The sequence below is a fragment of the Homalodisca vitripennis genome, chromosome 5 (genome assembly GCF_021130785.1).
Source record: "Homalodisca vitripennis isolate AUS2020 chromosome 5, UT_GWSS_2.1, whole genome shotgun sequence".
NCBI classification, from domain to species: domain Eukaryota; kingdom Metazoa; phylum Arthropoda; class Insecta; order Hemiptera; family Cicadellidae; genus Homalodisca; species Homalodisca vitripennis.
This window is the reverse complement of record NC_060211.1, coordinates 186,199,506-186,271,594: the sequence shown is the minus strand read 5'-3', so window position 1 is coordinate 186,271,594 and position 72,089 is coordinate 186,199,506. Positions and strand designations below refer to the sequence as shown.

At 39.0% G+C, this 72,089-nt stretch overlaps 1 protein-coding gene across 1 annotated transcript; it reads left to right on the top strand.

The window, feature by feature from the left end:
* The first annotated feature begins 13,837 nt into the window (after positions 1-13,837).
* LOC124363788 (vesicle transport through interaction with t-SNAREs homolog 1A-like) lies at positions 13,838-41,497 on the top strand. Its single transcript, XM_046819050.1, has 5 exons — positions 13,838-14,082; positions 15,650-15,708; positions 17,298-17,430; positions 19,898-20,109; positions 41,411-41,497. Exons 1-5 carry the CDS (start codon positions 13,989-13,991, stop codon positions 41,495-41,497), a joined length of 585 nt encoding a protein of 194 aa, XP_046675006.1. The 5' UTR covers positions 13,838-13,988.
* The last annotated feature ends 30,592 nt before the right edge of the window (positions 41,498-72,089 follow it).

Below are 72,089 nucleotides of genomic sequence, written 5' to 3'. Positions count from 1 at the left end.
TAGTGTTGAACCTACGTTTACTTTCTATTGCAGTTTTCCGAAAGTTTGAATTTCGATAAATTTGCAGACAAAATCGATATATCTTGGGAAACTAATTGAGATAGAAAGTTCATATTTTTACCACATATTAAGTAGATCTTTTTCTAAATATTTAGGTAGGATTAGATTTTTTAGGTATATATGATGAATAGAAACATAAATTTTATATATATAGGCATGTTATTTTTAAGTCTAAAGTTTACTAAATTATTTTATTAAAACTACTAATGCTACCATGATAAATCTACCTAAATATTTCGATTAGATCCATATCTTCAAAATTAGACCATGAGTAGTGCAATATGTTGGATAGTTTCTTAGATATATCAAGTTTAAATATGGTCTGAAAAAACGCGAAAAACCCCCGTTTTTATTCGCTGTAGGCTGTATGTGACAACTATTTGGGCCGTTTTATATTTTTGTATTTTTTTGTTAGCCTACTACACACTAGAAAAAAAAAATGGTTAAGCTATTTTTATTGTGTATTTAAAAAAAAGTATGTTTTCAGTGGTGAATCCCCCTGAGTTATACTGCTCTTTATGTAATTGATTTGCGGTCTACTTCGAAAAATCATTAGATTATGTTGTTTGTGAGCTAAATTTTGTCAACACATAGGACAAAGATAATATCATAAATTGTGAAAGTTAACTAACTCATTAGATATTGAAATCTCTAATTATTAAATTTCATGCTATATATTTCTGGAGATTCGGAACAAATTTTTATTACTGTAGACTTAACTAAATTTGTAGCATTCGTCAGAACTTGTTGGCAAAACACAGTTTATGCTCTCACGTCCCACTCATTCCTGCCAATACTCCCACTTCCAGCGCCGGTTATCGGTGTACTAATTAATGACCTAGAGTTGGTGGGTGATGTACTTCTGTTCGCAGATGATTCTACATTCTTTAAAGCGGGAGCCACACCTGAAGATGCGAGAGCTCAAGCGCTCCAAGTCCATGACAGAGCTAAGGAATGGTTTTCAGCCAACGAACTCAGTCTAAACCTTTCCAAAACGCAGGAGTTTAACATGCACCTTATCTCTAGCTAACCATACAGTTGGGAGTGTCAAACTTTTGGGCTTTACTCATGATTCCAAACTTGCGTGGAACGGGCATGTGGTAGAACTGAGTAAGAAACTGTCTCGAGTAACCTGCTTGTTGCGTAGACTGAAGCCTCTATTGACGGAAAAACACCTTGTCACTATAGTGACAACAGCCCATGATATATATATCATGGGCTGTTTCATAGCCACATTCTCTACGGTCTGCTGCTCTGGGGTCATTCTTCTGGATGTGCCGAAATTTTATTGCTGCAAAAACATGCTGTGCATATAATCTCATCTGCAGGCTTCTTAGATCACTGCAAGCCCTTGTTCAACCGACTTAAGATCTTAACGGTTTTTAGCCAGTATGTTGTCGCCAGCTTGTTACATGTCAAGGAAAACCTTGCAGGCTTCGGAACTAGGGATGAAGCTCAGGATGCCTACAGGCTGAGGATGCCTACAACTAAATGCAATCTCATGTAGGCTAAGCAAGACAAGAGATTGTTTTCCCCGCATTAGCATTAAGAATGTACAACTGCCTCCCTCAACATCTTAAAGCTCTTGAGAGCAGGGACTTTGAAATGCAGGCTTAGGAAGTGGTCCCTGGCCAACCCTCTCTACTCAATCAAAGATTTTTTCGAGAACGCGAGCAACATAGCCTAGCCTTGCCGCCACTTGCATTTGTAAATAGTAAAATTTAGTTAGTTATTTATTTTATTGTGACGCTTTCAATCCAGCAACGCTGGTCAATGAAGAAGACATCAGGTATCAGGTACTGATAATGGTGGCAATGGATTGAAACACAAATTAAAATTTAGTTTAATCTTTACAAATTACAATATGTTAATTAGTGCAGACACTATTGATAAAGTTAGTTCGCAGCTGAAAATATATTCTTATATTATGTTTGGGCATTGACTAAAATAAATGGAGTCTATTTTTATTTTTTATACACTTATTTTTAAAACCATTGCCTACCAATGACGTATATTGCCCATCATCAGTTAACATCGGCGCAATTACCGATGACGGGTGGCATCACATCACGTCATGCTGTTCGTAATTAAGGACTCGAAATATAATCCCCAAATCGATTACTTTGACATTGGTCTATGCTGTTATATCGATGGTCTGTTCAAAATATAATATGTTCGATTTTGAAGATGGTCGACTCTCTCAAAGTCGATTTTCGTTTTATCGTTTCATCTGTTGATTGTTTTGATTAGTTGCTGCCTGAAATGACAGATCATTTCATTTCAGAGTTTTGGTAACTAAGCCAGAGATGGACATGATAATGTTTTCAAATTTTGCAAACTACATAGAAATAGCTAGCTGCACTAAATCTTTGTGTGACATTTTGGTTTGATCTTGCAATAGTTTTGGTTCTAATATCACTATTACACAGTCTCCTGGTAAATTGTAGACGCAAAAACGTTTCAGCAACACATTGTCCGCATACACAATGAAAATCAAAATTTATTGCTACTAAAAATAATTTTTACTTTCAAACTCTTGTTGTTTTCTTGCCATACACTTGTGTTGTAACGCTTTTCCACTTGGTTTGGTTTAAACAGAATCTTTTAACAATATTTCCAGCTCGGTGTAACTTTTGTTCAAGAGGGGTTTCAGGTGCGCAAATGTCGTACAATATGTTAATGTAGTAGAGGTGAAAGTGCATACTAAAAATGTGTAAACTTTTAATTTAGGATCTAATTCATCAAATTAAAGATCCAAAAAACTTCTATACTTCTAGTAAAGTTTGTAAAAATTTCATCTTTTTGAATAGATGTAAAGTTCAAAACTAGCTACGGTACGTAAGTTAAATATCGATTAGAATTATGGTTTCTGCCATTTGAAAACTTACTAGATACGGTAATAAGTTACCTTGTAACATGTTGTTTAGTGTAGTCTTTAGGTGCAGATACTTATCCTCAATAATACAGCTGTAATTTATTTCATCATCTATTTTACTGTCATCAATTAATGAATAAATTCCCATCAACTGTATCAACTAATATTGATTCATGGGAATATGGATTCTTTTTTTTTAATTATTGTCTTAACCTTATTTATGTTAAGAGTACCCTCCAGCATTCATATTGCTTTTGCAAATTGTCCCTTTAAAATAGATCTCATTTTGAGTAGCTTTAGTAGTTCTTCTTTTATGGATTCTTTATTATCATTAGTTTTGCTCGTCGCCATTATTATATCTTACTTAAACGTTTAAATAAAACATATTAAAACTTATAGTGTTCAGTTTATTCTCAATTACACAATATAGATCATAATCAAAATATAAATATATGTTTATCATATTAGATAAATATAAACATGTGTTTAAAAATGCATAATTAATTTTATGTTCAAAGCTTAAGTTTGTTTATTGTGTGTGTGTGTGTTTTTATTTTTCATTATTTAGATTTTGTTTACAGTATGTGTATTTTTAAGTTTAAATAAAGATATTTTGATTTTTTTAGAAGTAGTATAATATTTCAGGGGGCCCCCCTTAAGATACTGTTATACGTTATAAGTGGTTCCCACAAACCAAATAGGGTTGGGAACTGCTGTATTAGCTGAATGCAAATAAAGAAAAAAATACACCTTGCTTTTGCTCCTGATGTCTCTCACTATCTCACCGCAAGGAGAGGAGAGTTACTGATTTGAGCACCACCGTGAAGTTAGCGTCACTTTATCGTCCAGACCGTCTAGTGCATCAATGTTGCAGTCATCAATCTGAAGGCGTTAACAAAAATTCAAAAACTGAGAATAAATTGTATAATACTAATTATAAAAACGATCTTTCACAAAATCAACACAGTTTTTTCTATTTATTACTTTCCACAAAGGTTTTCCCATTAAATGTGTCATGAATAAAAATCCCAAATATAAATACCTAAGTAAACCGTAGGAATGTATCGTAAAATGGGACGTCCTCTAATAAATGCCACTCCTGAGACTTAACCAAACAAGTGCCCGCAATGGAACTTTGTACACAGATGCTCTGTAAGCTGAACTTTAATATACCAACGTCAAAAAGGTGGTGTCGGCCGTCAGAGGTCCTATCGTCTAAATTAAATGCACCGTTAGACGGGGCGTTCTCGTATAAAAGTCGCTCCTGAGACTAAACCAAACAAGTGCCCGCAATGAAACTTTGTACACAGATGCTCTGTAAGCTGAACTTTAATATACCAACGTCAAATAGGTGGTGTCGGCCGTCAGAGGTCCTATCGTCAAAATTAAATGCACGGTTTTAGACGGGCGTTCTCGTATAAAAGTCACTCCTGAGACTTAACCAAACAAGTGCCCGCAATGAAACTTTGTACACAGATGCTCAGTAAGCTGAACTTTAATATACCAACGTCAAATAGGTGGTGTCGGCCGTCAGAGGTCCTATCGTCGAAATTAAATGCACCGTTAGACGGGGCGTTCTCGTATAAAAGTCGCTCCTGAGACTAACCAAACAAGTGCCCGCAATGAAACTTTGTACACAGATGCTCTGTAAGCTGAACTTTAATATACCAACGTCAAATAGGTGGTGTCGGCCGTCAGAGGTCCTATCGTCAAAATTAAATGCACGGTTAGACGGGGCGTTCTCGTATAAAAGTCACTCCTGAGACTTAACCAAACAAGTGCCCGCAATGGAACTTTGTACAACAGATGCTCTGTAAGCTGAACTTTAATATACCAACGTCAAAAAGGTGGTGTCGGCCGTCAGAGGTCCTATCGTCGAAATTAAATGCACCGTTTAGACGGGGCGTTCTCGTATAAAAGTCGCTCCTGAGACTAAACCAAACAAGTGCCCGCAATGAAACTTTGTACACAGATGCTCTGTAAGCTGAACTTTAATATACCCAACGTCAAATAGGTGGTGTCGGCCGTCAGAGGTCCTATCGTCAAAATTAAATGCACGGTTAGACGGGGCGTTCTCTTATAAAAGTCGCTCCTGAGACTTAACCAAAACAAGTGCCCGCAATGAAACTTTGTACACAGATGCTCTGTAAGCTGAACTTTAATATACCAACGTCAAAAAGGTGGTGTCGGCCGTCAGAGGTCCTATCGTCGAAATTAAATGCACCGTTAGACGGGGCGTTCTCGTATAAAAGTCGCTCCTGAGACTAAACCAAACAAGTGCCCGCAATGAAACTTTGTACACAGATGCTCTGTAAGCTGAACTTTAATATACCAACGTCAAATAGGTGGTGTCGGCCGTCAGAGGTCCTATCGTCAAAATTAAATGCACGGTTAGACGGGCGTTCTCGTATAAAAGTCACTCCTGAGACTTAACCAAACAAGTGCCCGCAATGAAACTTTGTACACAGATGCTCTGTAAGCTGAACTTTAATATACCAACGTCAAAAAGGTGGTGTCGGCCGTCAGAGGTCCTATCGTCGAAATTAAATGCATCGTTATACGGGGCGTTCTCGTATAAAAGTCGCTCCTGAGACTAAACCAAACGAGTGCCCGCAATGAAACTTTGTACACAGATGCTCTGTAAGCTGAACTTTAATATACCAACGTCAAATAGGTGGTGTCGGCCGTCAGAGGTCCTATCGTCAAAATTAAATGCACGGTTAGACGGGCGTTCTCGTATAAAAGTCGCTCCTGAGACTAAACCAAACAAGTGCCCGCAATGAAACTTTGTACACAGATGCTCTGTAAGCTGAACTTTAATATACCAACGTCAAAAAGGTGGTGTCGGCCGTCAGAGGTCCTATCGTCAAAATTAAATGCACGGTTAGACGGGCGTTCTCGTATAAAAGCCACTCCTGAGACTTAACCAAACAAGTGCCCGCAATGAAACTTTGTACACAGATGCTCTGTAAGCTGAACTTTAATATACCAACGTCAAATAGGTGGTGTCGGCCGTCAGAGGTCCTATCGTCAAAATTAAATGCACGGTTAGACGGGCGTTCTCGTATAAAAGTCACTCCTGAGACTTAACCAAACAAGTGCCCGCAATGAAACTTTGTACACAGATGCTCTGTAAGCTGAACTTTAATATACCAACGTCAAATAGGTGGTGTCGGCCGTCAGAGGTCCTATCGTCAAAATTAAATGCACGGTTAGACGGGCGTTCTCGTATAAAAGTCACTCCTGAGACTTAACCAAAACAAGTGCCCGCAATGAAACTTTGTACACAGATGCTCTGTAAGCTGAACTCTAATATACCAACGTCAAAAAGGTGGTGTCGGCCGTCAGAGGTCCTATCGTCGAAATTAAATGCATCGTTTATACGGGGCGTTCTCGTATAAAAGTCGCTCCTGAGACTAATCCAAACAAGTGCCCGCAATGAAACTTTGTACACAGATGCTCTGTAAGCTGAACTTTAATATACCAACGTCAAATAGGTGGTGTCGGCCGTCAGAGGTCCTATCGTCAAAATTAAATGCACGGTTATACGGGCGTTCTCGTATAAAAGTCACTCCTGAGACTTAACCAAACAAGTGCCCGCAATGAAACTTTGTACACAGATGCTCTGTAAGCTGAACTTTAATATACCAACGTCAAATAGGTGGTGTCGGCCGTCAGAGGTCCTATCGTCAAAATTAAATGCACGGTTAGACGGGGCGTTCTCGTATAAAAGTCACTCCTGAGACTTAACCAAACAAGTGCCCGCAATGAAACTTTGTACACAGATGCTCTGTAAGCTGAACTTTAATATACCAACGTCAAATAGGTGGTGTCGGCCGTCAGAGGTCCTATCGTCAAAATTAAATGCACGGTTAGACGGGCGTTCTCGTATAAAAGTCACTCCTGAGACTTAACCAAACAAGTGCCCGCTATGAAACTTTGTACACAGATGCTCTGTAAGCTGAACTTTAATATACCAACGTCAAAAAGGTGGTGTCGGCCGTCAGAGGTCCTATCGTCTAAATTAAATGCACCGTTAGACGGGGCGTTTTCGTATAAAAGTCACTCCTGAGACTAAACCAAAACAAGTGCTTGCAATGAAACTTTGTACACAGATGCTCTGTAAGCTAAACTTTAATATACCAACGTCAAAAAGGTGGTGTCGGCCGTCAGAGGTCTATCGTCTAAATTAAATGCACCGTTAGACGGGGCGTTCTCGTATAAAAGTCGCTCCTGAGACTAAACCAAACAAGTGCCCGCAATGAAACTTTGTACACAGATGCTCTGTAAGCTGAACTTTAATATACCAACGTCAAATAGGTGGTGTCGGCCGTCAGAGGTCCTATCGTCAAAATTAAATGCACGGTTAGACGGGCGTTCTCGTATAAAAGTCACTCCTGAGACTTAACCAAACAAGTGCCCGCAATGAAACTTTGTACACAGATGCTCTGTAAGCTGATCTTTAATATACCAACGTCAAATAGGTGGTGTCGGCCGTCAGAGGTCCTATCGTCTAAATTAAATGCACGGTTAGACGGGGCGTTCTCGTATAAAAGTCACTCCTGAGACTTAACCAAACAAGTGCCCGCAATGAAACTTTGTACACAGATGCTCTGTAAGCTGAACTTTAATATACCAACGTCAAAAAGGTGGTGTCGGCCGTCAGAGGTCCTATCGTCGAAATTAAATGCACCGTTAGACGGGGCGTTCTCGTATAAAAGTCACTCCTGAGACTTAACCAAACAAGTGCCCGCAATGAAACTTTGTACACAGATGCTCTGTAAGCTGAACTTTAATATACCAACGTCAAATAGGTGGTGTCGGCCGTCAGAGGTCCTATCGTCAAAATTAAATGCACCGTTAGACGGGGCGTTCTCGTATAAAAGTCACTCCTGAGACTAAACCAAACAAGTGCTTGCAATGAAACTTTGTACACAGATGCTCTGTAAGCTGAACTTTAATATACCAACGTCAAAAGGTGGTGTCGGCCGTCAGAGGTCTATCGTCTAAATTAAATGCACCGTTAGACAGATGTTCTCGTATAAAAGTATTAGATTTTCAAGTATCAAGGTTATATAAACTAGATTAGTATATATACTGCAAAATGTTCAAACGTCGTATGGAATTTGGTACTCCAAAGTTTCATTATTTTTAAAACATGAAAAATTAAAAGCATTATAAAAAGTCATAGCTTGAAATTCTAGCATGCGGAAGTATTTTAGAAGTTATAACATAAATATTACTGCTTCTCTTTTGCGCACTTTTTTAAATGACTTTGTCCTTTTATATCCATGAAAATAATAAGTAAAATTTGTAGGCTAATTAACAATATATTTTTTCTAACCTCACATATATTTCAAAAAAACAATTTATTTTATATTTCATTTATTATTTTTATTCTGTTTACTTCTGTTTTTATCTGCAACAATTTATTTTTAAATGTGTCACCAATTATTTTTACTATTGTAAAGTTTTGAACTATTGTTTTTTGTAATCACTGAATTTATTCAGGGTATGTGAATCTTATTTAGAGTTATTATATCGCATGGTTGTATTGTATTTAAATGTCGTGTAATTTAGGACATTAGGGTTTCCCTGATTTTTTTTCTAATTTTTCAGAGTCAGATGTGGTTGAGGCTTGAGAAATTTATGTTATTGCTGACACCTGGTAGGTATGAGCAGATGTTATAATATGGAAGAAAAGCTATTGTGTAGACTTATCTCTTTACCCAATACCCCTCACGGAATTTCTGAGAATAGTTTTTATAACCCTTACACGTAATTTCATTAGACACATTCAGAAGGGACACGCAAACTCGAGACCGGTTGCCATAAACCTATTGTCTGGTAATGACACCATTTCGATGAAGGAACCACCTCACCCGAGCCTTTACCTGAGACTACCTCACTGTTAATTCTGTTGTAGTTAAAATATTTGTTCCATTCCATTATTTGAACGTTGATTAATTTGAACTGTAAAAATCATGCAATGCTAACAAACATCTTTGTACAACTTATACATGAAATTAACAAATCGATTACATGGAATAGTAGGCTAATCACGCCAAACATTCTACGTAACAATATACCATATATGACGCCAGGGACTCGCTTATTGGAGAAAGAAAACGTATTATAAGTTTTTAATATTAAAGCTCGTATGCATTAAACAGAGGTAAACATCAATTTAATACTAACAAATGACCATTATAATTTTCAAAATAGACAAATAGAATGAATAACATGATAATGATGCATTGACTTAAGAGAAAAAATCCTTCTAGAAGTTCTATATTTTTAGAATTGATAATATAATTAAATGGCGGTACCATTACATCAACTCATAGAAATAGTAATACCATTGAAGCATTCATTTCATATTGACTATGTTTAATAAGTCATAAATTGCAAACCTAAAACATGTGGTTTTAACGCACAAACCTCGGAAATTGTTTGCTGCTTAAAATACAAAGTATGACCTCAATATTTATATTATAATATGCGTCAGATACGTTTGATAACATACTGTATCGTTGAACTTAATATTTTAGTGCGGAAATATCAAAATACACGTTATTGGCATAAGAATGTATATTTAGAATCTCCTTAAAAATCGAATGGAAAACTACAAATCTGTTTCTGTATACAAAACGTAACACGCGTACGTTCTTACTGTAATTTACTGGAGATTATATAACAACTCCAGATATCTTAACTACACTGAGGGCAGTTTCCCACTGGGGCATCAAAGAGTAGAGGAAAGGTTTATTTTTTTACTCATAAATTTAATGTTAATGCCAATTTAAACGTGTTTTAGTTTCTATACGATTCTAAACGTTTAGTAGTGTAAAAGACCCAACACTGATATTGCAAATATAAAAATAGGGTCGTTGACATAACGATTCGTAGAGTAAAAGAGCTGCCCCCCACCAAATAAAAGATCCTTCTGAGACTAAACCAAACAAATGCCCGCAATGAAACTTTGTACATAGATCCTGAATTTTAATGTACAAAAATGTATTTGTTAATTATTTGAAGCGCTCTTTTTTATAAAATCACAGTATACAGGGTGATTCAAAACTAAACGGCAATCTCTCGGGAGCTTATTCTATAGCTAAAAACAAGTAAAAAAGTTCATATAACCATATGCCCGGAAACGCTTCGTTAGCGAGTTACGCCTAGCGAAAGATTTCGCCCGGATTTCAGAACCCTTGGTGAAGTCAGGCCGTATAAAAATGGTAAAGGTAGTTACAAAGATACAAATACGATTGTTTTTTATGTTTTTATATCTGACAAATTTATTAAAATTCGTCCCAGAGCTGTAAATGCAATACTTTCAGAGATATCTTACGTAAAACACAAGAATTGGTGCAAAGAAGAAATAACACATTTTTTGTGTTTAACGTAAGATTTACTTCCATAAATGTTAAATAAAGGTCATTTTTTTCTTAAACAGATTTGTAGAACATTTTAATTCTGAAAAGATTCATGTGAATTACTTAGGAAAAAAATTAATAATAGGTATTGAAATTTAGCTTTATTTAAAAATAAAACAGACGCACAAAAATGCATATTCTTATCTGCATAGAATATTAACTAATGTTTAGGTTGTGAGTAACAGCTGATCATTTATTCAACACTTTTTATCGTCATATTTTCTTTGCAAAGGTTGGCAATATCAGCTGATCAACAATTAAGTTCATGAAGTAATATTTTGAATAACCTTTATGGAGGTTTTTGTATTGTGGCGTGTGAAAGATTGTATTTTGTGAGATCCTGTGATTATTTGGAAATATTTTATACAAGTGTATAAAATATTTTATTAAATATTTATTTTTAAAATATTTTATTAAATATTTTTATAAAAGTGTATGTAATTATCTTAGTAAATAATGGCAGATAATGTAAATGGTATGTATTCGTTTGAAGAGTATACGGACATGATACTGATTTACGGCAAAGTTAACAAGAATGGTTTAGCTGCAGTTCAGGAATATCGTGATACTTTTCCACATTGAAGAACACCTGATCGCAAAACATTTGAAGCTGTGGAGAGACGACTTAGAGAAACTGGTAGCTTTAAACCGAAGCGAATAGATATTGGTCGTCAACGTAGCGCAAGGAAACTATAATAATGAACAAGCAATAATAAATGCTGTAGAATTATCACCAACCACAAGCACCAGACGATTATCACGTCAGTTAAATATTTGCCAGTCAAGCGTATGGCGGACACTTCATGAAGCACAGTTGTACCCATTCCATATAACACGTGTTCAAGACTTATTACCGCAAGATCTTAATAAACGGAAGATGTTTCTGCCGCTGGTTAAGAAGAAATTGTTTACGACATCAGTATTTTCTTCGGCGTATTCTCGTTACTGATGAATCCTGTTTTACTAGAAATGGAATTGTTAATTTTTCGTAATACCCATACTTGGGCGTACGACAACCCACATGAAACTGCGACGAGGCATTTTCAACATAAATTTTCAGTCAATGTATGGCTTGGTGTTCTGGGTGATAATTTGATTGGTCCATTTTTCCTCCCTAATCGACTTAATGGAGTAGCGTACTTAAATTTTTTAAGAACAAACCTGCCTACCCTCTTGGAAGATATTCCTGTTCAAAACAGAATAAATGCATGGTTTATGCACGACGGAGCACCTCCACATTTTTCTAATGATGTGAAAAACTATTTAAATGATACATACGGTAGACAATGGATTTTGTCAACAAATTTCATTGCGGGCACTTGTTTGGTTAAGTCTCAGGAGTGACTTTTATTCGAGAACGCCCCGTCTAACGGTGGCATTTAATTTCGACGATAGGACCTCTGACGGCCGACACCACCTTTTTGACGTTGGTATATTAAAGTTCAGCTTACAGAGCATCTGTGTACAAAGTTTCATTGCGGGCACTTGTTTGGTTTAGTCTCAGGAGCGACTTTTATACGAGAACGCCCCGTCTAACGATGCATTTAATTTCGACGATAGGACCTCTGACGGCCGACACCACCTTTTTGACGTTGGTATATTAAAGTTCAGCTTACAGAGCATCTGTGTACAAGTTTCATTGCGGGCACTTGTTTGGTTAAGTCTCAGGAGTGACTTTTATACGAGAACGCCCGTCTAACCGTGCATTTCATTTTGACGATAGGACCTCTGACGGCCGACACCACCTATTTGACGTTGGTATATTAAAGTTCAGCTTACAGAGCATCTGTGTACAAAGTTTCATTGCGGGCACTTGTTTGGTTTAGTCTCAGGAGCGACTTTTATACGAGAACGCCCCGTCTAACGGTGCATTTAATTTCGACGATAGGACCTCTGACGGCCGACACCACCTTTTTGGACGTTGGTATATTAAAGTTCAGCTTACAGAGCATCTGTGTACAAAGTTTCATTGCGGGCACTTGTTTGGTTAAGTCTCAGGAGTGACTTTTATACGAGAACGCCCGTCTAACCGTGCATTTAATTTTGACGATAGGACCTCTGACGGCCGACACCACCTTTTTGACGTTGGTATATTAAAGTTCAGCTTACAGAGCATCTGTGTACAAAGTTTCATTGCGGGCACTTGTTTGGTTAAGTCTCAGGAGTGACTTTTATACGAGAAACGCCCGTCTAACCGTGCATTTAATTTTGACGATAGGACCTCTGACGGCCGACACCACCTATTTGACGTTGGTATATTAAAGTTCAGCTTACAGAGCATCTGTGTACAAAGTTTCATTGCGGGCACTTGTTTGGTTTAGTCTCAGGAGCGACTTTTATACGAGAACGCCCCGTCTAACGGTGCATTTTAATTTCGACGATAGGACCCTCTGACGGCCGACACCACCTTTTTGACGTTGGTATATTAAAGTTCAGCTTACAGAGCATCTGTGTACAAAGTTTCATTGCGGGCACTTGTTTGGTTAAGTCTCAGGAGTGACTTTTATACGAGAACGCCCGTCTAACCGTGCATTTAATTTTGACGATAGGACCTTTGACGGCCGACACCACCTATTTGACGTTGGTATATTAAAGTTCAGCTTACAGAGCATCTGTGTACAAAGTTTCATTGCGGGCAGTTGTTTGGTTTAGTCTCAGGAGCGACTTTCATACGAGACGCCCCGTCTAACGGTGCATTTAATTTCGACGATAGGACCTCTGACGGCCGACACCACCTTTTTGACGTTGGTATATTAAAGTTCAGCTTACAGAGCATCTGTGTACAAAGTTTCATTGCGGGCACTTGTTTGGTTAAGTCTCAGGAGTGACTTTTATACGAGAACGCCCGTCTAACCGTGCATTTAATTTTGACGATAGGACCTCTGACGGCCGACACCACCTATTTGACGTTGGTATATTAAAGTTCAGCTTACAGAGCATCTGTGTACAAAGTTTCATTGCGGGCACTTGTTTGGTTTAGTCTCAGGAGCGACTTTTATACGAGAACGCCCCGTCTAACGGTGCATTTAATTTCGACGATAGGACCTCTGACGGCCGACACCACCTTTTTGACGTTGGTATATTAAAGTTCAGCTTACAGAGCATCTGTGTACAAAGTTTCATTGCGGGCACTTGTTTGGTTAAGTCTCAGGAGTGACTTTTATACGAGAACGCCCGTCTAACCGTGCATTTAATTTAGACGATATGACCTCTGACGGCCGACACCACCTTTTTGACGTTGGTATATTAAAGTATAATTAAAGTATATTAACGGGAATTCTTTGTGGTAAGTAATAAATACGATTAACTGTGTAGATTTTGTGAAAGATCGTTTTTTAATAATTAGTTTTATACTATTATTTCAGATTTTGAATGTTTGTTAGCGCCTTCAGATTGTTGACTGCAAAATTGTTGCACGGAATACAGACGGACGATAAAGTGACGCTAACTTCACGGTGGTATTTGAGCCTTGTGGTTAGTGGTTGTTGTATAAGTTGTAAATGTCATATTTGTGTGCACTTAGTGGATCTCTAAGTTATCTCGTGGATTTAGGAGTGAGAATAGGCTAGGTTTAGATTCAGAACATTAGAATATTGAGAAGTTTAAAGGCGAAGACAATGGCGATGTTAATTGAAATGTACGAGCAACAATATGGAGTATTAACGGCTGATATTACATCAAGAATCGGAAAATTACCATCTGTTTCTGGAAGTGAGTAGCCTACGGTACATATGTTTCCATTGCAATTTGTATTTAATTTAAGTTAAAGGTGGCTTTATGAAGTAGCCCTAACATAACCTACCGGCAGAGTATGATAAACAAACCTAGTATTCATCACTTGGTATCCATACTCTTCATATATTGAATAACAGAAATATCAATCGGTATTCACATAAATACTAAATTTAACCTAATAAATGTTTGTTTGAAATTAAGAGGAATAAATTAATTACACACAATGGCAATCTCATAAATAATGAAGGAAACAATAACCATAAAAAAACAAGTAGGATAGAAAAAATATAATTAAATAACAGACAAGTAATAGTGGCTACAATATAATAGGGGCTAAGCATCCAACACTTGAATTATCAATATTCATGAGTAAAGAATCCTCCATAGAATAATTAAACCAAATTACACTATACTTATTTCAAATTCCAGTATAAAAAGTAATGTTATTGTGAACATAAAACAATCTACGCTATGTGTAGCCTATTTATAAAATATAAAAACAAAACAGTATAACATTTACTTACTTCTCTTCTATTTTGAAGGATAATCGTGTTAAGAAATAAAACAAGTACATAACCATTATACTTGCTGCTATTACAGATGGGTAACAGGTAATTCAGTGGTAATCTATTACCGGAAATACTGTTATTTCAGTAACAGCCTGTTATGTTGTCATAACATTTACTGGTTACCGAGTAACCAGTATTAGCTGAACCATTTCGTGCAAGCAATGAGGCTAGGAATGGAAAATCTTACACTGTGTAATGTTATTATGTGATATAAGAAGGTTTATATTAGGATATCATAAATGTATGACTAGTAGTGCCAAAGTAAATATAACCCTTACGAGCGCTTGGGATCTCGAGGGATGTTTTTCTTTTTTCACCAGAAGTGCGCAGTGGTGCTGATGGTGCCACTGAAGTCCGCACTGATGGCCAGGGGAATTTCTGATCGGTACTTTCCCGACCTCAGAACACGTCCCAGATCATCCAACTTTTCCGACACCAGATCACGAAGAATGATCTGGCACATGATCTAAGGTCGGGACAGTACCAATTGGAAATGCCCCTGGTATATCTGCGGCCTTTGGTCACCTTACACTTCTGGAAAAACAAGAAAAACATCCCCTCTAAATGGTACCTAAATTCAAGTTCAGATCATGTGAGTGCTCGTAAATGTCAACTTTATCTTTTCATATTTGTAACGTAACTTACATATGCAGCCTAATAACAAATAGTAGATAGAGATAGAGAGGCCTTACCAACATTGCTTCCTTTCGGGGCAGGAAACAAGACCCGATCGTCATAATGACATCTATTAATTTTATTTTACACTAATTCTAATAAAAAAGTCTGTTCTTTCTAATAATGTAGTTCTTTTAGGTCCTCAGAAGGAAAGCTGTTTAAAAAGAGTGGCCTTCAGATAATACCTAAGAACAAAATTTATTAGGCCTATGTGATTTTTATATTTAACTACATCATATAATTTTGCAATAAAACATTTATGAGAACTTGTAATCTCAAATATTTTCTACATATTTCAGGTGAGAGGAGGACTTTGGTAACCGAGCTGGACAGACATCTGGAGGAATGCAATGAGCTAGTGAGTTTAGATAAAGACTAGACAAATTAAAATTCTAGATGCTTTACATAATAAAACTTTAAAAGAAAACAATTTGAATTTTTCTGAAACTAGGTATAAATAATAACAATTTAGAAGCAATATAGCTGCCGTTTTTATAGATGTCCTGCTTCAAATTTGGTAATTTTCTTAGACAGACTAAGCTTGTTAATAGATAACCTCAGTAAAAAAATGTCAGAAGATCATATTAGCTGGTGGTATTAATTTTAATGATCTTAAGGATAGCAAAAATTACTTACTGTTAAAAAATTTATTAGTTAGTCACACTATGTTATATTTAGTTGGCTGCCCAGCCAGAGTTACTTTGAAAACTAAATCAGGTATTGACAACGTTCTTGTCGGAAATATCCATAGAAAGTGAACTGAACAGTGACAGAAAATTGTGAGCTGGAGCATTGTCCTGGTGGAGGATCCATGAATTGTTTCTCCACAATTTTTTCCGTTTTCTATGTACACACTCACGTAGGGTAGTCAGGACGGTAATGTAGTAATTCTGACTAATTATCGGGTAATGTAGTTGATCAATGTCTTCTCTGGTTATTGGTCTTATCACGGGACATGGTCACCTGAGGAAGCATCTTCATAGAGTCGGCATCCTTCAGGAGGATCCGCTCTGTAGAAGGTGTGATGAGCAGGATGAAACTGCCGAGCACCTGCTCTTTGATTGCCCTTCAATAGCAAGAGAGCGGTATGCTATCTTTGGTAGTTTGGACAAGGGTGGTGAATTTCCCCAGGAGGACCTGATAGGTTGCTTTCGGCGGTTTGTGGAACTGTTGAAATCATAGACTGGTAGGCCTCATGGTGTGTTTCCGGGGTTCGCAAAAAAGCCCTTGAGGCTTAATTGCATGGCAGTAGGCCGCCCCAAGAGAGAGAGAGAAAAAAAAATGTAGTTGAACAAGGTTACTAATATTTTCAAGTTTAGCACCAGTTTTTGACGGGTCTGTCAATGTGTGTGTCGCTACTCGTGTTTTGGAGGCTATCTTTAAATCGTTTATACCAATTGTGTTTGTGATAAACAGTCATCACCATACACTTGTAAAATTACAAAAGTTTCACTTGCAGATTTTCCAGGTTTGAAAGAATTTGATGTTCACTTAATGTTCTATCTGGATACTCAACATTTTCCAACGCAGAGACATAAGGTTAACTTCTTATAACTGGTGCTATGGGCGGGATAAGAACGGGAGCCAGACTAAACATGAGAAGGAGTGGGAGGGGGAGTCATGTGACCGGCCGTGCGATATTCAGCCTTATTGTGTTCTTTCTGTGACTGCCAATACTAATCCGATTATTTTATAGCCACACCTCGTATTATATCTTATGAAGCGACCATTGAAAAAAAAGTGGAACACAAACACAAAAAGAAAAATTTAAAGATTGAAGTACTCTCAATATTGATTCATTCAACTCATCTGAAATGAAAATAAAATAACGATTGAGTCTTGAAGTACATTAATTTTTTTGGTCTTAATTTTAATACAGACAGTTATGAATGTGATCTGTCTATGACATATAACGATTGTTGTGACACGATTGGCAGCTGGAAACAGATGGAGCTAGAAGTGCGAGAGATGAAAGCGACGGAGCAGCCGAGGTTACGCACAAGACTGGAGAGTTACCGGGTGGAATTAGGTCGTCTGCAGCAGGAGTTCAAACGTGCTCGGTCAGTCACCAGTCAAGAGAGTGAGTATCAATCTATTCTCGAGAATAGAATAGATATTTTTTTCTTAAAAAGATGTTCCAGTAAGTTCATATATAACTTTTTATATTTTTACGTAGTAATGGAGGAAAAAGAATGTAAAATTTGAAATATTAATTTTTATTATTTCCCTTATTTATTATATTATATTTGCTTATGTTCATTGTCATGTTTCCTTTTGCATTGCAGCGTATGGTTCAACCAAACAAATAAATATAGATTATATTTTTAAAACACAAAAAAAAAAGACAATACGGATAATGCTAAGGATGAAACATGATGATTCAGCTAAAGAACACTAAATATTTGAAAATATTTTACTGTTTATAGCCAATATTTTTGAATCCAACATTACAACGAAAAACCAAAAATCTATCTTAAATTTTAAGACATTTAGTCAACCTTACAATACTAGAGCAAAATACAAGGTTATCCCAGCTCATAAGCTTAAGTTTTTTTTTTTTTCTTTAAACCTTCATATATGGGAAATAAATGTTTAAAATATAGACCACAAAACATAAAAATTGAAAATGGCCAAAAGTTCCAAAATAACCCTCAAAGATTATTTAATAAACAAGGCACTTTACTCTATTGAGAAACTATCCACCTCTCTCTAATTTTAAATCATATTTTATGAATTGAGGCTGTAAATATTGTAAATATTAATTTCAATTGTAATTATTTTTAGTGTAGTATATAAAAATTTGATGCTATTCAATGTATGCATATGTACATAGAAATGAATAAAGAATTTGGAATTGAATTGAATATTAATATTAATACATTATAACTAACAAAAGTATGGAGGTATTTAGAAGATAATATAAAATATGAATTCCATAAAAAACCACTACAGGAACATTGTCTACATCACACAAACAAAATGTTCCATAAAAGTCCTAATCTTGAATTCTAGAATGTTAGAAATATTCTAATTAGTTGTGGGTTTTTAGTCAGTTTATTAGAATTCATTGAATTAAAATGTAAAAAATGGGATGCTTTGATGCAGGGCAATGCCCGTCATCCACATATACCAAAATGGAGTTCTACATATTATTGTAGATGTTGAGTTTAGCTCCAGTTCACCTTCCTCTTAGTACAGTGTTTCGAATCCGAACAATAAATCTGGAATTTTTTACCAGTAAAATGTGATTAACTAAAGAGGAATGTCCCCACAAAAGCAAGCTACAGCTGAAATGTGACTCAAAAAGCCCAAAATATGCTATTCTAAGGTATTCACTTGAACAAATATTTTTTAATTTACAGATAAGATAGCTCACCCTAGAAATTTTCTTGCAAAAAAAATAAATATGGGTGTGTCCCAATTTCAATTTTGAATCAAAGTGAGCTTAGGAGATTTTACTGATCTATTTTCTTTATTTCTTTAATAAACCTGTTAAAATTGATTTGAGTTTTTTCATAGTTACAAAGCAGGTTATTGGCTAAGACCCAATTTACTGTACTATTAAGAGCTGTTATTGAAATTACTTGTGAAGATGCAATATCTTGGTGCACAGAAAGAAGTGTTGTCATCAACATAGCAAACAACTGAATCAGCTGTAATATTGGATGGAAGATCATTGGCTGCCACAATGAAGAAGAACGGTCCTAGAATTGAGCACTGCGGAGCATCCATCATAACACAACTTAATTCTGAATTGTTATTGTTGATTGAAACAAACTGTCTTCTGTTATTCAGATTAAATTAAATTATTGTCAAAAAACCATATTTTATACAATCAAGTGCTTTACTTAGGTCACACAAGGAAACAAAACTGTATCTTTCTTTTCAAAAGCATCTAATGGTTTATTTATAATTTTAAGAATCGCAGTATTTGTTTGCGAAATCCAAACTGACTAAAATACTATGATGTTCAAAATAATAACTCAATTGTTGCAAATTAAAGATTCAAACATTTTTTTAAGATATTGGGATAGAAATTAGGCAATAATTTTGCAATATGTGTTTTTGACCTTGTTTGAAGATTGGAATTATTTTTGCAACTTTCAGTGGGTCAGGAAAATAACCAGATTTAAAACATTCGTTGTTAATTAAAGAAAGGAATTCACTGTTAATTGGATAGTCCTTTTAATTATTTAGTTAGACAGCCCATATGAGTCCATACTTTTGGAGGTAGAAAAATGAATCATAACCAATAAATCAACCCTTCCAACCATAGCTATGTTATGTCTGGATATTATCATAACATTTGGATGGGAACCATTTTGAACATTCTCTGCATTAAGCCCCAATCTAATGATAAGTGACTACCAAATGTTTTTGCAACTGAAGATGCACCTTGGAGGTCAGTGTCACAACGAGGACGATAGTTTCAAAGCAACTTTTTTTACGCTATCAGTGGATGTTAACCCGGAAACGACTGGCAACAATTATTGGACAATATTGATCATTAATACAATATTTACAGTGCTGTTCTTGTTACCGTGTAGGTTACCACGAGTCATCGGAGCACTTCTCGCCTGGCCTGAGCCTCAATGAGGAGCAGAAGCAACGACTATTGGACAACTCGGAGCGGTTGGAACGTACCGGCAACCATCTCACCTCCGGATATCAAATCCTGCTGGAGACGGAGGAGATCGGCTCCCAGGTTCTGCGGGATCTTAGCCAGCAGCGAGAGACCATACAGAAATCTCGAAGCAGGGTTAGTCATTATTAAGTCTGTAGTAGATGTTTGGTGGCTTACACACACACTAAAAACCAAATCCAAATATCCTGGGTTTGATTTATTTCCCATTATTTTACTGCTTTGATGTTTTTCTGTATAAAAATAAAATATTAACCTTTTCAATCCATTTATAATTGTATATTCAATTCTAGAGCACTTTGTATAAAAGTAGGGAGGAAAAAGAACAATAGGATCCCTCTATATTGTTTTTTTTGTAGTTCTGGTTGTTACACTTGCAACTGCTATTACAGGTATACAGCCGGGTTACTTTCTGAATTACACTTGTATAACTTTACTTTCAATACCTCACAATACAATCATATTTATCAGACATTCCATTGTATCCTACTTTCAGATTTAACAACATCTGCTATAAAAATTAAAATTTTATTGGCAACTATATTAAACCCTTTGAGTGCCAAAAGCCAATGAGATCGGCCCACATTTTATTTTCTGAAAAGTGCAGAGGGCTGATTAGATCAGCTTTTTGAATATTTACTATTCTTTTACTAAAATTTGACACATGGCATTGAACTTAGTCTCATTTTATAGATAATAAATCAAATAAACATGTATTATTGATCTTGATTTGATTTGTTACAGCTGGTAAAAGCAATTTTCCAAATATGAGAGGAAACTTTTATGCGAGTGCAGATTTTCAATATTTTTACACTAATATGTAAGAACAGTCCTAATCAGTATTATAGATACTTATTTGTTTGTAACTTTGTAAGTTTCATTTGTTCCTACTTACATAGTGAACAATAAAACAGTTGCATACAAATATATTCATATTGAAAACAAAACACAAAAAATTAAAACATTTGTATTAACACACAAAAAGTTAATAAAACAGTTTTTTCAGTAATCGTTTGGTGAAAAATTTCAACAGATTTTATAATTCAAATAAATATTATAAACCATGATCTATTTTCCCCCAGTACAATAAAACAAATCCTATTATGTCTATTATAGAAAAAGTTGCGAACTATGTTATTGAGTACTACACAAGTACTATATATAAAAAACTCATTTATACAGTTTCTTACTTTTGGAAATTTGGTACGTTTTGTTCCTATGGAACAATGAAAAAGATTCACATAAATAATTACAGATTATAAGATCATTCTTTTATTCCAAAGTTTTTAAAAATTGTAATTTTGTCTGTATTATTTTAAAATTTAAACATGTTTTATCATTCAAATAGATAGTAGAACTTTTTCCATACTTAATCCTGCAACTGGCTTTAAGGGATTATTAACGCATTATCTATAGTTTCCAAGTGGCATTAAGCTATTTTCAATGCATTAACTTTGACGTAATATGATCTCTCAAAGGAAGTCTATTTTTACTTTGTTTAAAATAAAACATACATATAATATATAGGTATATAGGTTATATTTTTCATTACAAAATTCTAAACTTGGATGTTCACATTTCCAAATGCTAATCAGAGATTCAGCCAGTAGAGAAGGACAACACATCGCTTGGTTGCCTGTTGATTTCTTGGTTGTTATTACGCCATTGCCGGTACTAGTGTATTGTTTGCTATTTATTTGGATATTTTAAAACTTATATTTATGCAATGTTTATAAATAAACGTTAGTGTGGTGTTTTTAAAAGCAGTGTGAAACTGGCCATAGATTCCATCCATAAAAAGAAAACTAATCCGCTGACTTGAATCCTAACCTGGTTCATGAACTACTCATGACCTAGTTCCTGAACTACAACTAACCTAGTTCCTGAACCAGTTCAATCACTTCAGGATAAAATTATATTATTAAAATTAAAATTTATAATTTAAAAAAAGAACAAATACAAAAACTATCTAGAGATTATACTTAATACATTACTTTGAATACATGGTCTACTGTATTATTATTACTACCCTCATTTTAGACCTCTCCTAATTTTGGACAAATACCAATCTATAGATGGCCATATCTCAAAAACGTACGAGCCAATTTTGATAAAACTTTCTGTACACATTCACTACATGGTCTACTATACTAAAATACAAGCCTCATTCTTAGGCCACGCCTATTTCCGGAGCCACAATAACTTTATAGGCCAAGTGCTGACAAAAACCAATCTATGGACAGCCATATCTCAAAAAACGTACGAGCCAATTTTGATAAAACTTTCTGTACACATTCACTACATGGTCTAGTATACTAAAATACAAGCCTCATTCTTAGGCCACGCCTATTTCCGGAGCCACATCGATTTTACAGGTCAAGTGCTGACAAAAACCAATTTATGGACAGCTATATCTCAAAAAACGTACGAGCCAATTTTGATAAAACTTTCTGTACACTTTCACTACATGGTCTAGTATACTAAAATACAAGCCTCATTCTTAGGCCACGCCTATTTCCGGAGCCACATCGTTTTACAGGTCAAGTGCTGACAAAAACCAATCTATGGACAGCTATATCTCAAAAACGTACGAGCCAATTTTGATAAAACTTTCTGTACACTTTCACTACATGGTCTAGTATACTAAAATACAAACCTCATTCTTAGGCCACGCCTATTTCCGGAGCCACATCGTTTTACAGGCCTAGTGCTGACAAAAACTAATTTATGGACAGCCATATCTCAAAAACGTACGAGCCAATTTTGATAAAACTTTCTGTACACATTCACTACATGGTCTAGTATACTAAAATACAAGCCTCATTCTTAGGCCACGCCTATTTCCGGAGCCACATCGATTTTACAGGTCAAGTGCTGACAAAAAAACTCAATCTATGGACAGCCATATCTCAAAAACGTACGAGCCAATTTTGATAAAACTTTCTGTACACTCTCACTACATGGTCTAGTATACTAAAATACAAGCCTCATTCTTAGGCCACGCCTATTTCCGGAGCCACATCGTTTTACAGGCCTAGTGGTGACAAAAACCAATCTATGGACAGCCATATCTCAAAAACGTACGAGCCAATTTTGATAAAACTTTCTGTACACATTCACTACATGGTCTAGTATACTAAAATACAAGCCTCATTCTTAGGCCACGCCTATTTCCGGAGCCACATCGATTTTACAGGCCTAGTGCTGACAAAAACCAATCTATGGACAGCCATATCTCAAAAACGTACGAGCCAATTTTGATAAAACTTTCTGTACACTTTCACTACATGGTCTAGTATACTAAAATACAAGCCTCATTCTTAGGCCACGCCTATTTCCGGAGCCACATCGATTTTACAGGTCAAGTGCTGACAAAAACCAATTTATGGACAGCCATATCTCAAAAACGTACGAGCCAATTTTTATAAAACTTTCTGTACACATTCACTACATGGTCTACTATAGTAAATAATAAGTCTCATTCTTAGGCCACGCCTATTTCCGGAGCTACATCGATTTTACAGGCCAAGTGCTGACAAAAACCAATCTATGGACAGCCATATCTCAAAAACGTACGAGCCAATTTTAATAAAACTTTCTGTACACATTCACTACATGGTCTAGTATACTAAAATACAAGCCTCATTCTTAGGCCACGCCTATTTCCGGAGCCACATCGATTTTACAGGCCTAGTGCTGACAAAAACCAATCTATGGACAGCCATATCTCAAAAACGTACGAGCCAATTTTGATAAAACTTTCTGTACACATTCACTACATGGTCTAGTATACTAAAATACAAGCCTCATTCTTAGGCCACGCCTATTTCCGGAGCCACAATAACTTTATAGGCCAAATGCTGACAAAAACCAATCTATGGACAGCCATATCTAACAAACGTACGAGCCAATTTTTATAAAACTTTCTGTACACATTCACTACATGGTCTACTATAGTAAATAATAAGCCTCATTCTTAGGCCACGCCTATTTCCGGAGCTACATCGATTTTACAGGCCAAGTGCTGACAAAAAGCAATCTATGGACAGCCATATCTCAAAAACGTACGAGCCAATTTTTATAAAACTTTCTGTACACATTCACTACATGGTCTACTATACTAAAATACAAGCCTCATTCTTAGGCCACGCCTATTTCCGGAGCCACATCGATTTTACAGGCCTAGTGCTGACAAAAACCAATCTATGGACAGCCATATCTCAAAAACGTACGAGCCAATTTTGATAAAACTTTCTGTACACATTCACTACATGGTCTAGTATACTAAAATACAAGCCTCATTCTTAGGCCACGCCTATTTCCGGAGCCACAATAACTTTATAGGCCAAATGCTGACAAAAACCAATCTATGGACAGCCATATCTAAAAAACGTACGAGCAAATTTTGATAAAACTTTCTGTACACATTCACTACATGGTCTAGTATACTAAAATACAAGCCTCATTCTTAGGCCACGCCTATTTCCGGAGCCACAATAACTTTATAGGCCAAATGCTGACAAAAAACCAATCTATGGACAGCCATATCTCAAAAACGTACGAGCCAATTTTTATAAAACTTTTCTGTACACTTTCACTACATGGTCTAGTATACTAAAATACAAGCCTCATTCTTAGGCCACGCCTATTTCCGGAGCCACATCGATTTTACAGGTCAAGTGCTGACAAAAAGCAATCTATGGACAGCCATATCTCAAAAACGTACGAGCCAATTTTTATAAAACTTACTGTACACATTCACTACATGGTCTACTATAGTAAATAATAAGTCTCATTCTTAGGCCACGCCTATTTCCGGAGCTACATCGATTTTACAGGCCAAGTGCTGACAAAAACCAATTTATGGACAGCCATATCTAAAAAACGTACGAGCCAATATTAATAAAACTTTTCTGTACACATTCACTACATGGTCTAGTATACTAAAATACAAGCCTCATTCTTAGGCCACGCCTATTTCCGGAGCCACATCGATTTTTACAGGTCAAGTGCTGACAAAAACCAATCTATGGACAGCCATATCTCAAAAACGTACGAGCCAATTTTTATAAAACTTTCTGTACACATTCACTACATGGTCTACTATAGTAAATAATAAGTCTCATTCTTAGGCCACGCCTATTTCCGGAGCTACATCGATTTTACAGGCCAAGTGCTGACAAAAAACCAATCTATGGACAGCCATATCTCAAAAACGTACGAGCCAATTTTAATAAAACTTTCTGTACACATTCACTACATGGTCTAGTATACTAAAATACAAGCCTCATTCTTAGGCCACGCCTATTTCCGGAGCCACATCGATTTTACAGGCCTAGTGCTGACAAAAACCAATCTATGGACAGCCATATCTCAAAAACGTACGAGCCAATTTTGATAAAACTTTCTGTACACATTCACTACATGGTCTACTATAGTAAATAATAAGCCTCATTCTTAGGCCACGCCTATTTCCGGAGCTACATCGATTTTACAGGCCAAGTGCTGACAAAAACCAATCTATGGACAGCCATATCTCAAAAAACGTACGAGCCAATTTTGATAAAACTTTCTGTACACATTCACTACATGGTCTACTATACTAAAATACAAGCCTCATTCTTAGGCCACGCCTATTTCCGGAGCCACATCGATTTTTACAGGCCTAGTGCTGACAAAAAAAAACCCAATCTATGGACAGCCATATCTCAAAAACGTACGAGCCAATTTTGATAAAACTTTCTGTACACATTCACTACATGGTCTACTATAGTAAATAATACAAGCCTCATTCTTAGGCCACGCCTATTTCCGGAGCCACATCGATTTTACAGGCCAAGTGCTGACAAAAACCAATCTATGGACAGCCCATATCTAAAAAACGTACGAGCCAAATTTTGATAAAACTTTCTGTACACATTCACTACATGGTCTAGTATACTAAAATACAAGCCTCATTCTTAGGCCACGCCTATTTCCGGAGCCACAATAACTTTTACAGGCCAAGTGCTGACAAAAACCAATCTATGGACAGCCATATCTCAAAAACGTACGAGCCAATTTTGATAAAACTTTCTGTACACTTTCACTACATGGTCTAGTATACTAAAATACAAGCCTCATTCTTAGGCCACGCCTATTTCCGGAGCCACATCGATTTTACAGGTCAAGTGCTGACAAAAACCAATCTATGGACAGCCATATCTCAAAAACGTACGAGCCAATTTTTATAAAACTTTCTGTACACATTCACTACATGGTCTACTATAGTAAATAATAAGTCTCATTCTTAGGCCACGCCTATTTCCGGAGCTACATCGATTTTACAGGCCAAGTGCTGACAAAAACCAATCTATGGACAGCCATATCTAAAAAACGTACGAGCCAATTTTAATAAAACTTTCTGTACACATTCACTACATGGTCTAGTATACTAAAATACAAGCCTCATTCTTAGGCCACGCCTATTTCCGGAGCCACATCGATTTTACAGGCCAAGTGCTGACAAAAACCAATCTATGGACAGCCATATCTCAAAAACGTACGAGCCAATTTTGATAAAACTTTCTGTACACATTCACTACATGGTCTACTATACTAAATAATAAGCCTCATTCTTAGGCCACGCCTATTTCCGGAGCTACATCGATTTTACAGGCCAAGTGCTGACAAAAACCAATCTATGGACAGCCATATCTAAAAAACGTACGAGCCAATTTTTAATAAAACTTTCTGTACACATTCACTACATGGTCTAGTATACTAAAATACAAGCCTCATTCTTAGGCCACGCCTATTTCCGGAGCCACATCGATTTTACAGGCCTAGTGCTGACAAAAACCAATCTATGGACAGCCATATCTCAAAAACGTACGAGCCAATTTTGATAAAACTTTCTGTACACATTCACTACATGGTCTAGTATACTAAAATACAAGCCTCATTCTTAGGCCACGCCTATTTCCGGAGCCACATCGATTTTACAGGCCAAGTGCTGACAAAAACCAATCTATGGACAGCCATATCTCAAAAACGTACGAGCCAATTTTGATAAAACTTTCTGTACACATTCACTACATGGTCTAGTATACTAAAATACATAAGCCTCATTCTTAGGCCACGCCTATTTCCGGAGCCACATCGATTTTACAGGCCAAGTGCTGACAAAAACCAATCTATGGACAGCCATATCTAAAAAACGTACGAGCCAATTTTTATAAAACTTTCTGTACACATTCACTACATGGTCTAGTATACTAAAATACAAGCCTCATTCTTAGGCCACGCCTATTTCCGGAGCCACATCGATTTTTACAGGCCAAGTGCTGACAAAAACCAATCTATGGACAGCCATATCTCAAAAACGTACGAGCCAATTTTTATAAAACTTTCTGTACACATTCACTACATGGTCTACTATAGTAAATAATAAGCCTCATTCTTAGGCCACGCCTATTTCCGGAGCTACATCGATTTTACAGGCCAAGTGCTGACAAAAACCAATCTATGGACAGCCATATCTAAAAAACGTACGAGCCAATTTTAATAAAACTTTCTGTACACATTCACTACATGGTCTAGTATACTAAAATACAAGCCTCATTCTTAGGCCACGCCTATTTCCGGAGCCACATCGATTTTACAGGCCTAGTGCTGACAAAAACCAATCTATGGACAGCCATATCTCAAAAAACGTACGAGCCAATTTTGATAAAACTTTCTGTACACATTCACTACATGGTCTAGTATACTAAAATACAAGCCTCATTCTTAGGCCACGCCTATTTCCGGAGCCACAATCGAACTTTACAGGCCAAGTGCTGACAAAAACCAATCTATGGACAGCCATATCTAAAAAACGTACGAGCCAATTTTGATAAAACTTTCTGTACACATTCACTACATGGTCTAGTATACTAAAATACAAGCCTCATTCTTAGGCCACGCCTATTTCCGGAGCCACAATAACTTTACAGGCCAAGTGCTGACAAAAACCAATCTATGGACAGCCATATCCTCAAAAACGTACGAGCCAATTTTGATAAAACTTTCTGTACACTTTCACTACATGGTCTAGTATACTAAAATACAAGCCTCATTCTTAGGCCACGCCTATTTCCGGAGCCACATCGATTTTACAGGCCTAGTGCTGACAAAAACCAATCTATGGACAGCCATATCTCAAAAACGTACGAGCCAATTTTGATAAAACTTTCTGTACACATTCACTACATGGTCTACTATAGTAAATAATAAGCCTCATTCTTAGGCCACGCCTATTTCCGGAGCTACATCGATTTTACAGGCCAAGTGCTGACAAAAACCAATCTATGGACAGCCATATCTAAAAAACGTACGAGCCAATTTTAATAAAACTTTCTGTACACATTCACTACATGGTCTAGTATACTAAAATACAAGCCTCATTCTTAGGCCACGCCTATTTCCGGAGCCACAATAACTTTATAGGCCAAATGCTGACAAAAACCAATCTATGGACAGCCATATCTCAAAAACGTACGAGCCAATTTTTATAAAACTTTCTGTACACTTTCACTACATGGTCTAGTATACTAAAATACAAGCCTCATTCTTAGGCCACGCTTATTTCCGGAGCCACATCGATTTTACAGGTCAAGTGCTGACAAAAAGCCAATCTATGGACAGCCATATCTCAAAAAACGTACGAGCCAATTTTTATAAAACTTTCTGTACACATTCACTACATGGTCTACTATAGTAAATAATAAGTCTCATTCTTAGGCCACGCCTATTTCCGGAGCTACATCGATTTTACAGGCCAAGTGCTGACAAAAACCAATCTATGGACAGCCATATCTAAAAAACGTACGAGCCAATTTTAATAAAACTTTCTGTACACATTCACTACATGGTCTAGTATACTAAAATACAAGCCTCTCATTCTTAGGCCACGCCTATTTCTGGAGCCACATCGATTTTACAGGCCTAGTGCTGACAAAAACCAATCTATGGACAGCCATATCTCAAAAACGTACTAGCCAATTTTGATAAAACTTTCTGTACACATTCACTACATGGTCTACTATACTAAAATACAAGCCTCATTCTTAGGCCACGCCTATTTCCGGAGCCACAATAACTTTATAGGCCAAATGCTGACAAAAACCAATCTATGGACAGCCATATCTAAAAAACGTACGAGCCAATTTTTATAAAACTTTCTGTACACATTCACTACATGGTCTACTATAGTAAGTAATAAGTCTCATTCTTAGGCCACGCCTATTTCCGGAGCTACATCGATTTTACAGGCCAAGTGTTGACAAAAACCAATCTATGGACAGCCATATCTCAAAAACGTACGAGCCAATTTTGATAAAACTTTCTGTACACATTCACTACATGGTCTACTATAGTAAATAATAAGCCTCATTCTTAGGCCACGCCTATTTCCGGAGCCACAATAACTTTATAGGCCAAGTGCTGACAAAAACCAATCTATGGACAGCCATATCTCAAAAAACGTACGAGCCAATTTTGATAAAACTTTCTGTACACATTCACTACATGGTCTACTATAATGAAATACAAGCATCATTCTTAGTCCGCGCCTATTTCCGGAGACACACCTATTTTACAGGCCAAGTGCTGACAAAAACCAATCTATCTAGGTTATGTGTTAAAAAAATCTAATCTATTAAATCAACTCACCTGGAAAATCGTAGAGCATATTTAGGTTAATCCTCGCATACATATTGTAGCCACTTTATACATTCTTTACATTCATACTTTACATTCATTTGAAGTAACTGTAAGATAAACTTACTTGTAGGTAAACACTTTTTAACACTATTTAACACACTAACTTTTACTTTTACTTTAACACACTACTTTTACACTTTTTAAAACACTACAATAAACAACTAATAACAACTATTCCATACGGTTTCTTCTGCCAGTTTTCATTATAATATATTGAATGTGCAGAATAAATTGCATTTAACCTACGCCAGGGACGGTTTCACTGCTAAATGCCGGAGCTACCGAACCACTGTCCACTAGCGGTGAGACGGTATTTCAGTAATCAGTACTTTGTAACGGTTACTTTTCTACAGTATCTGTAACGGTTACTGAGAACTAAAAATACAGAAAACAGGTACTTTGTATTTAGTACTCTGTTACAAGGTACAAATATTTTCTCGTACGGATTACTTTACTAGTCCTGAAGTATAGAATAGAATAGAATTTATTTTTGAAAATATTACAATAACACATTATATGCATTGGTATACACAATGTACAAACCTAATGAGCAAACTTAAATAAAAATGTAACATTCTTGTAAATAAAATTAAAACAAAAACACTCGTAAATTAAAAGAAATATGTTCAAAAATAACTAGGGCCTCTAGAGGCAAGTGCCTGTGGAGAGGTTCCTTTTATTACAAAAATATTTTTTAGCTCAAAGAAAAAATTCAATAAAACTTTGATTTTTTTATAAGCTCCTAAAAAAAATTGATTAAAAGTGTGCTGCTGCAGTTACAAAGCAAATGAAAATCCACTTAAATCAATTCAAACTAAAATTTACTGTTACTAATGTCCGCTAATGAGTTCAATCTTTTTTTCGTTAATGCAGTTGAAAACCTAATGAACGAATCTGACTGTTTTGATGGCTTTGATTATCATATGTACACCCAATGTTTTCCTGCTAAGTTTTCGGATAATTCATTTTTTTGCTATCCTACTAGTTCTGAAGAAGTTCTAGCTGTTATCAACAATTTAAAGTTCTAACAAAGTCTCCTGGTATTGATGGTATTTCAGCGCATGTAATGAAAAAAATGGGTCATATCTAGTCTCCTGTGTTTGGCATTTCTAATTAACCTTAGTTTTCGAAACTGGTATCTTTCCTATTTCTTTAAAAACTGCACTAGTTGTCCCACTTCACAAGAAAGGTTCCAATAAAGATCTCAATAACTATCGACCGATTTCTCTTTTATCTGTTGTCTCTAAAATAATGGAAAAGATTATGAAAGGTCAGGTTTGGTTCAGTTTTTAGATTCTAATAAGTTTTTTTTTGTGAAAATCAATTTGGGGTTTATGGGCAAAAATTCTACTGAAGATGCTCTCTTAAAGTTCTGTTCAGACGTTTATGAAGGAATTAACAGTGGTAAAATTTGTCAGTGGAATATTTATTGATATAACTAAGGCATTTGATGCCGTGGATCACAAAATTTTACTAGACTATCTTTGGGTAGCTGGAGTTAGAGGTATCCCTTATGAATGGTTTAAGAGCTATCTAAACAAACCGATCTCAATGTTTAAGATTTCTGAAACTCCGTCAGTTTCAACTCTCCCGATTAATTTGGAGTACCACAAGGGTCTGTTTTGGGTCCAATACTATTTTTAGTCTATATTAATAGCTTGTGTAATGGAAAATCTATCGGGTTCCCTAACTTGTTTTTGCAGATGGACACTGCCCTTTGCTATTCCACTATAAATAGTCAAATAGTGTATAGCGTAATGCAAGAAGAAGACCTTGACAAATTGAAAACGTGGTTTGCTAGAAATAGGATGGTCTTGAGCGTAAAGACGAAGTTTATAAATTTTTCTCTAAGAAATAGAAAAGACATACAACAAGATATCTTTTTTAAATGCAAGCAATGCTTAATTTTCGGGAGAAATCCATGTCCAGGGTTGCGTTAAAATTGAGAGGGTGGAAACAAATAAAGTATCTGGGGGTTATTCTGGATGAAAGGTGTAATTGGAGGGAACACGTTTTGAATGTAAAAAACTATTTAAACAATTCATTGAGGAAGTTTTATTTTCTTCAGTATTTATGTCCAATATCTGTCTTGAAAACTATTTACTATTCTATAATTAAACTCTAAATTACAATATGGTATTTCATGTTGGGGAGGAGCCTATTATTCTATTATTCGACCTATTATTATAAATCAAAACAAGATCATTAGGGTTATTGTCAGGGCTAATCGGCGTGATTCTTCTTTTCCTCTTTAATATTCAGCTTGGAATACTTCCGCTTAGATATTTTGTACATTTATAGGGTACTCAGGATATTTTTCTCAAGAGGCGGCCACACACTGGGAAATGTAAATGTTCACTCGATTAGGTTACAAATTTTAAACCGAGTAACTATTTCCTTTTCCTAAATTAGAAGTCTACAAAGCGTTTTTAATACATTCATAGCTCCGAAGCTCTATAACAAATTACCTTTCGATGTGTCCTCGTCGAAAACATTGGGTACATTCATACGAAGTTTGAAATGCTGGCTTTTTTACAATTGTTGATGTAGAGCGACTCATAAATTAGATATTTTGTTGAAGACTTGTTTTATTGTATGAGTGTGTAAATGGTTACATCTTTATCTATTGTGTCTAAGTATCTTTGTAGTGTGTTTTGTATGTGTGTTATATGTTTCAGTAATGTATGTGTTTGTAAATTTATGTTTATGTGTGTGTATTTGTATGTATGTGTGAATGTGTATAAAATGTATATGTATCTGTATGTGTGTATGTGTATGTGTGTGGATTTATGTAGTAATTTTATTTTTTTATATGTTGTGGTAATGTAATGTATTGAATTTCATTATGAAATACAACTTAATTTTGTGCTTTGTTTTAAATATTGGTATGGTTTATTCATTACTCTAATTAATGTAAATCTTACTCTGAAAGAGGAGCTGCCAGGCCCATCTGCCTTAAATTAATTAGTGATGGCAACCTCAACTCAGCTAATAGCTCAGAGGTGCCTATCCATTGTACTTTTTGATGTAATTTTTGTGTGAACAAATTATTATTGTAATGTACTTTGGAAATAAAGATTCTTGATTCTTCTTCTTGATTCACTTTAGCAAAGGTAGAAAGTAAAGAGATTGGTCTGTAGTTATTACAGTCGGTAATTAGGCCACTCTTATGTAAAGGAATCACTACAGCTGTTTACAGAAGTACTCATAAACTGTGTTTTAATAATTAAATAAACAGTGTTTATTAGGGAATATACTCAGTATTTTCAGCGTTAAAAATACTGATTTAAAGTATTCTAGTATTTAAAACGTTACAAGTATGAAATACTGATTCAGAGTTCTAGTATTTTAAAACGTGAACAATAATGAAATAATGCTGGTTTCAAGTATCCAGTGTTTGTACTCAGTATCGCCGAGTAACTTGATTTGTTATGTAATACATCAAATGATAAATTTCAAGAATATTTATATCATAGCCGGAGATTTTAACATCAATGTTTTGAACAAAAGACAGTACAATATAGGAATTTTATATATAGTATAAATACAGAATATAGCGTCAACTATTACATTACAATATCCATTTAGTGACTACATAAATCATTAAATAAAGAAGTTTGCTGTCCATAGATTGGTTTTTGTCAGCACTAGGGCCTGTAAAATCGATGTGGCTCCGGAAATAGGCGTGGCCTACAGAATGAGGCTTGTATTTTAGTATACTAGACCATGTAGTGAATGTGTGCAGAAAGTTTGATAAAAATTTGGCTCGTACGTTTTTGAGATATTGGCTGTTCCATAGATTGGTTTTTGTCAGCACTTGACCTGTAAAATCGATGTGGCTCCGGAAATAGGCGTGGCCTAAGAATGAGGCCTTGTATTTTAGTATACTAGACCATGTAGTGAATGTGTGCAGAAAGTTTTGATAAAAATTGGCTCGTACGTTTTTGAGATATGGCTGTCCATAGATTGGTTTTTGTCAGCACTTGACCTGTAAAAATCGATGTGGCTCCGGAAATAGGCGTGCCTAAGAATGAGGCTTGTATTTTAGTGTACTAGACCATGTAGTGAATGTGTACAGAAAGTTTTATCAAAATTGGCTCGTACGTTTTTGAGATATGGCTGTCCATAAATTGGTTTTTGTCAGCACTTGACCTGTAAAATCGATGTGGCTCCGGAAATAGGCGTGGCCTAAGAATGAGGCTTGTATTTTAGTATACTAGACCATGTAGTGAAATGTGTGCAGAAAGTTTGATAAAAATTGGCTCGTACGTTTTTGAGATATGGCTGTTCCATAGATTGGTTTTTTGTCCAGCACTAGGCCTGTAAAATCGATGTGGCTCCGGAAATAGGCGTGGCCTAAGAATGAGGCTTGTATTTTAGTATACTAGACCATGTAGTGAATGTGTACAGAAAGTTTGATAAAAAATTGGCTCGTACGTTTTTGAGATATGGCTGTCCATAGATTGGTTTTTGTCAGCACTTGACCTGTAAAATCGATGTGGCTCCGGAAATAGGCGTGGCCTAAGAATGAGGCTTGTATTTTAGTATACTAGACCATGTAGTGAATGTGTGCAGAAAAGTTTGATAAAAATTGGCTCGTACGTTTTTGAGATATTGGCTGTCCATAGATTGGTTTTTTGTCAGCACTAGGCCTGTTAAAATCGATGTGGCTCCGGAAATAGGCGTGGCCTAAGAATGAGGCTTGTATTTTAGTATACTAGACCATGTAGTGAATGTGTACAGAAAGTTTTATATCAAAATTGGCTCGTACGTTTTTGAGATATGGCTGTCCATAAATTTGGTTTTTTGTCAGCACTTGACCTGTAAAATCGATGTGGCTTCCGGAAATAGGTCGTGGCCTAAGAATGAGGCTTGTATTTTAGTATACTAGACCATATAGTGAATGTGTGCAGAAAGTTTGATAAAAATTGGCTCGTACGTTTTTGAGATATGGCTGTCCATAGATTGGTTTTTTGTCAGCACTAGGCCTGTAAAATCGATGTGGCTTCCGGAAATAGGCGTGGCCTAAGAATGAGGCTTGTATTTTAGTATACTAACTAGACCATGTAGTGAATGTGTACAGAAAGTATTGATCAAAATTGGCTCGTACGTTTTTGAGATATGGCTGTCCATAGATTGGTTTTTGTCAGCACTTGACCTGTAAAATCGATGTGGCTCCGGAAATAGGCGTGGCCTAAGAATGAGGCTTGTATTTTAGTAAATACTAGACCATGTAGTGAATGTGTACACAAAGTTTTTTTATAATCAAAATTGGCTCGTACGTTTTTGAGATATGGCTGTCCATAGATTGGTTTTTGTCAGCACTAGGCCTGTAAAAATCGATGTGGCTCCGGAAATAGGCGTGGCCTAAGAATGAGGCTTGTATTTAGTATACTAGACCATGTAGTGGAATGTGTACAGAAAGTTTTTATCAAAATTGGCTCGTACGTTTTTTGAGATATGGCTGTCTATAAATTGGTTTTTGTCAGCACTTGACCTGTAAAATCGATGTGGCTCCGGAAATAGGCGTGGCCTAAGAATGAGGCTTGTATTTTAGTATACTAGACCATGTAGTGAATGTGTGCAGAAAGTTTATCAAAATTGGCTCGTACGTTTTGAGATATGGCTGTCCATAGATTGGTTTTTGTCAGCACTAGGCCTGTAAAATCGATGTGGCTCCGGAAATAGGCGTGGCCTAAGAATGAGGCTTGTATTTTAGGTATACTAGACCATGTAGTGAATGTGTAACAGAAAGTTTTATCAAAATTGGCTTCGTACGTTTTTGAGATATGGCTGTCCATAGATTGGTTTTTTGTCAGCACTTGACCTGTAAAATCGATTGTGGCTCCGGAAATATGGCGTGGCCTAAGAATGAGGCTTGTATTTTAGTATACTAGACCATGTAGTGAATGTGTGCAGAAAGTTTGATAAAAAATTGGCTCGTACGTTTTTGAGATATGGCTGTCCATAGATTGGTTTTTTGTCAGCATTAGGCCTGTAAAATCGATGTGGCTCCGGAAATAGGCGTGGCCTAAGAATGAGGCTTGTATTTTAGTATACTAGACCATGTAGTGAATGTGTACAGAAAGTTTTATCAAAATTGGCTCGTACGTTTTTGAGATATGGCTGTCCATAAATTGGTTTTTGTCAGCACTTGACCTGTAAAATCGATGTGGCTCCGGAAATAGGCGTGGCCTAAGAATGAGGCTTGTATTTTAGTATACTAGACCAATGTAGTGAATGTGTACAGAAAGTTTTATCAAAATTGGCTCGTACGTTTTTGAGATATGGCTGTCCATAGATTGGTTTTTTGTCAGCACTAGGCCTGTAAAATCGATGTGCTCCGGAAATAGGCGTGGCCTAAGAATGAGGCTTGTATTTTAGTATACTAGACCATGTAGTGAATGTGTACAGAAAGTTTTATCAAAATTGGCTCGTACGTTTTTGAGATATGGCTGTCTATAAATTGGTTTTTGTCAGCACTTGACCTGTAAAATCGATGTGGCTCCGGAAATAGGCGTGGCCTAAGAATGAGGCTTGTATTTTAGTATACTAGACCATGTAGTGAATGTGTGCAGAAAGTTTTATCAAAATTGGCTCGTACGTTTTTGAGATATGGCTGTCCATAGATTGGTTTTTTGTCAGCACTATGGCCTGTAAAATCGATGTGGCTCCGGAAATAGGCGTGGCCTAAGAATGAGGCTTGTATTTTAGTATACTTAGACCATGTAGTGAATGTGTACAGAAAGTTTTATCAAAATTGGCTCGTACGTTTTTAAGGTATGGGCTCTTTTATAGGGTTTCTCAAAACTTGCCTTTTAATTGAGTATAGTCTTGAAAATTGCTGCTATAAAAGGGGATTATTATCATAAAATACTGTTTGTTCATTTAAAATCTTTATTTGTAGTATTTATCTTCACGTTATTAATTAAATATATATTTTGTATGGTTTGAGTTGATGAACTAGTTTAGGATTCATTTAGGAACTAGTTCCCGGTACTCGTTCTTTGTATGGATGGAATCTATGGCCAGTTTTCACACGTCGGTTTTTTAAAATTATTGAAGTGAAAAAATGTGAAGTTTAGGTTAGGTTTTAAAAAAACTGTTGGGTTTTTACGAAACTTTAAGTAAGGCAATGTTCACATAGGTTCAGTATTTTTAATTTTGAGTTGACAATTTTATCGTGCATTTCACAAGGAGTGTTAATTTGAACAGTAGTGGCATTAGAAATGTATTAGTTAGTGTGTCAGAAGACAATGTTAGTTTGAGAGGTATGGATGAAGTTTTTATATGACGGACGAACCATTGCCTAGTGATATTATTGTCCCTGATCCTACTGATTTGGAAAATAGACTGGACCAAATGGTGTGCTGACATACCATAGGTCCAAATAGCCTATAGTGAAGATTATTCCTATATATAGGACATACGTGATTTTTCCACCGATAATGGAAATGACTATGAACCAAGTTCTACTTCTTTCTGATGATGACTTGGATGATTTTTTGTTGGTTTGGAGGAAGAAAAAACCCAAAAAATGCAACCTCAACACCAATTAAAAAAACCGTCTAAAGGTGGAAAGGACGGACAAACACGCTCCCAGACCAGCCACACGTATACACAGGGTGTCACAAACTTCTGTGTGTGATAGTTCTCATTTCAAACACAAAATGTCACATAAACATAGGTCGAGAAATGTCTTGTTTAGCTGCTAGCTGTCATTTTGTATTTTTTATAAAACAATTATCTTTAGTTAAGGTAAAGGAAATCAAAGTTCGTATTCAAACTATGGATAAGAAGAAAGTAAAAAAATTGTGTTTTCTTTAATATTAAACAGAATGGAGTCTGTTAAATATTTTTAAAAGTCAAATAACAAAAAAACCTGTATAGTTATAAAAATTTGCTATGTACCAATTATTTTTAAATTTTTATTATAATTCCAATAATACTCGTTTCAAAAAAATCCGTCAATGCATAAGAGAGCACATCCACTTAAAAAGTACACTGATTGTACAAGCCGGGGGAGCCAGCAAACATTCTTCGTCATTTGATAAGCTCATCAGCTGTTGTGAAAAAGATTGTAAACATTTATCCCAAAATGCCAGCTAATTTGGGAATTTTTATACAAAGACCAACAGTACTTTTTTCAAATGATATCAGTCAACGTATAGAGGCAAGCAGATTGTTTACTTGTAGATGGAGCTTATATTGGTCGGCTGTTAGAATTACATTAAAAGACGATAAAACCAATATTTAAATACATTTTATTGTTTTGGTTGAGGACTTTCGATATCCAAGATATCTATCTTCAGGACGACCATCACACTAAAAAAAAAAAAATCTGTGACTGTGGTCTCTGAAGGAAGATATCTTAGGGATATCGAAAGGTCCTCACCAAAACAATTAAAATGTATTAAAATATTGGTTTTAATGTTTTTAATGTAATTTAAGCAGCTTAGTTTGTTGCTCTTCCGGCTTGTTGGCAAGTGTATCTTTAAAAGTTGTGCTTCTGCTTATGCGTTAGTACGGATTTCTACAAGAATATGTTGAATAAAAAATTACTAAACAGTTGGAAAAATGTAAATGTTTTTAACCTAATGTAAAACTGTTGCGCCTATCAAAGAGACAAAATATATATTTGCTTGCTCGTCTTATAGCATTGACGGGGATTTTAATTTGAAACAAGATGCCGTTTGGAAATTGTAAATCATAACTTTTATAAATAGTTGGTTTATAGTTTAATTTGTGTATAGCTATACTTGTTTTGTTTTTATTTGATTTTTCAAATTTCAACATGGTGCACCATTTTGTTAATATTAAAGAAAATAACAACTAATTTTTTCCTCTTATCTATTTAAAACCCTAAGTTGCCGAAATTTAAGTTTTCTTTACCTTAACTAGTTTGGACGAGATAATAATGTTTTTTATAAAAAAAATTGCACCCAAAATGGCGCTAGCGGCTAAAACAAGACATTGCAGTTTTGGCCTATGTTTTATATGACTTTATTTTTTGATTTGAAATGATAAATTACTATCACCCCACAGAAGTTTATGACGTAACTCCTGTAATATTAACAATATGAGGGAAAATAGAATCATATGTTTAACCTGTCTGGGTTGCCTGGGAATTTTAAAATTAACTGAATGCAACCTTGTAAATAGTAGTGACAACTATCCTTCTACTTCTTTTAGTCCCTGATGTATGAAACCTTTCCTCTTTCTCCTCTTCTATAGAAAAACTAGATAATTACATTCATAATATATTAAGGGGGTAAGTTGCAAGAAAAGTTGTAAATAAATTTCCAATATTGAAAGCATTGCAGCGTTAAGATAAGAAAATGTGGAGTTGGGAGGGCAATGTAGTTGTGGGGTGTTATCAGCTGCGGTGGAGACTGACGCTGAGCTCAACGGCCGCAGTTTCACAGTTCACATGGGTTGCAGGTTCAGATGAATACGCTTCGCCGTCCCTCCAACACCCGCTTCGTCTAATATTGCTGGTCTACTGCATCGGGTTTTCTGGTTCTTCGTAGTCGCCTGTCTACGCCATCTACATTCATCCTGCCACTCCAGGGACAGATTAGAGCAAGCCTATCCTCACATCCACTCCAAACTGTATGTCTCTGTATTAGTTTGCTTCGTTTCATTCCCCGGGCATTGTACCGAAGTAGTTTCTTCTTCCTGAGAAGATGGCGAGACTCGACTGTTAGAAGGAGAAACTGACATTTTCAAACAATCTTGCGCATTTGTTTTGTTAAATCACCTATTAGACTTGAATATATGAAATTAGATGTAACGAAATAAAAGATTTGTTCTCTTATGTTCGACATGATAACTACTTTCCATTGTAAACATCTAATTTAAGTTTAATTCTGAGTGAATTGTAACATTAATGCATATGCTTATAGTCAAGTCTTAATCTAGCAATAGTTTTAATATAAGTATTTGAGCACCAAATGAGATATTTTAACTTTTATCCCCAAAATCGTAACCTTGTTTAAATTACATAAAAGTGTACACTGATTGTTTTATTCGGTTAATAAACTAATTTTTAGATATTAGGAATATTACAGTTGAATTTTAAAACAATATTGAATGAGTTTAAACATTGAGAATTAGTTATCTCTAAATCTCAATTAATAGAATGTAATTTTTTGGTTCACATTTTAAATATTATGTTACACAGTCATGTCATATATCCAATTATATCATTGAACCATTAATATCATAATGAACAAAATATACCAACCAAAGCAAAATGTCCAAACATTCCTTCCCAGGTTTTGCCTGTAAGTAAAGCAGGCCCCTCCTGTAGGATATGTGTAGTTATAGCTCAGGCTGGTGATTGTTATTGCTAAAGCTCTTGTATTGGTAGTACCGTGATTGTGTTTTAATTTATAAATGTAAATATATAGCTAACAGCACATGGTTTGTCATATTTTACCGTTTTGGGTATAATTTTTGTTATTTGATTTGTATGTTTTTAAGTTTATCAATGCTATCTAAATTATTTTGTTGGTTTAACGATGTGTTTTATATTGAGAGATACCGATAAAGAAATTTGATGACATCTGTTTGGTTTGTATAATTACTAATCCTGGAAAATGCTTTTGGGTTGTTCAAATAATATTATTAGTCTTTTCTCACAATTGTGAACCTCCCGTCCAGGTGTAAACTTTTCCCATCATATTTTACAACCATGGGGGGGGGGGGGTGGGGGGGGGGGGGGGTGGGGGGGGGGGGGGGTGGGGGGGGGGGGGGGTGGGGGGGGGGGGGGGTGGGGGGGGGGGGGGGTGGGGGGAGGACAGAGTACCGTTTCACTGTCCCGCATAACTCTTGTTTAATCGTATTAGTATAAGCATCATTTGCAATACGAGCCAAAAGGGAGTGCATTAGGTAACTGAGTAACCGAGAGCCAAGGAAGAGGAGTAGGAGTCAGAGATACCGTTAACTGTCCAACGTACCTCTAAGTTATAACCCTATGTAGTAAAGCATCCATTGCCATACAGCAAGGAAGTGCATTGTTACTGAGTACCGAGAGCAAAGGAAACAGGAGTAGGAATCAGAGAACACCGTTTAAACTGGTCCACATCAACTCCTGCTTAATCTATTAGTTAAAGCATTAAATTTCATACATCAAGGAAGGCAAATGTTACTGAGGAAGGACCGAGAGAGCCATGGAAGAGGGAGCTATGGAGTCAGAGTTACCGTTAACAGTCCCGCAATAACTCTTTTTATTCTATTAAGTAAAGCCATCAATGCCGCAATAACAGCAAGGAGTGCCAATGTTTTACTAGAGTTAGTTGTTACCGAGAGCCAAATGGCAGAAAAAAGGGAGTAGGAGTCAGGAGTACCGTTAAACTGACCACGAACCTCTACTTATAACCTATTAGTAGAAAGGCTTCATTGCATAAACAGCAAGGAGTGCATGGTTACTCGAGTACCGAGAGCAATGGAACAGGAGATATGGAGTCAGAGAACCGTTAATCTGTCCATCATAACGTCTGCTTAAATCTATTAGTAAAAGCATTATTGACATACCAGCAGGGAGTGCAATTTGTTATCTGAGTAACCTGATGAGCCAAGGAAAGAGGAGTAGGAGACAGAGGTACCGTTAACTGTCCCGCGTAAACTCACTCTTTTTAAATCTATTAGTAAAGCATCATTTGCATGACAGGCAGGGAGTGCCATTGTTTACTCGAGTACCGAGAGAGCCAAGGAACCAGAAGTCAGGAGTCAGAGTACCGTTAAACTGTCCACATAAACTCTTGTTTAATGTATTAGTAACAGCATCCTTGCACTACAGCAGGGAGTGGGAATGGTTACTGAGTACCGAGAGCCAAGGGAACAGGCAGTATGAGTCAGAGAACCGTTTAACTGTCACACATAAACTCTGTTAAATTTTCTGTTAGTAAAGTCATCATTGCATAGCAGCAGTGAGTGCAATGTTGACTGAGGACCGAGAGCCAAGGAAGAATAGTAGGAATCAGAGTAACCGTTAACTGTCCACATAACCTCTGTTTTAATCTATTAGTAAAAATACATCCCTTGCCATAAACAGCAGGGAGTGCAATGTTACTGAGTACCGAGAGCCAAGGAAGAGGAGTAGAAGTCAGAGTACCGTTAACTGTCCCACATAACTCTTTTTAATCTATTATGTAAAGCAGCAATTGCATACAGCAGGGAGGGCATTGTTTACTAGCGTACCGAGAGCCAAAGGAACAGGAGTAGGAGTCAGACGTTAAACTGTCCACATAACTCCTGCTTAATCTATTAAGAAAAACATAAATTGCATACAGCAGGGAGTGCAATGTTACTGAGTACCGAGGGCCATGGAGGGGAGTAGGAGACAGAGTACACGTTAAAACTGTCCACATTAACTCATTTTAATCTATTTATTAGTAAAGCATCATTTGCGGCATACAGCAGGGAGGGCATTGTTACTGCGTACCGAGAGCCAAGGAACAGGAGTAGGAGTCAAACGTTTAACTGACCACATAACTCTGTTTAAGCTATTGAGTAAAACATAATTGCATACAGCAGGGAGTGCAATGTTACTGATACCGAGGGCCAAGGAGGGGGAAGTAGCAGACAGAGTACCGTTAACTGTCCACATAACTCTTTTTTAATCTATTAGTAAAGCCATCATTGCGGCATACAGCAGGGAGTGCATTGTTTACACATCAGAGTACCGAGGGCATGGAAGAGGATTAGGAGTATCAGGTACAGTTAACTGTCCACATAACTCTGTTTTAATGTATTAGTAAAGCATCAATGCATACAGCATGGAGTGCAATTTACTGGAGGACCGAGAGCCATGGAAGAGGAGTAGCGAAGTCATAGTAACGTTAACTGTCCGCATAACTCTTTTTTAATCTATTATTAAAGCATCAATGCAGCATATCGCAGGGAGTGCAATGTCACAGAGTAACCGAGAGCCAAGGAAGAAGGATTAGGAGGGGTGGTGGGTCAAGTAACCCGTTAACTGTCCACGTATCCTCTAAGTTATAAATCCTATTAGTAAAGCATCATTGCATACAGCAGGGAGTAATAATAATAATAATAATAATAATAATTCTTTATTGCAGTAAAACAATTTACAAAATTGCATTGCAAGCGTCATTTTCAACATTTGGATTTAAAAATCTATAAACTAAAACCTATCTTCAACAATAGGCACAGTTAATTCCACATACTAATGTGTGAACCTAACAATGTATTGTATTTTGCACGTTTTGCATGTTTTTGGATATCAGAAAAGGATAAATAGAATAATAATAATAAAATATTAATTTTCATCCCAGCGGCCCATCGTAAACTCATCAACGGAGTAAAATGCCTTTGACAACAAAAAGTGTCTTAATCGAGAGATTTGAATTGTTTGGGTTCATTAATTCGTTTGAGATCTCCAGGGAGCTTATTGATTAACCTGACACCCATTTGAGATGGTAAGTGTTCGAACATAGCCGTTTCTATGCTGTTCTGTCCTGAAAAAAATTGTTCCTGCCTCTGGTCTCTCGTACTGATGGACGTCCCTGCCCTGAACCATTCACATTTGAATCGGCAGTACAGGGTAACGTCGAGAATATAGAGGCTGGGTAAGGTTAGAAATCCCAAGCTCCCTGAAGGCAATTTTACAACGACTCTCTGGGTTTTAATTTCGAAATTATTCGAACAGCTTTCTTTTGTGTTCTAAATACTCTGTCAAATTTGTATTTAGAACAGCTGCCCCCATAGTCCTCAAAACCGTAGGTCAAATGTGGATGTACTATGCCAAAAGTAGGCAGTTTTCAGTACATCAAACGAGCAGAATTTTGCTAGATTGCGTAAGACATAAGTGCCTGAGGCAAACCTTTGAGCCAAACTCTGTCAATGTGATCGCTCCAGGTCAGTTCCCCTGTCCAGGTACATCCCCAGAAACTTGGTGGATTCGGCTTCATCTAAGATAGCTTCATCCGCCATCACAATTGGTCTGTATTCGTCTTTCTTGTTTGACGGAGACAAAATTTTTATTACGTTAGTTTTTGGCATAGTTAGTTTTTAGATTTTATCTTTGAAAAGTGGCTCGATGCATGCGTTTTAGTTCAATTAAAGGCTTTGATCTCAAGATCTTGTTTCGTACTTGATCTGATGCAGAGAGTCGCTATCGTCCGCATATTGAATCACCTCTCCATTTTGAATTGATGAATTCAATCTGTTTGAACGTAAATGAGAAAAAAGTATGGGCCCTCAAATTGAACCCTGGGGAACACCGTACTGCATTTTTTACTTTGCCTGACAGGGTGTTCGCGATCTGCACACACTGCTCTCTGCCACTGAGGGTTATGACGAAAGCCATTTATGCGGCTTGAACCTCGAACACCACATGTCCATAACTGATGCAACAATGTCCCATGATGCACACAGTCAAAGGCCTTTGAAAGGTCGAGAAATATGCTGAGCCACTTGTTCTCGCCTCTCCAAGCCATCAACAACACAGTCAATGAGTTTTGTTACAGCATCAATCGTCGATTTTATTTTTCCTGAATCCGTTAACTGCTCAGGGTTAAGAAATTTCAAACTGTTCAAGAAAACCTTCAAGCCTTCTAATGAAAAACGCTTTTCGAAAATTTTGCTCATGACAGGAAGAATGGATACAGGACGGTAATTACTTGCGATGCAAGGATCATCCTTTTTAAAGATCGGAAACCAACTCTTGCTGTCTTCAAAGCTGAAGGGAAAACGCCTTTGGGCGAAGGACAGATTTATCAATTTTAGTAAGTGGTGTCAAAATGTGCTTGAAGCAACGCTTGATCAGCCACACGGACATTCCGTTGATGTCGCTGGAACTTCTTCGGCTTGAGTGAGTCTCTCAAGACGACTGCCATCTCCACCTCCCCCACAGGAAACAGGAACCAATGGAAGAAGACCGGTCTCACTACTACATTTTCTACAAGATTGTCACAATTGAAAGAATGTGCTTGGTAACAGCCACAGTCGAAAAAAAAATTATTAAATTTCGCTAGCCACTAGAAGTGGGTCGTCTGTTAATTTACCGTCAATTTTTTAGTTTTCGGATTTGATTGTTTTGAGTTATTTGTTTGTGATGTAACGCTTTTTATTACTTCCCAACGCACTTTTTGAAAAATTTTTCTGCGTTCTCCAATTTTTGTTTCAATATGTCGTGCTTTTAGCGGCTTTTATTTCCTTGCGATAATTTTGTTTAAATGTTCTATAAAAAATTTTTGAAGTTTTCGTTATTTGATTTTAAATAAATTGAATGGTAAAATTTGAGCCTTTCTCTCAAGTAGAGAATATCCTCTGAGTAATCCAGGCATTACTCTTCCTATGAGATCGCTCCTTTATCATTCTATATGGGCAAGTAATATTTAAGTAATAATTAAGGCAGTCATTGAACGCAGTGAATGCTTCCTCTACGTGTTCAAAAGCATCCACAAATGACCAAGATTCTCTTTGGAGGAATCTGTTGAGAATTTTAATGTTTTCGTTTTTTAAATCTCTTTTAAATTTTGCTGAAGAGGGTTCGTATTTAGGATTGAATTGTTTTGATTACAGTCTCCTGTGCGAAATGGTCAGAGATGGCCGCGTCGAGAACAGTAACAGAGACGCCCGGAAAAGTTTGTGATGACGTTGTCGATGGCCGTACTCGACCTGGCAGTCACTCGAGTTGGTGTGTTCACGGCACCAGACTAAGTCAAAAGAAGTGAGAACATCGCGAAACCGCTGGGTTTGAGGGTTGGTGTGGTCTAATACATCAATGTTGAAAATCACCAGTAATTTATGAATTTTATTGCCTTGGAACGTAACAAATTTAGAAGGGACTCGAATTGTTCAAAAAATGTTGTGAAAGCATCCGTTCGGGGATCTATATACGCCAATTATTACAAGTTTTCCAGAAAAATTTAGACTGATTTGTATACCTTCTTCCGCTTCAAAGTCCAACTCACTAGTGCGGTCAACTCTGAAGGGTTTGGAATACCAGTTTTCGATTTGACAAAAATTGCCACACCTCCCCCTTTGTATTGCTTTCGATTAAATATTAGTTGCCAATTGATAATTGTCAATTCTGAACAGAGCAGCATTTTCAGGTGTGAAACCATGCTCAGAGATAATGAAAATGTCAGGTTGCAGTTCGTCTGCCATGAGCGATAGCTCCTCAATTTTGTTGGATGCAATCTAGTGCATTTTGATGCACCAACTGAAAGTGTTTGTAAAGAATTTTGAATTTTGTTTGTTAAATTTTGATTTGGAATTTGAAAAATGTTTTTGAGTATCCAGTGCTGATATCCCTAGGTTACTGTCGTAGTCATTAGAGGTGGAAAGTTTTTTGTTTTTTATCACACTATTCTTTGTCGTCTTGACCGCGTCGGCAAAAGTCTCGTATGGCAGCGTGCGAGGTTCGGTTACGCGCCAGCCGACGAAGACTTCCGGCCAGCAGAGGATTGTCTTCGGGTGTCTGTAGGAGGCGAAGACTGCGCTGCACCAGGAATGTGACCTAGCTCCTGCATGCATTGTAATCAGGTGCCTTGCCAGGAGTTGCTTACTTTTGGTTTTTAAATGCATTCCCGTGTCTTGTAATGCACACCCTTCTAATTTAAGGTTGAAGTCTAACAACCACTGCCCCCACTATGCCTAGCGCACAGTTCTTCAATATAGGCGTTGACTAGTTTCGTCTCCCTTATTTATTGGATGGGTCAGTTGGCAGGTCGTGTCGGTGGGGCAGAGTTAAAACAATCACCTTAGCAGTTTTCAGCTTGGCAGTGATGCAGAGCTCCAAATGCCTATAAATATTGTACTGCTGCCCAGCTGCAAGAATCGTTGGTTCCCGCTATGAGAACATAGCAACTGCCAGGTGGCAGGGGTAGCATCAGAATTCACGGTCTGCAGCTTTGCTCCCGGCCTGCAGGCTCCCTCCACTGTAGTATCCCTGGGTCACCATGCTCTGAACTAGTTCGGGCCAATATTTCGGCCATGGGCTATCACCGTTGATCCAAACCCGTATGGAAAGGCAGTGATTGCTTTTGTTTTAAAAACGGGTTGCTGAGCCTTCTTCCTCGGAGCTGTATTCGGTCGCCGCTCGAGTTTCGGTCCTTTATAATTTTTATTTTTGTTTCCGCTTTCCTGGATATCAGTCTTCAGAGCAGCAAACCTGTTGTTTATTTGGGAGTGGTCTTCCTTTACCACGCTGCACCGTCCACACTCGGATCCACCATCCTCCCCTCCACACTTGCCAACACCTTGTCCCCCTCAGAGTCCGCAGCTCGGCCTCAAGCACTTTCCACCGTGGTCCTCAGGTTGTTGATATCAGTACGGCTATTTACACACTGCTCTTCCATACAGATAGCTGGCAAATCACACTGCGTCCCGAAGTCAGCCACCGACGCACGAGGTGTCATGACAGACTGTGGCGAGTTTACAACAAATATTTCGTCCGTGTACTGCAACAGTCGCTTATCGTTTTCTATTGTATGGTCTATGACATTGACGTAGTTTGTTCTTTCAGTTCAGCAATCTTTTCCTGAAGAATAGAGTTTTCCTTTACCAGGTTCTCTATAGTGGGTAGCTCAGGCTGTAGGGTTAGACGTAGAAGAGGTGTCACATGAATTGAATAATGTGGGGAGAGTGATTCCACAGGCAGTTGACATATCGGGTGCCACGGTAGACGTCGGGGCGGCGGGCGTCGTCGAGGTAGATGTCGATAGCACGTGTGTTGTCACAGTAGGCGTCGTGGAACATGTCTGCGACGGTAAGGATGGCGAGACGGTGGGCGCAGCGACAAGCGGCAAGCTGCAGGGGCGCTCCAGCAGACGGTGAACGCTGCGGCACATCGACAGTCGTCTCATAGTGACGGGGTGTGGCCCCGAATGTTTGGGCATTGCCTACTGTCATTGTCTTATAGCTGGAGTCCGTTTTTTAATGAAGCACCGCAATTTTTTCCTAGACAAATCCATGATACATCTCCGTTTTTTTAAAATTCTGTGTTGTCTGAATTTGTATTCATTGTACAATATACAAGGTTTCCCTCTTTTAGTTTCTTCAATTTTGAAAGACATTGAGTTGAATATATGTAAGAATACTTTTTGTTGATTTAAACGAAATAAATAAATAAATAAATTAGTAAACAGTAATAAATAATTAACAGATTTAACAATTACAAATTTAACAATAACACATTTTATAACAACGAATTTAACAATAATAAATTTTAACAATAACACATTTTAACAATATAACAGTAATAATTAAAATAATAACAGGCAATAATATTAACAATACGAAAAAAAATAAAATAGAAAAAAGTAACGAATACAACTCAAATTTGATAAAATTCTTAATAGATTTAATAAAATAGTTCTTTGGTTTTAAGCAAAAAGATAAGCTCGACAGTAGGATTCGATCCGTGTAGACCGAGGTCGTAGGTACCAGCGCTTTAACCCACTGGTCTACGAGTGCCTTGTAGATAAGATGTAGGCACTAGTACATAAGCTGTGTATTCTGCAGAAAAACAAAGCGAAGGCACGTTGTAGGTTGCTCTGCAGTTCAGGTAAGCACAATAGTGAGGTTATATGCAGAACACAGTACATACCGTCAATGTCCGTTTTACTGCAATTAGTGCAATGTTTAAAGTGTCCGCAGTCTTATCAGAACCATAATGCACATCAGAAAACTAAGAGTTAAAATTGTTCAACACAATAAAAATTAATTTAAAATTGGAGACATAAAAAACTACGTGTAGTTCATTGGCGCGGAGTGCATTGTTACTGAGTACCGAGAGCCAAGGAACAGGAGTAGGAGTCAGAGAACCGTTAACTGTCCACATAACTCTGTTTAATCTATTAGTAAAGCATCATTGCGGCATACAGCAGGGAGTGCAATGTTACTGAGTACCGAGAGCCAAGGAAGAGGAGTAGGAGTCAGAGTACCGTTAACTGTCCGCATAACTCTTTTTAATCTATTAGTAAAGCATCATTGCGGCATACAGCAGGGAGTGCAATGTTACTGAGTACCGAGAGCCAAGGAAGAGGAGTAGGAGTCAGAGTACCGTTAACTGTCCACATAACTCTGTTTAATCTATTAGTAAAGCATCATTGCATACAGCAGGGAGTGCAATGTTACTGAGTACCGAGAGCCAAGGAAGAGGAGTAGGAGTCAGAGTACCGTTAACTGTCCACATAACTCTTTTTAATCTATTAGTAAAGCATCATTGCATACAGCAGGGAGTGCATTGTTACTGAGTACCGAGAGCCAAGGAAGAGGAGTAGGAGTCAGAGTACCGTTAACTGTCCACATAACTCTGTTTAATCTATTAGTAAAGCATCATTGCGGCATACAGCAGGGAGTGCAATGTTACTGAGTACCGAGAGCCAAGGAAGAGGAGTAGGAGTCAGAGTACCGTTAACTGTCCACATAACTCTGTTTAATCTATTAGTAAAGCATCATTGCATACAGCAGGGAGTGCAATGTTACTGAGTACCGAGAGCCAAGGAAGAGGAGTAGGAGTCAGAGTACCGTTAACTGTCCACATAACTCTGTTTAATCTATTAGTAAAGCATCATTGCATACAGCAGGGAGTGCATTGTTACTGAGTACCGAGAGCCAAGGAACAGGAGTAGGAGTCAGAGAACCGTTAACTGTCCACATAACTCTGTTTAATCTATTAGTAAAGCATCATTGCATACAGCAGGGAGTGCAATGTTACTGAGTACCGAGAGCCAAGGAAGAGGAGTAGGAGTCAGAGTACCGTTAACTGTCCACATAACTCTTTTTAATCTATTAGTAAAGCATCATTGCATACAGCAGGGAGTGCATTGTTACTGAGTACCGAGAGCCAAGGAAGAGGAGTAGGAGTCAGAGTACCGTTAACTGTCCACATAACTCTGTTTAATCTATTAGTAAAGCATCATTGCATACAGCAGGGAGTGCATTGTTACTGAGTACCGAGAGCCAAGGAAGAGGAGTAGGAGTCAGAGAACCGTTAACTGTCCACATAACTCTGTTTAATCTATTAGTAAAGCATCATTGCGGCATACAGCAGGGAGTGCATTGTTACTGAGTACCGAGAGCCAAGGAAGAGGAGTAGGAGTCAGAGTACCGTTAACTGTCCACATAACTCTAAGTTATAATCTATTAGTAAAGCATCATTGCGGCATACAGCAGGGAGTGCATTGTTACTGAGTACCGAGAGCCAAGGAAGAGGAGTAGGAGTCAGAGTACCGTTAACTGTCCACATAACTCTGTTTAATCTATTAGTAAAACATCATTGCATACAGCAGGGAGTGCAATGTTACTGAGTACCGAGAGCCAAGGAAGAGGAGTAGGAGTCAGAGTACCGTTAACTGTCCGCATAACTCTTTTTAATCTATTAGTAAAGCATCATTGCGGCATACAGCAGGGAGTGCATTGTTACTGAGTACCGAGAGCCAAGGAAGAGGATTAGGAGTCAGGGTACCGTTAACTGTCCACATAACTCTGTTTAATCTATTAGTAAAGCATCATTGCATACAGCAAGGAGTGCAATGTTACTGAGTACCGAGAGCCAAGGAAGAGGAGTAGGAGTCAGAGTACCGTTAACTGTCCGCATAAACTCTAAGTTTAATCTATTAGTAAAGCATCATTGCGGCATACAGCAGGGAGTGCATTGTTACTGAGTACCGAGAGCCAAGGAAGAGGAGTAGGAGTCAGAGTACCGTTAACTGTCCACATAACTCTGTTTAATCTATTAGTAAAGCATCATTGCATACAGCAGGGAGTGCAATGTTACTGAGTACCGAGCCAAGGAAGAGGAGAGTAGGAGTCAGAGTACCGTTAACTGTCCACATAACTCTGTTTAATCTATTAGTAAAGCATCATTGCGGCATACAGCAGGGAGTGCATTGTTACTGAGTACCGAGAGCCAAGGAACAGGAGTAGGAGTCAGAGTAACCGTTAACTGTCCACATAACTCTGTTTAATCTATTAGTAAAGCATCATTGCATACAGCAGGGAGTGCAATTGTTACTGAGTACCGAGAGCCAAGGAAGAGGAGTAGGAGTCAGAGTACCGTTAACTGTCCACATAACTCTTTTTAATCTATTAGTAAAGCATCATTGCGGCATACAGCAGGGAGTGCATTGTTACTGAGTACCGAGAGCCAAGGAAGAGGAGTAGGAGTCAGAGTACCGTTAACTGTCCACATAACTCTGTTTAATCTATTAGTAAAGCATCATTGCATACAGCAGGGAGTGCATTGTTACTGAGTACCGAGAGCCAAGGAACAGGAGTAGGAGTCAGAGAACCGTTAACTGTCCACATAACTCTGTTTAATCTATTAGTAAAGCATCATTGCATACAGCAGGGAGTGCAATGTTACTGAGTACCGAGAGCCAAGGAAGAGGAGTAGGAGTCAGAGTACCGTTAACTGTCCACATAACTCTTTTTAATCTATTAGTAAAGCATCATTGCGGCATACAGCAGGGAGTGCATTGTTACTGAGTACCGAGAGCCAAGGAAGAGGAGTAGGAGTCAGAGTACCGTTAACTGTCCACATAACTCTGTTTTAATCTATTAGTAAAGCATCATTGCATACAGCAGGGAGTGCATTGTTACTGAGTACCGAGAGCCAAGGAACAGGAGTAGGAGTCAGAGTACCGTTAACTGTCCAATAACTCTGTTTAATCTATTAGTAAAGCATCATTGCGGCATACAGCAGGGAGTGCATTGTTACTGAGTACCGAGAGCCAAGGAAGAGGAGTAGGAGTCAGAGTACCGTTAACTGTCCACATAACTCTTTTTAATCTATTAGTAAAGCATCATTGCATACAGCAGGGAGTGCATTGTTACTGAGTACCGAGAGCCAAGGAAGAGGAGTAGGAGTCAGAGTACCGTTAACTGTCCACATAACTCTGTTTAATCTATTAGTAAAGCATCATTGCATACAGCAGGGAGTGCAATGTTACTGAGTACCGAGAGCCAAGGAAGAGGAGTAGGAGTCAGAGTACCGTTAACTGTCCACATAACTCTGTTTAATCTATTAGTAAAGCATCATTGCGGCATACAGCAGGGAGTGCATTGTTACTGAGTACCGAGAGCCAAGGAAGAGGAGTAGGAGTCAGAGTACCGTTAACTGTCCACATAACTCTGTTTAATCTATTAGTAAAGCATCATTGCATACAGCAGGGAGTGCATTGTTACTGAGTACCGAGAGCCAAGGAAGAGGAGTAGGAGTCAGAGTACCGTTAACTGTCCACATAACTCTTTTTAATCTATTAGTAAAGCATCATTGCGGCATACAGCAGGGAGTGCATTGTTACTGAGTACCGAGAGCCAAGGAAGAGGAGTAGGAGTCAGAGTACCGTTAACTGTCCACATAACTCTGTTTAATCTATTAGTAAAGCATCATTGCATACAGCAGGGAGTGCATTGTTACTGAGTACCGAGAGCCAAGGAAGAGGAGTAGGAGTCAGAGTACCGTTAACTGTCCACATAACTCTGTTTAATCTATTAGTAAAGCATCATTGCATACAGCAGGGAGTGCATTGTTACTGAGTACCGAGAGCCAAGGAAGAGGAGTAGGAGTCAGAGTACCGTTAACTGTCCGCATAACTCTTTTTAATCTATTAGTAAAGCATCATTGCAGCATACAGCAGGGAGTGCAATGTTACTGAGTACCGAGAGCCAAGGAAGAGGAGTAGGAGTCAGAGTACCGTTAACTGTCCACATAACTCTGTTATAATCTATTAGTAAAGCATCATTGCATACAGCAGGGAGTGCATTGTTACTGAGTACCGAGAGCCAAGGAACAGGAGTAGGAGTCAGAGAACCGTTAACTGTCCACATAACTCTGTTTAATCTATTAGTAAAGCATCATTGCATACAGCAGGGAGTGCATTGTTACTGAGTACCGAGAGCCAAGGAAGAGGAGTAGGAGTCAGAGTACCGTTAACTGTCCACATAACTCTTTTTAATCTATTAGTAAAGCATCATTGCGGCATACAGCAGGGAGTGCATTGTTACTGAGTACCGAGAGCCAAGGAAGAGGAGTAGGAGTCAGAGTACCGTTAACTGTCCACATAACTCTGTTTAATCTATTAGTAAAGCATCATTGCATACAGCAGGGAGTGCATTGTTACTGAGTACCGAGAGCCAAGGAAGAGGAGTAGGAGTCAGAGTACCGTTAACTGTCCACATAACTCTGTTTAATCTATTAGTAAAGCATCATTGCATACAGCAGGGAGTGCATTGTTACTGAGTACCGAGAGCCAAGGAAGAGGAGTAGGAGTCAGAGTACCGTTAACTGTCCACATAACTCTGTTTAATCTATTAGTAAAGCATCATTGCGGCATTCAGCAGGGAGTGCATTGTTACTGAGTACCGAGAGCCAAGGAACAGGAGTAGGAGTCAGAGTACCGTTAACTGTCCACATAACTCTGTTTAATCTATTAGTAAAGCATCATTGCGGCATACAGCAGGGAGTGCAATGTTACTGAGTACCGAGAGCCAAGGAAGAGGAGTAGGAGTCAGAGTACCGTTAACTGTCCACATAACTCTGTTTAATCTATTAGTAAAGCATCATTGCATACAGCAGGGAGTGCAATGTTACTGAGTACCGAGAGCCAAGGAAGAGGAGTAGGAGTCAGAGTACCGTTAACTGTCCACATAACTCTTTTTAATCTATTAGTAAAGCATCATTGCATACAGCAGGGAGTGCATTGTTACTGAGTACCGAGAGCCAAGGAACAGGAGTAGGAGTCAGAGTACCGTTAACTGTCCACATAACTCTGTTTAATCTATTAGTAAAGCATCATTGCATACAGCAGGGAGTGCAATGTTACTGAGTACCGAGAGCCAAGGAAGAGGAGTAGGAGTCAGAGTACCGTTAACTGTCCACATAACTCTGTTTAATCTATTAGTAAAGCATCATTGCATACAGCAGGGAGTGCAATGTTACTGAGTACCGAGAGCCAAGGAAGAGGAGTAGGAGTCAGAGTACCGTTAACTGTCCACATAACTCTGTTTAATCTATTAGTAAAGCATCATTGCATACAGCAGGGAGTGCATTGTTACTGAGTACCGAGAGCCAAGGAACAGGAGTAGGAGTCAGAGAACCGTTAACTGTCCACATAACTCTGTTTAATCTATTAGTAAAGCATCATTGCGGCATACAGCAGGGAGTGCATTGTTACTGAGTACCGAGAGCCAAGGAAGAGGAGTAGGAGTCAGAGTACCGTTAACTGTCCACATAACTCTAAGTTATAATCTATTAGTAAAGCATCATTGCGGCATACAGCAGGGAGTGCATTGTTACTGAGTACCGAGAGCCAAGGAAGAGGAGTAGGAGTCAGAGTAACCGTTAACTGTCCACATAACTCTGTTTAATCTATTAGTAAAGCATCATTGCATACAGCAGGGAGTGCAATGTTACTGAGTACCGAGAGCCAAGGAAGAGGAGTAGGAGTCAGAGTACCGTTAACTGTCCACATAACTCTGTTTAATCTATTAGTAAAGCATCATTGCATACAGCAGGGAGTGCATTGTTACTGAGTACCGAGAGCCAAGGAACAGGAGTAGGAGTCAGAGAACCGTTAACTGTCCACATAACTCTGTTTAATCTATTAGTAAAGCATCATTGCATACAGCAGGGAGTGCATTGTTACTGAGTACCGAGAGCCAAGGAAGAGGAGTAGGAGTCAGAGTACCGTTAACTGTCCACATAACTCTGTTTAATCTATTAGTAAAGCATCATTGCATACAGCAGGGAGTGCAATGTTACTGAGTACCGAGAGCCAAGGAAGAGGAGTAGGAGTCAGAGTACCGTTAACTGTCCACATAACTCTGTTTAATCTATTAGTAAAGCATCATTGCGGCATACAGCAGGGAGTGCATTGTTACTGAGTACCGAGAGCCAAGGAAGAGGAGTAGGAGTCAGAGTACCGTTAACTGTCCACATAACTCTGTTTAATCTATTAGTAAAGCATCATTGCATACAGCAGGGAGTGCATTGTTACTGAGTACCGAGAGCCAAGGAAGAGGAGTAGGAGTCAGAGTACCGTTAACTGTCCACATAACTCTGTTTAATCTATTAGTAAAGCATCATTGCATACAGCAGGGAGTGCATTGTTACTGAGTACCGAGAGCCAAGGAAGAGGAGTAGGAGTCAGAGTACCGTTAACTGTCCACATAACTCTGTTTAATCTATTAGTAAAGCATCATTGCATACAGCAGGGAGTGCATTGTTACTGAGTACCGAGAGCCAAGGAAGAGGAGTAGGAGTCAGAGTACCGTTAACTGTCCACATAACTCTGTTTAATCTATTAGTAAAGCATCATTGCATACAGCAGGGAGTGCATTGTTACTGAGTACCGAGAGCCAAGGAACAGGAGTAGGAGTCAGAGAACCGTTAACTGTCCACATAACTCTGTTTAATCTATTAGTAAAGCATCATTGCGGCATACAGCAGGGAGTGCAATGTTACTGAGTACCGAGAGCCAAGGAAGAGGAGTAGGAGTCAGAGTACCGTTAACTGTCCACATAACTCTGTTTAATCTATTAGTAAAGCATCATTGCATACAGCAGGGAGTGCATTGTTACTGAGTACCGAGAGCCAAGGAAGAGGAGTAGGAGTCAGAGTACCGTTAACTGTCCACATAACTCTGTTTAATCTATTAGTAAAGCATCATTGCATACAGCAGGGAGTGCATTGTTACTGAGTACCGAGAGCCAAGGAAGAGGAGTAGGAGTCAGAGTAACCGTTAACTGTCCACATAACTCTGTTTAATCTATTAGTAAAGCATCATTGCATACAGCAGGGAGTGCATTGTTACTGAGTACCGAGAGCCAAGGAAGAGGAGTAGGAGTCAGAGTACCGTTAACTGTCCACATAACTCTGTTTAATCTATTAGTAAAGCATCATTGCGGCATACAGCAGGGAGTGCAATGTTACTGAGTACCGAGAGCCAAGGAAGAGGAGTAGGAGTCAGAGTACCGTTAACTGTCCGCACATAACTCTGTTTTAATCTATTAGTAAAGCATCATTGCATACAGCAGGGAGTGCATTGTTACTGAGTACCGAGAGCCAAGGAAGAGGAGTAGGAGTCAGAGTACCGTTAACTGTCCACATAACTCTGTTTAATCTATTAGTAAAGCATCATTGCATACAGCAGGGAGTGCAATGTTTACTGAGTACCGAGAGCCAAGGAAGAGGAGTAGGAGTCAGAGTACCGTTAACTGTCCACATAACTCTGTTTAATCTATTAGTAAAGCATCATTGCGGCATACAGCAGGGAGTGCATTGTTACTGAGTACCGAGAGCCAAGGAAGAGGAGTAGGAGTCAGAGTACCGTTAACTGTCCACATAACTCTGTTTAATCTATTAGTAAAGCATCATTGCGGCATACAGCAGGGAGTGCATTGTTACTGAGTACCGAGAGCCAAGGAACAGGAGTAGGAGTCAGAGAACCGTTAACTGTCCACATAACTCTGTTTAATCTATTAGTAAAGCATCATTGCGGCATACAGCAGGGAGTGCATTGTTACTGAGTACCGAGAGCCAAGGAAGAGGAGTAGGAGTCAGAGTACCGTTAACTGTCCACATAACTCTGTTTAATCTATTAGTAAAGCATCATTGCATACAGCAGGGAGTGCAATGTTACTGAGTACCGAGAGCCAAGGAAGAGGAGTAGGAGTCAGAGTACCGTTAACTGTCCACATAACTCTGTTTAATCTATTAGTAAAGCATCATTGCATACAGCAGGGAGTGCAATTGTTACTGAGTACCGAGAGCCAAGGAAGAGGAGTAGGAGTCAGAGTACCGTTAACTGTCCACATAACTCTGTTTAATCTATTAGTAAAGCATCATTGCGGCATACAGCAGGGAGTGCATTGTTACTGAGTACCGAGAGCCAAGGAAGAGGAGTAGGAGTCAGAGTACCGTTAACTGTCCACATAACTCTGTTTAATCTATTAGTAAAGCATCATTGCATACAGCAGGGAGTGCATTGTTACTGAGTACCGAGAGCCAAGGAAGAGGAGTAGGAGTCAGAGTAACCGTTAACTGTCCACATAACTCTGTTTAATCTATTAGTAAAGCATCATTGCATACAGCAGGGAGTGCATTGTTACTGAGTACCGAGAGCCAAGGAAGAGGAGTAGGAGTCAGAGTACCGTTAACTGTCCACATAACTCTGTTTAATCTATTAGTAAAGCATCATTGCATACAGCAGGGAGTGCATTGTTACTGAGTACCGAGAGCCAAGGAAGAGGAGTAGGAGTCAGAGTACCGTTAACTGTCCACATAACTCTTTTTAATCTATTAGTAAAGCATCATTGCATACAGCAGGGAGTGCATTGTTACTGAGTACCGAGAGCCAAGGAAGAGGAGTAGGAGTCAGAGTACCGTTAACTGTCCACATAACTCTGTTTAATCTATTAGTAAAGCATCATTGCGGCATTCAGCAGGGAGTGCATTGTTACTGAGTACCGAGAGCCAAGGAAGAGGAGTAGGAGTCAGAGTACCGTTAACTGTCCACATAACTCTGTTTAATCTATTAGTAAAGCATCATTGCGGCATACAGCAGGGAGTGCATTGTTACTGAGTACCGAGAGCCAAGGAAGAGGAGTAGGAGTCAGAGTACCGTTAACTGTCCACATAACTCTGTTTAATCTATTAGTAAAGCATCATTGCATACAGCAGGGAGTGCATTGTTACTGAGTACCGAGAGCCAAGGAAGAGGAGTAGGAGTCAGAGTACCGTTAACTGTCCACATAACTCTGTTATAATCTATTAGTAAAGCATCATTGCATACAGCAGGGAGTGCATTGTTACTGAGTACCGAGAGCCAAGGAACAGGAGTAGGAGTCAGAGTACCGTTAACTGTCCACATAACTCTGTTTAATCTATTAGTAAAGCATCATTGCATACAGCAGGGAGTGCAATGTTACTGAGTACCGAGAGCCAAGGAAGAGGAGTAGGAGTCAGAGTACCGTTAACTGTCCACATAACTCTTTTTAATCTATTAGTAAAGCATCATTGCATACAGCAGGGAGTGCATTGTTACTGAGTACCGAGAGCCAAGGAAGAGGAGTAGGAGTCAGAGTACCGTTAACTGTCCACATAACTCTGTTTTAATCTATTAGTAAAGCATCATTGCATACAGCAGGGAGTGCATTGTTACTGAGTACCGAGAGCCAAGGAAGAGGAGTAGGAGTCAGAGAACCGTTAACTGTCCACATAACTCTGTTTAATCTATTAGTAAAGCATCATTGCATACAGCAGGGAGTGCATTGTTACTGAGTACCGAGAGCCAAGGAAGAGGAGTAGGAGTCAGAGTACCGTTAACTGTCCACATAACTCTGTTTAATCTATTAGTAAAGCATCATTGCATACAGCAGGGAGTGCATTGTTACTGAGTACCGAGAGCCAAGGAAGAGGAGTAGGAGTCAGAGTACCGTTAACTGTCCACATAACTCTGTTTAATCTATTAGTAAAGCATCATTGCATACAGCAGGGAGTGCATTGTTACTGAGTACCGAGAGCCAAGGAAGAGGAGTAGGAGTCAGAGTACCGTTAACTGTCCACATAACTCTGTTTAATCTATTAGTAAAGCATCATTGCATACAGCAGGGAGTGCATTGTTACTGAGTACCGAGAGCCAAGGAAGAGGAGTAGGAGTCAGAGTACCGTTAACTGTCCACATAACTCTGTTTAATCTATTAGTAAAGCATCATTGCATACAGCAGGGAGTGCATTGTTACTGAGTACCGAGAGCCAAGGAAGAGGAGTAGGAGTCAGAGTACCGTTAACTGTCCACATAACTCTGTTTAATCTATTAGTAAAGCATCATTGCGGCATACAGCAGGGAGTGCATTGTTACTGAGTACCGAGAGCCAAGGAAGAGGAGTAGGAGTCAGAGTACCGTTAACTGTCCACATAACTCTGTTTAATCTATTAGTAAAGCATCATTGCGGCATACAGCAGGGAGTGCATTGTTACTGAGTACCGAGAGCCAAGGAAGAGGAGTAGGAGTCAGAGTACCGTTAACTGTCCACATAACTCTGTTTAATCTATTAGTAAAGCATCATTGCGGCATACAGCAGGGAGTGCATTGTTACTGAGTACCGAGAGCCAAGGAAGAGGAGTAGGAGTCAGAGTACCGTTAACTACCGTCATTGCATATCTACTGAGTATATTAATTCAGCATCATTGCATACAGCAGGAGTGCAGTGCATTCTAGAGACCGAGAGCAAGAGAGAGAAGTAGGAGTCAGAGTACCGTTAACTGTCCACATGTAAAGCATCATTGCATACAGCAGGGAGTGCTACTGAGTCGTAGGAGTCAGAGTAACCGTTAACTGTCCACATAACTCTGTTTAATCTATTAGTAAAGCATCATTGCATACAGCAGGGAGTGCATTGTTACTGAGTACCGAGAGCCAAGGAAGAGGAGTTAGGAGTCAGAGTACCGTTAACTGTCCACATAACTCTGTTTAATCTATTAGTAAAGCATCATTGCATACAGCAGGGAGTGCATTGTTACTGAGTACCGAGAGCCAAGGAAGAGGAGTAGGAGTCAGAGTAACCGTTAACTGTCCACATAACTCTGTTTAATCTATTAGTAAAGCATCATTGCATACAGCATTGCAGAGGCAGGCTGTGCATGAATCATTGCATACAGAGGAGTAGCTGAGTACCGAGAGCCAAGGAATACAGAGTACCGTTAACTGAGTAAAGCATCATTGCATACAGCAGGTGCATTGTTACTGAGTTAGGAGTCAGACCGTTAACTGTCCACATAACTCTGTTTAATCTATTAGTAAAGCATCATTGCATACAGCAGGGAGTGCATTGTTACTGAGTACCGAGAGCCAAGGAAGAGGAGTAGGAGTCAGAGTACCGTTAACTGTCCACATAACTCTTTTAATCTATTAGTAAAGCATCATTGCATACAGCAGGGAGTGCATTGTTACTGAGTACCGAGAGCCAAGGAAGAGGAGTAGGAGTCAGAGTACCGTTAACTGTCCACATAACTCTTTTTAATCTATTAGTAAAGCATCATTGCATACAGCAGGGAGTGCATTGTTACTGAGTACCGAGAGCCAAGGAAGAGGAGTAGGAGTCAGAGTACCGTTAACTGTCCACATAACTCTGTTTAATCTATTAGTAAAGCATCATTGCATACAGCAGGGAGTGCATTGTTACTGAGTACCGAGAGCCAAGGAAGAGGAGTAGGAGTCAGAGTACCGTTAACTGTCCACATAACTCTGTTTAATCTATTAGTAAAGCATCATTGCATACAGCAGGGAGTGCATTGTTACTGAGTACCGAGAGCCAAGGAAGAGGAGTAGGAGTCAGAGTACCGTTAACTGTCCACATAACTCTGTTTTAATCTATTAGTAAAGCATCATTGCATACAGCAGGGAGTGCAATGTTACTGAGTACCGAGAGCCAAGGAAGAGGAGTAGGAGTCAGAGTACCGTTAACTGTCCACATAACTCTGTTTAATCTATTAGTAAAGCATCATTGCATACAGCAGGGAGTGCATTGTTACTGAGTACCGAGAGCCAAGGAACAGGAGTAGGAGTCAGAGAACCGTTAACTGTCCACATAACTCTGTTTAATCTATTAGTAAAGCATCATTGCATACAGCAGGGAGTGCAATGTTACTGAGTACCGAGAGCCAAGGAAGAGGAGTAGGAGTCAGAGTACCGTTAACTGTCCACATAACTCTGTTTAATCTATTAGTAAAGCATCATTGCATACAGCAGGGAGTGCATTGTTACTGAGTACCGAGAGCCAAGGAACAGGAGTAGGAGTCAGAGAACCGTTAACTGTCCACATAACTCTGTTTAATCTATTAGTAAAGCATCATTGCATACAGCAGGGAGTGCAATGTTACTGAGTACCGAGAGCCAAGGAAGAGGAGTAGGAGTCAGAGTACCGTTAACTGTCCACATAACTCTGTTTAATCTATTAGTAAAGCATCATTGCATACAGCAGGGAGTGCAATGTTACTGAGTACCGAGAGCCAAGGAAGAGGAGTAGGAGTCAGAGTACCGTTAACTGTCCACATAACTCTGTTTAATCTATTAGTAAAGCATCATTGCATACAGCAGGGAGTGCATTGTTACTGAGTACCGAGAGCCAAGGAACAGGAGTAGGAGTCAGAGAACCGTTAACTGTCCACATAACTCTGTTTAATCTATTAGTAAAGCATCATTGCATACAGCAGGGAGTGCAATGTTACTGAGTACCGAGAGCCAAGGAAGAGGAGTAGGAGTCAGAGTACCGTTAACTGTCCACATAACTCTGTTTAATCTATTAGTAAAGCATCATTGCGGCATACAGCAGGGAGTGCAATGTTACTGAGTACCGAGAGCCAAGGAAGAGGAGTAGGAGTCAGAGTACCGTTAACTGTCCACGTACCTCTAAGTTATAATCTATTAGTAAAGCATCATTGCGGCATACAGCAGGGAGTGCATTGTTACTGAGTACCGAGAGCCAAGGAAGAGGAGTAGGAGTCAGAGTACCGTTAACTGTCCACATAACTCTGTTTAATCTATTAGTAAAGCATCATTGCATACAGCAGGGAGTGCATTGTTACTGAGTACCGAGAGCCAAGGAAGAGGAGTAGGAGTCAGAGTACCGTTAACTGTCCACATAACTCTTTTTAATCTATTAGTAAAGCATCATTGCATACAGCAGGGAGTGCATTGTTACTGAGTACCGAGAGCCAAGGAACAGGAGTAGGAGTCAGAGAACCGTTAACTGTCCACATAACTCTGTTTAATCTATTAGTAAAGCATCATTGCATACAGCAGGGAGTGCAATGTTACTGAGTACCGAGAGCCAAGGAAGAGGAGTAGGAGTCAGAGTACCGTTAACTGTCCACATAACTCTTTTTAATCTATTAGTAAAGCATCATTGCGGCATACAGCAGGGAGTGCAATGTTACTGAGTACCGAGAGCCAAGGAAGAGGAGTAGGAGTCAGAGTACCGTTAACTGTCCACATAACTCTGTTATAATCTATTAGTAAAGCATCATTGCATACAGCAGGGAGTGCATTGTTACTGAGTACCGAGAGCCAAGGAAGAGGAGTAGGAGTCAGAGTACCGTTAACTGTCCACATAACTCTGTTTAATCTATTAGTAAAGCATCATTGCATACAGCAGGGAGTGCATTGTTACTGAGTACCGAGAGCCAAGGAACAGGAGTAGGAGTCAGAGAACCGTTAACTGTCCACATAACTCTGTTTAATCTATTAGTAAAGCATCATTGCATACAGCAGGGAGTGCAATGTTACTGAGTACCGAGAGCCAAGGAAGAGGAGTAGGAGTCAGAGTACCGTTAACTGTCCGCATAACTCTTTTTAATCTATTAGTAAAGCATCATTGCGGCATACAGCAGGGAGTGCATTGTTACTGAGTACCGAGAGCCAAGGAAGAGGAGTAGGAGTCAGAGTACCGTTAACTGTCCACATAACTCTGTTTAATCTATTAGTAAAGCATCATTGCATACAGCAGGGAGTGCATTGTTACTGAGTACCGAGAGCCAAGGAACAGGAGTAGGAGTCAGAGAACCGTTAACTGTCCACATAACTCTGTTTAATCTATTAGTAAAGCATCATTGCATACAGCAGGGAGTGCAATGTTACTGAGTACCGAGAGCCAAGGAAGAGGAGTAGGAGTCAGAGTACCGTTAACTGTCCACATAACTCTGTTTATAATCTATTAGTAAAGCATCATTGCGGCATACAGCAGGGAGTGCATTGTTACTGAGTACCGAGAGCCAAGGAAGAGGAGTAGGAGTCAGAGTACCGTTAACTGTCCACATAACTCTGTTTAATCTATTAGTAAAGCATCATTGCATACAGCAGGGAGTGCAATGTTACTGAGTACCGAGAGCCAAGGAAGAGGAGTAGGAGTCAGAGTACCGTTAACTGTCCACATAACTCTGTTTAATCTATTAGTAAAGCATCATTGCATACAGCAGGGAGTGCATTGTTACTGAGTACCGAGAGCCAAGGAAGAGGAGTAGGAGTCAGAGTACCGTTAACTGTCCACATAACTCTGTTTAATCTATTAGTAAAGCATCATTGCATACAGCAGGGAGTGCAATGTTACTGAGTACCGAGAGCCAAGGAAGAGGAGTAGGAGTCAGAGTACCGTTAACTGTCCACATAACTCTGTTTAATCTATTAGTAAAGCATCATTGCGGCATACAGCAGGGAGTGCAATGTTACTGAGTACCGAGAGCCAAGGAAGAGGAGTAGGAGTCAGAGTACCGTTAACTGTCCACATAACTCTAAGTTATAATCTATTAGTAAAGCATCATTGCATACAGCAGGGAGTGCATTGTTACTGAGTACCGAGAGCCAAGGAAGAGGAGTAGGAGTCAGAGTACCGTTAACTGTCCACATAACTCTGTTTAATCTATTAGTAAAGCATCATTGCATACAGCAGGGAGTGCATTGTTACTGAGTACCGAGAGCCAAGGAAGAGGAGTAGGAGTCAGAGTACCGTTAACTGTCCACATAACTCTGTTTAATCTATTAGTAAAGCATCATTGCATACAGCAGGGAGTGCATTGTTACTGAGTACCGAGAGCCAAGGAAGAGGAGTAGGAGTCAGAGTACCGTTAACTGTCCACATAACTCTGTTTAATCTATTAGTAAAGCATCATTGCATACAGCAGGGAGTGCATTGTTACTGAGTACCGAGAGCCAAGGAACAGGAGTAGGAGTCAGAGAACCGTTAACTGTCCACATAACTCTGTTTAATCTATTAGTAAAGCATCATTGCATACAGCAGGGAGTGCAATGTTACTGAGTACCGAGAGCCAAGGAAGAGGAGTAGGAGTCAGAGTACCGTTAACTGTCCGCATAACTCTTTTTTAATCTATTAGTAAAGCATCATTGCGGCATACAGCAGGGAGTGCATTGTTACTGAGTACCGAGAGCCAAGGAAGAGGAGTAGGAGTCAGAGTACCGTTAACTGTCCACATAACTCTGTTTAATCTATTAGTAAAGCATCATTGCATACAGCAGGGAGTGCATTGTTACTGAGTACCGAGAGCCAAGGAACAGGAGTAGGAGTCAGAGTACCGTTAACTGTCCACATAACTCTGTTTAATCTATTAGTAAAGCATCATTGCATACAGCAGGGAGTGCATTGTTACTGAGTACCGAGAGCCAAGGAAGAGGAGTAGGAGTCAGAGTACCGTTAACTGTCCACATAACTCTGTTTAATCTATTAGTAAAGCATCATTGCATACAGCAGGGAGTGCATTGTTACTGAGTACCGAGAGCCAAGGAACAGGAGTAGGAGTCAGAGTACCGTTAACTGTCCACATAACTCTGTTTAATCTATTAGTAAAGCATCATTGCATACAGCAGGGAGTGCAATGTTACTGAGTACCGAGAGCCAAGGAAGAGGAGTAGGAGTCAGAGTACCGTTAACTGTCCACATAACTCTGTTTAATCTATTAGTAAAGCATCATTGCGGCATACAGCAGGGAGTGCATTGTTACTGAGTACCGAGAGCCAAGGAAGAGGAGTAGGAGTCAGAGTACCGTTAACTGTCCACATAACTCTGTTTAATCTATTAGTAAAGCATCATTGCGGCATACAGCAGGGAGTGCATTGTTACTGAGTACCGAGAGCCAAGGAACAGGAGTAGGAGTCAGAGAACCGTTAACTGTCCACATAACTCTGTTTAATCTATTAGTAAAGCATCATTGCATACAGCAGGGAGTGCAATGTTACTGAGTACCGAGAGCCAAGGAAGAGGAGTAGGAGTCAGAGTACCGTTAACTGTCCACATAACTCTTTTTAATCTATTAGTAAAGCATCATTGCGGCATACAGCAGGGAGTGCATTGTTACTGAGTACCGAGAGCCAAGGAAGAGGAGTAGGAGTCAGAGTACCGTTAACTGTCCACATAACTCTGTTTAATCTATTAGTAAAGCATCATTGCATACAGCAGGGAGTGCATTGTTACTGAGTACCGAGAGCCAAGGAACAGGAGTAGGAGTCAGAGAACCGTTAACTGTCCACATAACTCTGTTTAATCTATTAGTAAAGCATCATTGCGGCATACAGCAGGGAGTGCAATGTTACTGAGTACCGAGAGCCAAGGAAGAGGAGTAGGAGTCAGAGTACCGTTAACTGTCCACATAACTCTGTTTATAATCTATTAGTAAAGCATCATTGCGGCATACAGCAGGGAGTGCATTGTTACTGAGTACCGAGAGCCAAGGAAGAGGAGTAGGAGTCAGAGTACCGTTAACTGTCCACATAACTCTGTTTAATCTATTAGTAAAGCATCATTGCATACAGCAGGGAGTGCATTGTTACTGAGTACCGAGAGCCAAGGAACAGGAGTAGGAGTCAGAGTACCGTTAACTGTCCACATAACTCTGTTTAATCTATTAGTAAAGCATCATTGCGGCATACAGCAGGGAGTGCATTGTTACTGAGTACCGAGAGCCAAGGAAGAGGAGTAGGAGTCAGAGTACCGTTAACTGTCCACATAACTCTTTTTAATCTATTAGTAAAGCATCATTGCGGCATACAGCAGGGAGTGCATTGTTACTGAGTACCGAGAGCCAAGGAAGAGGAGTAGGAGTCAGAGTACCGTTAACTGTCCACATAACTCTGTTTAATCTATTAGTAAAGCATCATTGCATACAGCAGGGAGTGCATTGTTACTGAGTACCGAGAGCCAAGGAACAGGAGTAGGAGTCAGAGAACCGTTAACTGTCCACATAACTCTGTTTAATCTATTAGTAAAGCATCATTGCATACAGCAGGGAGTGCAATGTTACTGAGTACCGAGAGCCAAGGAAGAGGAGTAGGAGTCAGAGTACCGTTAACTGTCCACATAACTCTGTTTAATCTATTAGTAAAGCATCATTGCATACAGCAGGGAGTGCAATGTTACTGAGTACCGAGAGCCAAGGAAGAGGAGTAGGAGTCAGAGTACCGTTAACTGTCCACATAACTCTGTTTAATCTATTAGTAAAGCATCATTGCATACAGCAGGGAGTGCATTGTTACTGAGTACCGAGAGCCAAGGAAGAGGAGTAGGAGTCAGAGTACCGTTAACTGTCCACATAACTCTGTTTAATCTATTAGTAAAGCATCATTGCATACAGCAGGGAGTGCATTGTTACTGAGTACCGAGAGCCAAGGAAGAGGAGTAGGAGTCAGAGTACCGTTAACTGTCCACATAACTCTGTTTAATCTATTAGTAAAGCATCATTGCATACAGCAGGGAGTGCATTGTTACTGAGTACCGAGAGCCAAGGAAGAGGAGTAGGAGTCAGAGTACCGTTAACTGTCCACATAACTCTGTTTAATCTATTAGTAAAGCATCATTGCATACAGCAGGGAGTGCATTTTTACTGAGTACCGAGAGCCAAGGAAGAGTAGTAGGAGACAGAGTACCGTTAACTGTCCGCATAACTCTTTTTAATCTATTAGTAAAGCATTATTGCGGCATACAGCAGGGAGTGCAATGTTACTGAGTACCGAGAGCCAAGGAAGAGGAGTAGGAGTCAGAGTACCGTTAACTGTCCACGTACCTCTAAGTTATAATCTATTAGTAAAGCATCATTGCATACAGCAGGGAGTGCATTGTTACTGAGTACCGAGAGCCAAGGAACAGGAGTAGGAGTCAGAGTACCGTTAACTGTCCACATAACTCTGTTTAATCTATTAGTAAAGCATCATTGCATACAGCAGGGAGTGCATTGTTACTGAGTACCGAGAGCCAAGGAACAGGAGTAGGAGTCAGAGAACCGTTAACTGTCCACATAACTCTGTTTAATCTATTAGTAAAGCATCATTGCATACAGCAGGGAGTGCAATGTTACTGAGTACCGAGAGCCAAGGAAGAGGAGTAGGAGTCAGAGTACCGTTAACTGTCCGCATAACTCTTTTTAATCTATTAGTAAAGCATCATTGCATACAGCAGGGAGTGCATTGTTACTGAGTACCGAGAGCCAAGGAACAGGAGTAGGAGTCAGAGTACCGTTAACTGTCCACATAACTCTGTTTAATCTATTAGTAAAGCATCATTGCATACAGCAGGGAGTGCATTGTTACTGAGTACCGAGAGCCAAGGAACAGGAGTAGGAGTCAGAGAACCGTTAACTGTCCACATAACTCTGTTTAATCTATTAGTAAAGCATCATTGCATACAGCAGGGAGTGCAATGTTACTGAGTACCGAGAGCCAAGGAAGAGGAGTAGGAGTCAGAGTACCGTTAACTGTCCACATACCTCTTTTATAATCTATTAGTAAAGCATCATTGCGGCATACAGCAGGGAGTGCATTGTTACTGAGTACCGAGAGCCAAGGAAGAGGAGTAGGAGTCAGAGTACCGTTAACTGTCCACATAACTCTGTTTAATCTATTAGTAAAGCATCATTGCATACAGCAGGGAGTGCAATGTTACTGAGTACCGAGAGCCAAGGAACAGGAGTAGGAGTCAGAGTACCGTTAACTGTCCACATAACTCTGTTTAATCTATTAGTAAAGCATCATTGCGGCATACAGCAGGGAGTGCAATGTTACTGAGTACCGAGAGCCAAGGAAGAGGAGTAGGAGTCAGAGTACCGTTAACTGTCCACATAACTCTGTTTAATCTATTAGTAAAGCATCATTGCGGCATACAGCAGGGAGTGCATTGTTACTGAGTACCGAGAGCCAAGGAAGAGGAGTAGGAGTCAGAGTACCGTTAACTGTCCACATAACTCTGTTTAATCTATTAGTAAAGCATCATTGCATACAGCAGGGAGTGCATTGTTACTGAGTACCGAGAGCCAAGGAAGAGGAGTAGGAGTCAGAGTACCGTTAACTGTCCACATAACTCTTTTTAATCTATTAGTAAAGCATCATTGCATACAGCAGGGAGTGCAATGTTACTGAGTACCGAGAGCCAAGGAAGAGGAGTAGGAGTCAGAGTACCGTTAACTGTCCACATAACTCTGTTTAATCTATTAGTAAAGCATCATTGCATACAGCAGGGAGTGCATTGTTACTGAGTACCGAGAGCCAAGGAACAGGAGTAGGAGTCAGAGAACCGTTAACTGTCCACATAACTCTGTTTAATCTATTAGTAAAGCATCATTGCATACAGCAGGGAGTGCATTGTTACTGAGTACCGAGAGCCAAGGAAGAGGAGTAGGAGTCAGAGTACCGTTAACTGTCCACATAACTCTTTTTAATCTATTAGTAAAGCATCATTGCGGCATACAGCAGGGAGTGCAATGTTACTGAGTACCGAGAGCCAAGGAAGAGGAGTAGGAGTCAGAGTACCGTTAACTGTCCACGTACCTCTAAGTTATAATCTATTAGTAAAGCATCATTGCGGCATACAGCAGGGAGTGCATTGTTACTGAGTACCGAGAGCCAAGGAAGAGGAGTAGGAGTCAGAGTACCGTTAACTGTCCACATAACTCTGTTTAATCTATTAGTAAAGCATCATTGCATACAGCAGGGAGTGCAATGTTACTGAGTACCGAGAGCCAAGGAAGAGGAGTAGGAGTCAGAGTACCGTTAACTGTCCACATAACTCTGTTTAATCTATTAGTAAAGCATCATTGCATACAGCAGGGAGTGCATTGTTACTGAGTACCGAGAGCCAAGGAACAGGAGTAGGAGTCAGAGAACCGTTAACTGTCCACATAACTCTGTTTAATCTATTAGTAAAGCATCATTGCATACAGCAGGGAGTGCATTGTTACTGAGTACCGAGAGCCAAGGAAGAGGAGTAGGAGTCAGAGTACCGTTAACTGTCCGCATAACTCTTTTTAATCTATTAGTAAAGCATCATTGCGGCATACAGCAGGGAGTGCAATGTTACTGAGTACCGAGAGCCAAGGAAGAGGAGTAGGAGTCAGAGTACCGTTAACTGTCCACGTACCTCTAAGTTATAATCTATTAGTAAAGCATCATTGCGGCATACAGCAGGGAGTGCATTGTTACTGAGTACCGAGAGCCAAGGAACAGGAGTAGGAGTCAGAGTACCGTTAACTGTCCACATAACTCTGTTTAATCTATTAGTAAAGCATCATTGCATACAGCAGGGAGTGCATTGTTACTGAGTACCGAGAGCCAAGGAACAGGAGTAGGAGTCAGAGAACCGTTAACTGTCCACATAACTCTGTTTAATCTATTAGTAAAGCATCATTGCGGCATACAGCAGGGAGTGCAATGTTACTGAGTACCGAGAGCCAAGGAAGAGGAGTAGGAGTCAGAGTACCGTTAACTGTCCACATAACTCTGTTTAATCTATTAGTAAAGCATCATTGCGGCATACAGCAGGGAGTGCATTGTTACTGAGTACCGAGAGCCAAGGAAGAGGAGTAGGAGTCAGAGTACCGTTAACTGTCCACATAACTCTGTTTAATCTATTAGTAAAGCATCATTGCATACAGCAGGGAGTGCATTGTTACTGAGTACCGAGAGCCAAGGAAGAGGAGTAGGAGTCAGAGTACCGTTAACTGTCCACATAACTCTGTTTAATCTATTAGTAAAGCATCATTGCGGCATTCAGCAGGGAGTGCATTGTTACTGAGTACCGAGAGCCAAGGAAGAGGAGTAGGAGTCAGAGTACCGTTAACTGTCCACATAACTCTGTTTAATCTATTAGTAAAGCATCATTGCATACAGCAGGGAGTGCATTTTTACTGAGTACCGAGAGCCAAGGAAGAGTAGTAGGAGTCAGAGTACCGTTAACTGTCCGCATAACTCTTTTTAATCTATTAGTAAAGCATCATTGCGGCATACAGCAGGGAGTGCAATGTTACTGAGTACCGAGAGCCAAGGAAGAGGAGTAGGAGTCAGAGTACCGTTAACTGTCCACGTACCTCTAAGTTATAATCTATTAGTAAAGCATCATTGCATACAGCAGGGAGTGCATTGTTACTGAGTACCGAGAGCCAAGGAACAGGAGTAGGAGTCAGAGTACCGTTAACTGTCCACATAACTCTGTTTAATCTATTAGTAAAGCATCATTGCATACAGCAGGGAGTGCATTGTTACTGAGTACCGAGAGCCAAGGAACAGGAGTAGGAGTCAGAGAACCGTTAACTGTCCACATAACTCTGTTTAATCTATTAGTAAAGCATCATTGCATACAGCAGGGAGTGCAATGTTACTGAGTACCGAGAGCCAAGGAAGAGGAGTAGGAGTCAGAGTACCGTTAACTGTCCGCATAACTCTTTTTAATCTATTAGTAAAGCATCATTGCATACAGCAGGGAGTGCATTGTTACTGAGTACCGAGAGCCAAGGAACAGGAGTAGGAGTCAGAGTACCGTTAACTGTCCACATAACTCTGTTTAATCTATTAGTAAAGCATCATTGCATACAGCAGGGAGTGCATTGTTACTGAGTACCGAGAGCCAAGGAACAGGAGTAGGAGTCAGAGAACCGTTAACTGTCCACATAACTCTGTTTAATCTATTAGTAAAGCATCATTGCATACAGCAGGGAGTGCAATGTTACTGAGTACCGAGAGCCAAGGAAGAGGAGTAGGAGTCAGAGTACCGTTAACTGTCCACATACCTCTAATTTATAATCTATTAGTAAAGCATCATTGCGGCATACAGCAGGGAGTGCATTGTTACTGAGTACCGAGAGCCAAGGAAGAGGAGTAGGAGTCAGAGTACCGTTAACTGTCCACATAACTCTGTTTAATCTATTAGTAAAGCATCATTGCATACAGCAGGGAGTGCAATGTTACTGAGTACCGAGAGCCAAGGAACAGGAGTAGGAGTCAGAGTACCGTTAACTGTCCACATAACTCTGTTTAATCTATTAGTAAAGCATCATTGCGGCATACAGCAGGGAGTGCATTGTTACTGAGTACCGAGAGCCAAGGAAGAGGAGTAGGAGTCAGAGTACCGTTAACTGTCCACATAACTCTGTTTAATCTATTAGTAAAGCATCATTGCATACAGCAGGGAGTGCAATGTTACTGAGTACCGAGAGCCAAGGAAGAGGAGTAGGAGTCAGAGTACCGTTAACTGTCCACATAACTCTGTTTAATCTATTAGTAAAGCATCATTGCGGCATACAGCAGGGAGTGCATTGTTACTGAGTACCGAGAGCCAAGGAAGAGGAGTAGGAGTCAGAGTACCGTTAACTGTCCACATAACTCTGTTTAATCTATTAGTAAAGCATCATTGCATACAGCAGGGAGTGCATTGTTACTGAGTACCGAGAGCCAAGGAAGAGGAGTAGGAGTCAGAGTACCGTTAACTGTCCACATAACTCTTTTTAATCTATTAGTAAAGCATCATTGCATACAGCAGGGAGTGCAATGTTACTGAGTACCGAGAGCCAAGGAAGAGGAGTAGGAGTCAGAGTACCGTTAACTGTCCACATAACTCTGTTTAATCTATTAGTAAAGCATCATTGCATACAGCAGGGAGTGCATTGTTACTGAGTACCGAGAGCCAAGGAACAGGAGTAGGAGTCAGAGAACCGTTAACTGTCCACATAACTCTGTTTAATCTATTAGTAAAGCATCATTGCATACAGCAGGGAGTGCATTGTTACTGAGTACCGAGAGCCAAGGAAGAGGAGTAGGAGTCAGAGTACCGTTAACTGTCCACATAACTCTTTTTAATCTATTAGTAAAGCATCATTGCGGCATACAGCAGGGAGTGCAATGTTACTGAGTACCGAGAGCCAAGGAAGAGGAGTAGGAGTCAGAGTACCGTTAACTGTCCACGTACCTCTAAGTTATAATCTATTAGTAAAGCATCATTGCGGCATACAGCAGGGAGTGCATTGTTACTGAGTACCGAGAGCCAAGGAAGAGGAGTAGGAGTCAGAGTACCGTTAACTGTCCACATAACTCTGTTTAATCTATTAGTAAAGCATCATTGCATACAGCAGGGAGTGCAATGTTACTGAGTACCGAGAGCCAAGGAAGAGGAGTAGGAGTCAGAGTACCGTTAACTGTCCACATAACTCTGTTTAATCTATTAGTAAAGCATCATTGCATACAGCAGGGAGTGCATTGTTACTGAGTACCGAGAGCCAAGGAACAGGAGTAGGAGTCAGAGAACCGTTAACTGTCCACATAACTCTGTTTAATCTATTAGTAAAGCATCATTGCATACAGCAGGGAGTGCATTTTTACTGAGTACCGAGAGCCAAGGAAGAGGAGTAGGAGACAGAGTACCGTTAACTGTCCGCATAACTCTTTTTAATCTATTAGTAAAGCATCATTGCGGCATACAGCAGGGAGTGCAATGTTACTGAGTACCGAGAGCCAAGGAAGAGGAGTAGGAGTCAGAGTACCGTTAACTGTCCACGTACCTCTAAGTTATAATCTATTAGTAAAGCATCATTGCGGCATACAGCAGGG

Excerpts from the sequence above, each read along its gene's own strand:
- LOC124363788 (XM_046819050.1), top strand. The coding sequence starts at position 13,989 with ATGGCGATGTTAATTGAAATGTACGAGCAACAATATGGAGTATTAACG. Across the intron at positions 14,083-15,649 it reads ATTACCATCTGTTTCTGGAA|GTGAGAGGAGGACTTTGGTA; the intron begins GTGAGTAGCCTA and ends TACATATTTCAG. Across the intron at positions 20,110-41,410 it reads TACAGAAATCTCGAAGCAGG|GCAGGGAGTGCCATTGTTTA; the intron begins GTTAGTCATTAT and ends TTTGCATGACAG.